Below are 70,759 nucleotides of genomic sequence, written 5' to 3'. Positions count from 1 at the left end.
GACACTTGAGTGTGTCCAGAGAAGGGCAACGAGGCTGGGGAGAGGCCTTGAGCACAGCCCTGTGAGGAGAGGCTGAGGGAGCTGGGGTTGTTTAGCCTGGAGAAGAGGAGGCTCAGGGGAGACCTCATTGCTGTCTACAACTACCTGAAGGGAGGTTGTAGCCAGGAGGGGGCTGGTCTCTTCTCCCAGGTAACCAGCACTAGAACAAGAGGACACAGTCTCAAGCTGTGCCAGGGGAAGTTTAGGCTGGAGGTGAGGAAGAAGTTCTTCCCAGAAAGAGTAATTAATTGCCCATTGGAATGTGCTGCCCAGGGAGGTGGTGGAGTCCCCATCCCTGGAGGTGTTCAGGAGGGGCTTGGATGTGGCATTGAAGCCATGGTTTAGATAGCCATGAGGTGTTGGGTGATTTGTTGGCCTTGATGATCTCTGAGGTCTTTTCCAACCTTATTAATTCTATGATTCTATGCTCCCTGAACAACTGTGTTTTCAAACCTTGTGCCAGCTTTCCAAATTGTTATCACTTTGGATTGTCTTAAAGGGGATATTTCCTTTGTTTCCTTTTAAATCTCCAGCTCTTTACTTTGTCTGCTCAGGCACAAAATCTGTTGTTCACGTAAATCTACCCAGTAGGGATTTATAATGGGTAACCCAGCTGACAGGAAGCTCAGTCAGACACCAGGAGGAAAGAAAGAAAGAAAGAAAAAAGATCAATTCCCCAGGGAGCAGAAAAACCTCTAGACGTGTGTGTGTGTGGAGTGTCTGAACAGGGAGTGGTAGCAGCTGTGCCTAGGCAGAAGAGTGCTGGTAGGAGTAAAGGATGCATACTAATCCCAGCCTGACTCAGTCAGAGCTGTCTCTGAGATGGGGTAAGCTCTGCTTTGAGTCACCAGAGTGATTCAGACTTTTGTGGAGAAAGAAAGTCAAATTCTTTCTGACTGGGAAGGGGTTGGCCTTTTGGTCATCGCTGTGTCAAGTTCACGGATGTGACATCCCAGTCATGACCTCAGTGGCTATCAATGTCTGCAAAAATGCTGCCCTCTCACACTCTCTAGCTTGCCATCTTACTTGAGTGATGGATGCTTCTTTCAAAGGATAGATAAGTTAACTCTGCTTGGCTTGTTTTAGCCTGGGCATAGGGAGAAGAAGGCCTCCCTTGGTCTCTGAGGCTGAGGGAGCTGGGGTTGCTTAGCCTGGAGAAGAGAAGGCTCAGGGGAGACCTTATTGCTCTCTACAACTACCTGAAGGGAGGTTGTAGACAGGTGGGGGTTGGTCTCTTCTCCCAGGCAACCAGCACCAGAACAAGAGGACACAGTCTCAAGCTGTGCCAGGGGAAGTTTAGGCTGGATGCTAGGGAGAAGTTCTTCACAGAAGGAGTAATTGGCCATTGGAATGTGCTGCCTGGGGTGGTGGTGGAGTCACCATCACTGGAGGTATTTGTGCCATGGTTTAGTTAATTAGATGGTGTTGGATGATGGGTTGGACTTGATGATCTCGAAGGTCTTTTCAAACCTGATTAATTCCCTTCCCTTCCCTTCCCTTCCCTTCCCTTCCCTTCCCTTCCCTTCCCTTCCCTTCCCTTCCCTTCCCTTCCCTTCCCTTCCCTTCCCTTCCCTTCCCTTCCCTTCCCTTCCCTTCCCTTCCCTTCCCTTCCCTTCCCTTCCCTTCCCTTCCCTTCCCTTCCCTTCCCTTCCCTTCCCTTCCCTTCCCTTCCCTTCCCTTCCCTTCCCTTCCCTTCCCTTCCCTTCCCTTCCCTTCCCTTCCCTTCCCTTCCCTTCCCTTCCCTTCTCCACTTGTTAACCAGGGCTTATGAGTTGTGCACTCCCAGAATCACCAGTGTAGTAAAAACATTCTTGATGACTGTTGTGGTTTAACCCCAGCCAGCAAGTGGGCACCATGCAGCCACTTGCTCATTCCTTCCTCCTCCCAGTGGAATGAGGAGGAGAATTGAAAACAAACAAACAAAAGTAAAACTTGTGGGTCAAGATATGAACAGTTTAATGATTAAAATAAAAGAAAATCAGCAATAACAACAATTATATAGTACAATAATAATTGCAATGAAAAGGAGAGTGACATAAATCCCAAGAAAAGACAAGTGATTCAGATGCAGTTGCTAGCTACCTGCTGACCAGTGCATGAGCAGTGATCTGTATCTGCTGGACATGACATTCCATGGTATGGAATATCCCTTTGGCTAGCTTGGGTGAGCTGTCCTGGCCATGCTCCCTCCCAGCTTTTGTGCACCTGCTTGCTGCAGAGCATGGGAAACTGAAAAGTCCTTAACTTAGGCAAGGTGCTGCTTAGCAACAACCAAAACATCAGTGTGTTATCAGTGCAATGCTAAATCCAAAACACAGCACTCTCCCAGCTACTAGGAACAAAATTAACTCTATCCCAGCTGAAACCAAGAGAAGGACATAAATTCATGCCATGATTAATAGATGTAATAAATGGAGTTATTGGTTCTTCCTTGAATGCTCTATTCTGCTGCTGTAATCTTGAGTTTTAGAAGAGGCCTCAGATTTCAAAGGCACAACATGTATGGGTCAGAAATGTGGCTTGGAGGCTTGAATGGGTCATGACCTCAGAGAGGCTGGTATTCACTGGTTGTCTAAGCATAAGATATTTGAGACACACAAGTTAAATATGGGGATTCAAATCAGTACTCTGGGGAGAAAATATCATGCACAGTCTGGGTTTAGATGCAGCAAGTTGAAGTTTGCATTTCCCTGCATCTCCCACTTTGAACAAGCCCTTTCAAACTGAAATCTTGTATGTAGAGTACAAGACTTCTTATAGTTAGGATTTCTGGGCTGAAAGACCTGTAGTTATGGATAAAAAATTACCAGAAGTTACCTACCAGTTAACCTACCTCTAATCTGAGCAAAGCAAATGCATCCCCATCTCATATATGCGCCAAGCTACTGACCTCACTTGTTTATCTTTGCCATCAAACCAGTGAGAAGTTCAGACTGGAGGGCATATACAGAATACAGAATTAACCAGGTTGGAAAAGACCTTCAAGATCATCAAGTCCAACCTATCACCCAACACCAACTAAACTATGGCACCAAGGGCCTAATCCAGTCTCTTTTTAAACACTTCCAGTGATGGTGACTCCACCACCTCCCTGGGCAGCCCATTCAAATGGCCAATCTCTTTCTGTGAAGGATTCCTTTCTAACATCACATATATCTCAGTTCCCAGTGTTTGGGAATAAAACATGATTTGTATTCATCTCTGGCCATGAAACTGGCAATGTTTGGTTTACTGGTGGTTGTACATGAGCAGTGGTCTGCTGGAAAAAGGTCCAGGAAAGAGATTGCAGCATCAGCAGTGTGGATGTTGCAGTGATTGCCACAAGAAGATTCTTCTGTAGTTGTGGCTGGTAATTTCAGGTTCATAATGTTTAAGTGATGGGTGGTTTGGGATGGGTTCATTCCTTCTTTTCCTTTCTTTTCCTAGCAGTACAGACGGTGACGTCTGTCCACATGCAAAACTTCTGCTGGTAATGTGTGCCCCAGCATCTGTCTTTGAATTCAATCCAAACTCCAGTGGCAGTAGGGTAGACAGGAGGTTCCCAGACAGTCATGCATTGTTTGAACTTGATGGTGGTTTGCCTTCCCCCAGCACAAAGGGAATAGCTGAACTGATGAATACCAACACAGCAAACTCCTAGGAATGCAGACAAAAGTGTGTCATGACCTCGTGGCCCCTGAAGAGGCTGAGGGAGCTGGGGTTGCTTAGCCTGGAGAAGAGGAAGCTCAGAGAAGACCTTCTTGCTCTCTCCAACTACCTGAAGGGAGGTTGTAGCCAGGTGGGGGTTGGTCTCTTCTCCCAGGCAACCAGCACCAGAACAAGAGGACACAGTCTCAAGCTGCACCAGGGGAAGTTTAGGCTGGAGGTGAAGAGAAAGTTCTTCCCAGAAAGAGTAATTTGCCATTGGAATGTGCTGCCCAGGGAGCTGGTGGAGTCCCCATCCCTGGAGGTGTTCAAGAGGGGATTGGACGTGGCACTTGAAGCCATGGTTTAGTTAGTCACGAGTTGTTGGGTGACAGGTTGGACTTGATGATCTTTGGGGTCTTTTCTAACCTTGTGGATTGTATGATCTGTTTCTCAGAGAGCATTCCCTCTGAAATAAGGTGTCTTGTGTGACTTTCCTCATTCCTCTTCCTTTTTGCCTGAGTCCATTGCCAGGACCAACTCTTTCCTTGTGTCTCCACAGGAAGCAGTCTCACGCTTCCCTGAGGATGAGCAGCTGGCCCGAATTCAAAATGTCATCCAGGAACTCCCACCATCCCATTATAGGTGAGAACAGTTCCACCCAAGTGCTGAGGAACAGCCTGCTGACTCTCAACATAAGGGAACATGAAACAATGCTGGAGTGAATTTCCAGAAGTCAGCCCCCAAAAGCTGTCTCACCATTGCCAAATCTGACAGCAGCTGATCTGTCATTTCAATGTCATTGAACAAACCTTTGCTAGAGACTGCACAAGCTCTCCCCATGACACAGTCTGGCATCCTCCTTCCCTGGGCACTACCTGTGTGGCAGCCTTGGCCAGTGTCCTGAATGAAGTGAGGGGAAGTTCATCTGCTGGAGATGCTTGAGCAAGAGCTAAACTCTCAGCCTTTGCAGCATCCCACTCCCACCCATCCATCTGCCATCTTCTTCACACTCATCATGCTGAGGATTGTTTGGTTCTCACCCCATCCTTGGCCGCCCTAGAACACAGTTGTTCAGGCGCTTGCTGCCATCCCATGCAAAGGATGGTGTGGTAAATCCTCTCCTATGGGGCCTGTTCTGCCACTGTAGACACTGCTCTCCATGAGGAAGGGACAAGTCCTGGGGGCAGGGTTGGGTCTGAGCCTTGCTGCCTGGGTGGGCAGGCATCCAACATTTAACACATTTTTCTCTCTTCATGCAAAACCACTGCAGGACACTGGAATACCTGATCAAGCACCTGACTCACCTGGCCTCCTTCAGCAGCATGACCAACATGCACACAAGAAACCTGGCCTTGGTCTGGGCTCCCAATCTCCTCAGGTACAGCAGCAGAAAGTTCCTTTCATATAGAGCACCAAGTTGAGATCCAAGGGGGTTGCCAGCACCCGAGCCTGCAGACCCATCCCCTGAGGCAAATGCGAAAGCAGAACAACTGAAGGAAACAGAAGAGCAGAGAGAAGTTTCTAAAAGGAGGAAAAAAAATCACTGAAGTTGAATAATCTGAGGTTTTACTTGACAGCATTCAAGGAAGTTTGTGGTTTTATGTGGTGCTTATAAGAAAAAAAGAAGCTGTTGTTTGTGAATCAAGCATGTGGATTTAAAAATGAGGAATTAGCTCATCACAGTGGAACAGAAATGACATTTCTAGCAGTGTCAGGGCTTCTGCAGTGGGGTGGTGAGAGACACCAAGGCTTGTGAGCTAGAGCAGCAGGACAATAATACTGCAGGCTTGAGCAAAAGTGAGATGAGCTCAGTGGTCTTAAGATGGCAAGCTGGTGTCAGATCCCATGCCCACCAGCTAATTTGTCACACTTGCTGTGCCTGGCACTCTGCTGGGAAGAGGCCAGATGGCATGCAGATGGAGGTTTGTATGGTATGTTGTGGAGCAAAGAAGAACAAGAAAAAACAATAGCATCTGGGGGGGGGGGGGGGGGAAAGAAATATTTGGTGTCTTGTTGAATTGCCCTTCCTCATCCATCCCATACCTAGATAGTGAGAGGAATGACCTAAGCATAGAGAGTCCAGGGCAGGATGAGGTCGAAGGCTGAGCTGATGTGGGGAGCCCCAGACTGGCATAGCACAGGCAGGAGGGACATTGGCTAGAGAAGTCCAGGCTTGAGAAGCATTCCTTAGAGAGTTATCTCACCTTTTAAAACCACAAAGTAGGGAGAGCCTACCTCTCCTATGAGGACAGACTGAAAGAGTTGGGGCTGTTCAGTCTGGACAAGAGAAGGCTCCAAGGTGACCTAATTTTGGCCTTCCAGTATCTGAAGGGGGCTACAAGAAGGCTGGGGAGGAACTTCTCAGGATCTCAGGTAGTGATAGGACTAGGGGGAATGGAATGAAGCTGGAGGTGGGGAGATTCAGGCTGGACGTGAGGAGGAAGTTCTTCCCCATGAGAGTGCTGAAGCCCTGGAATGGGTTGTCCAGGGAGGTGGTTGAGGCCCCATCCCTGGAGGTGTTTAAGAGCAGGCTGGATGAGGCTCTGTCCAGCCTGATCTAGTGTGAGGTGTCCCTGCCTATGGCAGGGGGGTTGGAACTGGGTGATCCTTGTGGTCCCTTCCAACCCTGACTGATTCTATGATACTATGATACTGAATATCACAAAGTGGACCTTTACTACTGAGGTATTTTCATTGTAGCCTCAGTCCTTGTAAAAACCACCTAAAATCTGTTTCCTTTCAGTTATTTTTTTCAAAGTACAAGTCTCAGGGAAGAGAAGAAAGCAGCAAGCAATGCAACTGCAGTCTCCTTACAGGGTTATCCTCTTGGCAATGCCCCAAGCTATTATCTAACACACCAGTCATTAACTTTACAAAGGATCCATTGCCTGGAGATAATTTCTTCAGCAACACTTTGGCATGTCAAGATAAGGAATGTTTCTTTGCTGAGAGCAAGAGTGAGAATGTAGAGCTGCTGGGGGTCAGAGAACAGACTACTGGGGTACATGGCAAAGCACTGAAAAATATTGGAGTAGGGAACACCTGAGCAGAGTTCTAAGGGATTTCACTGCGAGGTGATTGAAGCTTCAAGTAGGGCTCCGGAAGCAGCATTTGAAGGCTCCTGTGTTGTCTTTAAAGCTCAGCTTTGAAACAGCTAAAAGAGGAGGAAAGAAGAATGGAACTTGAGAGCCAAAGATTATCTGTTGCTGAAGAACGTTAAAACTAAACAGGGAAAGTAGCACAAGCAGGAAAGAAAATAACAGAGGTGGCAGAGAAAGTGGAGAAAATAATTTTTACAAGAACTAAAGGGCACAGAGAGGATGAGGGCCTGTGAGAGAGTGAGAGCAAGAGGTGGTGCAGCAAGAGTGGGGAAAACATACCTGTTCAAAGTCTTGCACAAAGAAAGCTGGTCTGTCCTTCCTGGAGGCTGTGTGTGTGTCAATGTTGATTACTAGCATACCTCTTTCCTCATGCAGGTCAAAGGAGATTGAGGCAGTTGGCTGCAATGGGGATGCAGCTTTCCTGGAGGTGCGAGTGCAGCAGTTGGTGATCGAGTTCATCCTGAACCATGTGGATCAGATCTTCACCAACAGCAGAAAAGACAGCTCTGCAGAGAACATTGGTAACAACCTCCCTGAACCACTCCATGTGTCACATGCCATGTACTCCATCTCTATCTGTACCCCTTCAACTAAGATTTCAAGCATGTTTCCAGCTCATGTTTTTCATGATCTCACCTGGCTTAACCCTTCCCACACAAAAAAAAGAGATCACTTGATTCCTTTTCAGTCCTGGTCTAAGCTTTCTTTCTAAGCCCATCAGCCACAGCTTCTTTCTAAGCCCATCAGCCATAGCTTCAATTCTTTTCCCAGGCTTCCTCAGTTATAATTCCTCATACTGATGATACCTGCCCTGCAGCCACCATACCCACCCATGTCAGAGGCCACACTCCCACAATAACACTTAAGCTTGTGTTCTAAAACCTGATGATGTATACCTAGGGACATTTTATAAAAGATACTTCTTTTCTGGGCTATCAACAGTTTCCTGAGGTGCTGACTTTGTTATTTAGTGACATGTTTGCTGTCAAAAAGCTTTTAAGACTGAGCAGTGAGAGACCTTAGAATAGAATAGAATTAACCAGGTTGGAAAAGACCTTCGAGATCATCGAGTCTAACCTAACACCCAACACCATCTAATCAACTAAACCATGGCACCAAGCACCCCATCCAGTCTCTTCCTACACACCTCCAGTGGAGGGATGAGCAGGCAGCATCCAACATGATGGCATTCAACAAGTCCAAGTGCCGGGTGCTGCACTTTGGTCACACCAACCCCATGCAGTGCTACAGGCTGGGGTCAGAGTGGCTGGAGAGCAGCCAGACAGAAAGGGACCTAGGGGTACTGATTGAAAGCCAACTGAACATGAGCCAGCAATGTGCCCAGGTGGCCAAGGAGGCAAATCGCATCCTGGCCTGCATCAGGAACAGTGTGGCCAGCAGGAGCAGGGAGGTCATTCTGCCCCTGTACTCAGCACTGGTTAGGTCACACCTTGAGTACTGTGTCCAGTTCTGGGCCACTCAGTTTAAGAAGGACATTGAGACTCTTGAATGTGTCCAGAGAAGGGCAACGAGGCTGGGGAGAGGCCTTGAGCACAGCCCTGTGAGGAGAGGCTGAGGGAGCTGGGGTTGCTTAGCCTGGAGAAGAGGAGACTCAGGGCAGACCTTGTAGCCAGGAGGGAGTTGATCTCTTCTCCCAGACAAGCAGCACCAGAATAAGAGGACACAGTCTCAAGCTGTGCCAGGGGAAGTTTAGGCTTGAGGTGAGGAGAAAGTTCTTCACTGAGAGAGTTGTTAGCCATTGGAATGTGCTGCCCAGGGAGGTGGTGGGGTCACTATCACTGGAGATGTTCCAGAGGGGATTGGACATGGCACTTGGTGCCATGGTTTAGTAGTCATGAGGTCTGTGGTGACAGGTTGGACTTGATGATCTTTGAGGTCTTTTCCAACTTTATTGATTCTATGATTCTATGAAAATCTGGGAAGGTGGGAAGGGACGGAGGGGGGAAGGGACAGAGGGAGGAAGGAAGGAGAAAGGGAAATGTGTGAATCTTGGTGGCTTTGGGGGATGCCTCTTTCACACTGGGGCCTGCACTCCAAAGGCAGCAAGTCTGTGCAGTGCAGCCTTTGACTGCTCAGCACAGCCCCTGCACTGAAATGCACTGAAATGGCTAAGGTTGCTGGGGAGATGAAAGCCTTATCTGCCAAAAAGCCTCTCTCCCTGCACGTGCCACTCCTTTCCCCCCTCTGCAGGAGATGTTTCACTCAAATGAAGACATGAAGCTCTTGCCTTCATCTCTCCTCACCCCAGGCTGGAATGTATTTTCTTTCTTTTCAGAGAGCACATTGGTTGCAAAGAGTCTGACCCTCCCCTCGGCCTCCCTGCCAATGAAGCTGGTGAGCCTGGAAGAAGCTCAGGCACGGAGCCTGTCTGCCTCCCACCCTGCTCGGAAGGAGAGGAGAGAGAACAGCTTGCCTGAAATTGTCCCTGTAACTGGGTCCCTCTTCCACACAGTTGTTGACCTCCCTGACAGCAAGTAAGTGCCCAGAGGAGTGTAAAAGTGGAAACAAAAAAGTGGGGTCTCCCCAGCATGATTGGAAATGAGACTTTTGTTAGTGTGATAACCCCACACCTGCAGCATGATTGTATAGCCACCACCAAGAGAAAATTCTGTGCCCTTCTCAAAAGAGGCACAGCTGCTTCTGGGGAGCATTGCAGTTGCGGGGTTCATAGCTCCACCACTTCTCATCCTTCCATTGGGACAGAACCTCACAGACTTCCTGCAGGAGGAATTAATTTCCCTTGCATCTTTGTGTCAGATTAGGATTTGGTTAAACATGGGTTGAGCGTGGAGCAGGTCTGGACATAGCTCTTCTAAGGGTTCCACCTGCTGGTGGCTGATCCATGGCCTGTTGTGCTTCATCATCATCCATGTTCCTCTGTACTCAGTCAAGCAGCAAGGTGAATGTTCACTCCTAGCATGGAAAGGTATTGACATAGTGCCACCTATGCCTGTGTGAGGAGAAAGAGTCCAATTTCGGCTGAGGTTGCTGCAGTTGTTGGCACTGCTGCCCAGCACAAGTATTTATCTATTGGTCTATCTATCTTTTAATATATGGCCACTCTGCTGTCTGGTTCTGAGAGATTATAGCAGGAGGATCATTAATCTACTGACCCATGAAGCACCAGAGCAAAGATATTTATTTGCACTTGATAAATTAGAGCAAAAAGGAGCCATCCAAAAGGAGTACTGGCAAGAGGACAAGACATGTGGGTGTATTTCTCACCTGAAAAGAACAATCCTATCCCCAACATATTAATCCTCTTTGTAGGACTGGTTTGTGCTCTTCTGAGTACCAATCAGAAGGAAAAGCAGAACTGCAGAGGTAGAAAGCCCATTATGGAATGCGAGACAGGGAGATAAGAGGGTTCTTGCTTTGGTAAAGGGGAGTTTGAAGCGTGAGTCAGAGTGGGTATGTGCAGGAACTGAAACACAACTTCATGCAGTAATATGCATAGAAGAAGACTGTCTTGAGGGTTAGTAGCTTCTTTTTGTTTAAAGTTAGGATTTCCACAGGGACAGGGAACTGGTGTCCCACTTGCTCTGGCAGTTCAGAGAAATTGCTTTAATTCCCTTTCCCCTTCTCCACTTTGATTAGCATACTATACTTGCACATGATCATACAGCACCTATGATTAAAGTAATGTTGGCCTGAGAAACATTAATAGCTGGTTTGTATAAGGGATCCTTTGATTTCTTTTTTTCCATAATTCACCAACAACTAAAAGGCCTGTGAACTTTAAAGGACAGCTTTGTGCACCAAGAAACAGTTCTCTCAGTTCTCTGGAACTTGTCTTGCATTCTGTCATTAAAAGCCTGTTAAAAAGGCAATTTTTCTTCACTCTATTGCGAGATAGTTCCAGCCATGGAAGCCTCTCCTTTCTGGAGACACAAGCATGGCTGATTGCTCACACCTTTGCTGTGGCATGATGCCAGAGCCAGCTCTCTGAAGGGTTGGCTTGGGTGTCTTTCCATCCAATCAGCAACACAGATCAATCACTTACAGAAAAGGAAGAGCTTGTTGTGCAGCTGTGCCTTGCATGCCTTACAACGGAAAGACGTGAGAAAAGAGGGACAGTGTTGGGTGGAGAAGGCTCAGAGGCTTGGGTGGGATATTGAGAAGCTACAAGTCTTTGGGGTTTGCTACCCTCCTCAGCCCTTTTTCCTTCCAGGAGAAAATTATCTACCAAGTCCAAGAAATGGAAGTCGATATTTAACTTGGGCCGCTCTGGCTCAGAATCAAAGTCTAAGCTGAGTCGAAACGGCAGCGTCTTCGTAAGGGCACAGAAGCTCTCTGGTAAGAACACACCCTTTGCTCAAAGGATTTCTCCCTGCAGCTTTCTCCTGCAATACTGACAGCGTGGGACAACCTGTATCTACACGAGAATAGAATAGAATAGAATAGAATTAACCAGGTTAGAAAAGACCTTCAAGATCATCGAGTCCAACCTATCACCCAACACCATCTAATCAACTAAACCATGGCACCAAGTGCCCCATCCACGATGATCTTGAAGGTCTCTTCCAACCTGGTTTTAAAAATTATTATTATTATTATTATTATTATTATTATTATTACTATTATTACTATTATTATCATTATCCTCCAGTCTCTTCCTAAACACCTCCAGTGATGGTGACTCCACCACCGCCGCGGGCAGCACATTCCAATGGCAAATTACTCTTTCTATGAAGAACTTCTTCCTAACATCCAGCCTAAACCTCCCCTGGCACAGCTTGAGACTGTGTCCTCTTGTTCTGTCACAGGTTGCCTGGGAGAAGAGGCCAACCCCCTCCTGGCTACAGCCTCCCTTCAGATAGTTGTAGACAGCAAGAAGGTCTCCCCTGAGCCTCCTCTTCTCCAGGCTAAGCAACCCCAGCTCCCTCAGCCTCTCCTCACAGGGCTGTGCTCCAAACCCCTCCCCAGCTTTGTTGCCCTTCTCTGGACATGTTCCAGCAAGTCAGCATCTCCACTAATACCATTAGGCTTCAGATAGTCTAATGGGCTTGTGTTTGTTGCCTGATTTCCTGCACATCTCATTTTCATATGATGTGAGAAGCACTGTTTCAGGAGGATATGCCAGACAGTTACAGTAAATATTCCATTTTGGTATGTGACAAACAGGCTCCCATTGCCCAGCTGTCAAGCTTGGTGACTAGCAAATGCTATGTAGGTTTGAGTTAGTCATAGTATCATAGTATCAGTCAGGGTTGGAAGGGACCACAAGGATCATCTAGTTCCAACCCCCCTGCCATGGGCAGGGACACCCCACACTAGATCAGCCTGGCCACAGCCTCATCCAGCCTGCTCTTAAACACCTCCAGGGATGGGGCCTCAACCACCTCCCTGGACAACCCATTCCAGGGCTTCACCACTCTCACAGTGAAGAACTTCCTCACGCTTCCAGCCCAGCCAGCCTCTGGCTCACAACGTAACTTACATGGCACTGGGTGAAGGGCTGTCCTTCCAGCAAAGAGTATTAAAGAACCAACTGTATTCAGTGTCTTTGTGAAAAACAAGGTGACAAGAGTCCCTATTGCTCGAAGCTCTCAACAGAGTGAGGAAAGTGATTTCTCTTGCAGATTTTGAGAGAGAAGTTGTCTTTTCTCTTGGCTGTAATCCCAAGTTCTAGCCTCTGCTGAGCAGCAGTGTCTTAAACATTCAGCTTCCTAGAAATTCACATTGGCAGTGCGAGTTCCCAGCATTCAGAAATGATGACTCAAGTTTGGAAGATCATGAAGTTGACTGAAAAGCAATCACAGTTTCTAACAGAAAGCATATCCTTTTTTTTACCTGCTTTCATCTAGAAGTATCTCAGGTTGACGCGGCCCAGATTTTTCTTAGTGCCTCCAAATCAAATCTCCATTTCTCCCAATCCTTCTTAAAAAGGTGATAAAGGGCAAATTATTTTAGATAATCTTAGAATCATAGAATCAATAAGGCTGGAAAAGACCTCAGAGATCATCCCAAGTTTTTCATTAGATGCATTATCATTAGTTTCTATCAATAAAATAAGTCTGGGCCCGGTCCCCAAACCAAGAATCAACTGAAATGGCTGCTCGTGGCTTGTAAGGGACAGTCCTTTCCATGAGACAGTAATGATCCCTGTCCCTTGGTTCATTCCTGGAGAAAAGGAAGCTCAGGGAATCATAGAGTCATAGAATCAATAAGGTTGGAAAAGACCTCAGAGATCATCAAGTCCAACCTGTCACCCAACACCTCATGACTAACTAAACCATGGCACCAAGTGCCACATCCAGTCCCCTCTTGAACACCTCCAGGGATGGGGACTCCACCACCTCCCTGGGCAGCACATTCCAATGGGCAATTACTCTTTCTGGGAAGTTCTCCTCACCTGCAGCCCAAACTTCCCCTGGCACATCTTGAGATTGTGTCCTCTTGTTCTGGTGCTGGTTGTCTGGGAGAAGAGACTAACCCCCACCTGGCTACAACCTCCCTTCAGGTAGCTGTAGAGAGCAATAAGGTCTCCCCTGAGCCTCCTCTTCTCCAGGCTAAACAATCTTGTGACTCCAGGAGCTGGCATTGGAAGGAGCATTACCAAACACTGCAAAACTTGAAACAGTTAACACTGGCAACATCACCTACCACCACATATAAGAGAAGCTGTATGTGGATCAGAACTGCTTGACCTAGCTCTTTTGGACCCCTTCCTCCCCCAGTGTTTTTGTGTTTACAGATGGCCTTACATATGATGCCCATGGCAGACCTCAAAATAGCTCTCCATCTTATTTTGATCATGGGATCACCTGCTCAAATTGGATAAGGAATTCTGTCCAGAAATAATGCTATCTCAAGGATGCCCAGGAATGCCTGGGGCACAGTGATCATGGAGAGCAAGCCTTGTTCCAAGCCCACCCAGTGCTGTGTGACAGGAAGCTGTACATTTTCACCAGCAGAAAGGCACAACTGTGTGCAGAGATTTAGGCACTGAGGCAGTGCTTTTGAGAAGCAGTACTTTAGTGCTGCTCTGTATTTCCATCTGCTTTTTGCTTACAGCCTAATGTGAGGAAACAGCTGAACCTGCTGTTGAGACTCAGTACATTCTTTTACACTCTGTGTCCATGCACCTGAGCCTGCAAGCCAAATAAAATGCAAGCTTCACAGCTTGAAGTCTGTTCCTCTGGGTAAGCAGAGACAGTGCTCAAAACATCATGCCATATGAGTGTAAAAGGTAGCCAGGACTCCATATAAATGCCACAAATAGCTGGAGCTACTCCTGTGCCCATGTGAAAGTCAGTACCAGAAGCCTTAATTATATGACAGCCAACAAGCTTGCTCACATTCTGCCTTACCTACTTTGTGCAACACTGTACACAGCAAACTACGCTCCCAGACATTTTCCAGAGCTCCACAGACCCTTTTTGGGACTGCCAGAGGCTAACTTGGCCTCCCAGCTAGCTACCTCCCCCCTCCATGTCCCCTTTTCAGGGCAGCTGGCAGCAGCTACGTGCTTCCAAAACCTCACAGGAGTAGGCTTGTAGAGTGGTGACAAGGAGTGACTTGCTTCTGGACAATCAAGTCCAGTGAGGATGACTGGGAAAATAGGCTGCTTACTGCCCTCATCAATTTCCTGCTGCCTTGCTGGAGGCAAGGTATGCTCAGGCCAGCAAAAGACCCTGGGAGTGCAGCACAAAAATAACTCACCATTTGCTATCAGGAAGGTGACAAGGTGTTTATGTCAATTCAGTTAAAAAGTCCCCACAGCCAACAGTATGCCTCCACTTGGGGAGGGTGGTGGCACATAATAGCTCTGGGGGTGCTTAACTGCTTCACAGTGGAGATGGTGTTGACTGGTCGGGTTAAGTATAGCTCTCCACATGTCCAGCAGGTGCAAAGCTGTTGTTAGCACTAGCAGATCCCCAGCTGTGTGGACAAGTGTTGTGGGTAATAAGGCACATGGTGTGGCTACAGAGGGGGGGAATGCTTGGGAACAGCAAATAACTCTGCTGCCTGCCTGGCGTGCTGCTCTAGCGGCAGCATTTGGTCTTTGTGGGCTGAAACCTGCAAAGCCTCAGAATCTGAAGCCTCCTTCTGAAACCCATTTTTCCACAGAGAAAGCAACTATTCGGCCTGCCAAGAGCATGGATTCGCTGTGTTCCCTGCCAGTGGAAGGTGAGACACCAGTAGCCTGATACAGTAAGGGGGCAGGGTTGCCTCTCTGCATTCTCAGCTTGCCCCCATGCTTGCGTGAAGGCGCTTGGGGGCTGTTTCTTTGCTTATCTCACCATGCTGTGTATCTTTGGACTCTTATGCTACAGCTGCTGACATGTGCCCCCATCTTTATGGGCATGTGTATTTTTTTTTACTCTTTTCTTTGTCTTCTATAGACTCACAGAATCATTTCAGTTGAAAAACAACTTTAACATTCATGAATTCATAGAATAGGGGAGTTGGAAGGGACCTTAAATATCATCTAGTCCCAACCCCCAGGCCATGGGCAGGGACACCCTCCACTAGACCAGGTTGCTCAAGGCATCATCCAACCTAGCCTTGAACACCTCCAGGGAGGGGTCATCCACAACCTCCTTGAGCAACCTGTTCCAGTGTCTCATCACCCTTACTGTAAAGAATGTCTTGCTGATATCTAGTCTAAATCTGCCCTCCTCCAGCTTCAATCCATTCCCTCTTTGTCCTATCACTACAAGCACTTGTAAAACATCCCTTCCTGGCTTTCTGGAAGGCCACTATAAGGTCCCAGCTGAACAGCCCCAGCTCTCTCAGCCTACCTCCATAAGGGAGGCACCCCAGCCTTCAAATAATTTTCATGGCCTCCTCTGGACCCACTCCAGCAGTCTGATGTCCCTCCTATGCTGGGGGCATCAGGTCTGGACACAGTACTCCAGGTGGGGTCCCAGGAGAGCAGAGTAGAGAGGGAGAATCACCTCCCTCATCCTGTTGGTTACACTACCCTTGATGCAGCCTAGGACAGGGTTTGCTTTCTGGCCTGCAAGCACACATTGCTGGCTCATGCTGATCATGGAGTCTATGGTGTATGCACCTGAGAGTTACCTCAGTGCCTCTCTGCATCTGTATTAGCAGAGGGATTGCTTTGGTTTCATTCCGGGCACAAAATTCCCATTCTTTAGTGACAGGCAAATAAAGCCTGGAGCTATGATCTTTGTGGGCAATGCCCTAGACTTGGCTGCACCTGATTGAAGGGCCTCTAATAAAAGTCTCAGGTGATTTCCACTGCACAGCATCCTATCCAGCCCTGCCTGCCCAGTTTGAAGCAGGCCCCGGGGCTAAAGCCTGGAAGACCTTCATTGTCTGCTGTCCCCATCTCTCTGGGGAAATGTAGGTGCTCATCAGGGCAGGACTCATCCCTGAAGGGACTGGAGAGGGCTCCTCACACAGGAAGGTTGTTTACTAATGCTTTACCTCCCGCTGAGTTGCTCCTATTTTCCCACCTCTAGGGGAGGATGAAAAGAGCAGATTCAAACGGGCAGTGACTACTGGAGGCTTTTTCGTTCCTGTGATGAAGATACGGACAGGAGGCACAGGCAGCTCGTATGACCTCAGCAAGGAGAACGAGTGGGAGCGGGAAGGATCTGCCATGGGGGCCAAAGGAAGCTCAGAGCTGAGTGGGGAGAAAGGTCTTCCCCGGCCACTGCAGGCAAAGTCGCCCCCTGAGCAGCTGAAGGTTTTCCGGGGAGCGGAGGACGCTGAAAATGAGCAGACTTCCCCCAAAGGGGGTCGCATGTTCTACACCTCTGAAACGGCTGCCAAGTCAGGCTTCCCGAGCAGCCTCTTTCCCTTGGAGGCTTCCCCTCGTCACCAGAGGAAAGCCCTGAACATCTCAGAGCCTTTTGCTGTCTCTGTTCCCCTGAGGGTATCTGCAGTCATCAGCACCAACAGCACGCCTTGCCGTGTGCCAGCCAAGGAGAAGCTTTCCCTTTCCAGCCTGGAGGAGCTGTCCTCTCTGGTGGCTGAGAGCACGAACCCCGCTGCCCTGGAAGCAGGGACTTACACCAAGACAGAGCAGGTGCCAGAGCAGAAAGAAAGACAGCCAGGGCCTGCCCTGCCAGCAGCACCATCCAGAGGTAAAAGTGCGTTAAGGGGTGGGATGTGGAACTTCTGTGAGGCTACCGAAGGTGCCCTGCAGCTCAGTGGTGTGGAGGTTGCTCCAGCCTGCTCTTGTGGCAGGAATGGGACTAAGCTATAGCAGGGTGGGTGTTGACAGCAGCAGGTCAGGCTGGTGTTTGTTGCACTAATGAGACTGGGGAGGTGGGTGGTCTCCCAGCAACCTCCTGCCGTGCCCAAAGGCAGCTCTTTAACTCTGTTAGTTGGCATTGGGTTGAAACAGCAGTGCTTGGTGTCAGAGCACGTTTTCAGACACAAGTTCTAACATTGCTCATTTGTCTTTCTGATCCAGGCTCTCACCCTGAGGAGCTGGTGTCAGCCAGGAAACCTGAATCCTTAGAAAGTCCACAGCCAGCAGCAGAAAATCAGGAGACATTAAATGGGCAAAGCAGCTGCACAAGCAAGACCAGCAGCCCCCAGCAAGCCTTGGAAGAGAGTCCTGCCTTGGAGAAAACAGCAGCCTCAGAGCCTCATACAGGAGAGCACCCTGCAAACGAGGCAGAGCAAGAACAGCTCAAGACAAAGGATATCTCCTCAGGAGGAGGATGTGGCCAGCAGGAGATTGAGCCAGCTAAGACAGAAGAAGGGTCACACTTAAGGGATGTGGTAAGGAAGAAGGCATGAGAGAAAAGAAAGGGGACAACGTGGTGGTGCTGAATGGGAGGTTGTTTAAAGCTTCGTTGTGTGTCCTTAGTCATGAAAACTCAGCCTGTGACCTAAGCTAAGCAGGGCCAAGAGCTGACTGTGTACTGATTTCACTGCTGTCCATATGACCTTCTGGTCACTTACCTTTACACAACTACCTACTGTCCTATCTTAGACTTCCTTGCATGTAACTGCATGACTGCAGTCAGTATGATCTGTCTACTCAGACTCTCCAGATGTGATACTGTACATAGAATAGAATAGAATAGAATAGAATAGAATAGAATAGAATAGAATTAACCAGGTTGAGATCACCAAGTCCAACCTGTCACCCAACACCATCTAATCAACTAAACCATGGCACCAAGCACCCCATCCAGACTCTTCCTAAACACCTCCAGTGATGGTGACTCCACCACCTCCCCAGGCAGCACATTCCAATGGCCAATTACTCTTTCTAGGAAGAATTTCTTCCTAACATCCAGCCTAAACCTTCCCTGGCACAGTTTGAGGCTGTGTCCTCTTGTTCTGGTCCTGGTTGCCTGGGAGAAGAGACCAACCCCCACCTGGCTACAACCTCCCTTCAGGTAGTTGTAGACAGCAAGAAGGGCTCCCCTGAGCCTCCTCCAGGCTACACAACCCCAGCTCCCTCAGCCTCTCCTCACAGGGCTGTGCTCCAAACCCCTCCCCAGCTTTGTTGCCCTTCTCTGGACACCTTCCAGCAACTCAACATCCTTCCTAAACTGAGGGGCCCAGAACTGGACACAGGACTCAAGGTGTGGCCTAACCAGTGCAGAGTACAGGGCACAATGACTTCCCTGCTCCTGCTGGCCACACTGTTCCTGATACAGGCCAGGATGCCATTGGCCTTCTTGGCCCCCTGGGCACACTGCTGGCTCATGTTCAGCCTACAATCAATCAGTACCCCCAGGTCCCTTTCTGCCTGGCTGCTCTCCAGCCACTCTGACCCCAGCCTGTAGCCTGTTCAGATGTCTGAGAATTTTGGCCCATGGTCTCTGAGTTCCTCTTGTACTTTTGCTGTCCCATTTGTCCTGCACAGTCTGAACATTTGAGGGGGTTTGTTTGATTTTTTTTCCCCCCTTCCATTCTCTAAAAAAAAAGATCATTATTTTTGCCTCCTCTGTATTTCTAGTGAAGCTATTCCTCCAAGTTTCTTACAGCAATACTCATCTCTGGACAGCTATTTAAAGCCTCTTGGCATAGCTCCCTGGTAGATTATTCATCCCAGTTCATGTGCAGTTTTGGGAATGTAGGTCCTCTGGTGAGGCCAAGCAAGCCTGAATGGGAAGAGAGGAGAAACAGGCAGAGACATTCCAGCTCCTCATTCACCTCACTCTTTCAGTACATCTGTCCAGATCTCATTTTGGCTGCAGCTCAGATCTTCTCCATAAACCTACTTGTTTAGAGATGTATTTCCTTCCTTGTACTTGCAGCAGTCACTGTGTGTGCACCCATGAGTGTGTGCATCCAGAAGCCTCTCTATCCTAAGAGGGCTGCTTGGGGACTGTGGTGGTTTGAGCCTTAACTGGGACTTAAGAGCTCAGATGGTGGCAAGGCTGAGAATCCCTCCCCTGCTCCCCCCTCCTCTTTCCTCATTCCCAATAGAAAGGGAAGGAGCAAATCCACCAAGAAATAATTTGGATTTGGCTTGGAAGTAGAGAGGTAAAGAATTTTCTTTAAACAGTATATAGATATAGATATAGGTATAGATATACAGATATAGATATATAACAATAACAGATAGGGTTCACAAGGGTAAGGAACAAGGATAGATGGGGAAAAAAAGAAATATGAAAGACAAAACCAGTCCTTTGGAGAGGTGTGGATGTAGCAGGGAGAAGGATCAGGCCTGACCACGTGGCAGAGAAGCAGGGAGCCAGCGGCAGTCCTTGTCCAGGCAAAGGCAGGGGCCAAGAGAGCTAATGGCTGCAGTGTCCTCCTTTTGATAGGCTTGCTGGACAAGGAGGGAGAGTGGAACAGACTAACTTAGTTTCCCAGGGGGCAACCACCCTCCAGGGAGGGTAAAGCTCTCACAAACCCTCCCACTCTTGCTTTCAGGATGGGTGTAACCCATCACAGGGACAATTAAAAGATTTTTTACTGGTATGTTGTGAGCTGCTTGTTCATAGTATTACTTCTATTTTTCAGCCTGAGGAGGACTCTGCAAATGCCCTTCTGGAACCATTGTGGCCAGAGATACAGCAGGAACTGAAAATCATCGAACCTGAAGAAGAGCTCTCGCTCTTGCCAACAGCTGTCCCCAGGATGGGCCTAATTTCTGAATCCCCTTCTTCAGTACAAACAGGGAGTTCATCCTCTGGCCCAGGGCAGAGTCCAACATTATTGGAGCAGAAATCTACAAGCAAAACACCACAGACTGCAACTCAGATGCCTTTATTTGGTGCCACCAACATGGAAAGACAGGACAGCCTCCCTAACTGTCAGTCTGATGTGGTTGCACAGCAGAGCTGTGCTTCAGCCCTGCCCAGACTGGGTCCTCTTCTGAGTGGCACAGCTGCATCAAAGAACCACCACCCAGTGGTGAACAGCAGGAGTGAATGTCTCACTCCTCCCCTGGACTGGAAGCTTCATAGTCAATCAGAATTTAATGTTTCCCCAAGTGATGAATTTCCTTGCTCCAAAGAAGCATGTTCAGATTCAGGGAGAGAAAGAGATAGGACTTGCCAGCTGCAGGAAAAAGATGGCCTTTCCAGAGTCCAGACTCAGAGGGAAAAGCCTGAGGTAATGACTGATGATGAAAGGGACACATTCTCCTCCAAGGCACTGAGTGGAGCTGGAATCCAGGAGCTGAAGGAGGGCAATGTTGTTATCAGAACCCATGACGCTGGTGACCAGGATGATGAGGATACATGGACAGATAATGTGCAGGGCTTAGAACTTGTGGAGCCCTGGGAGGATCACCAGTGGGTTACAAGTCCACTCCACTCCCCCACCTTTAAGGACATTCAGGAGAAGATGATACAGGGGTTTCAGCCACAGAGCCAGAGAGCAGAGACAGGCCTCTCTCTGAGACCACGCTTCAGTCGCAGCCTCTCCCTGGACAGCAAAGACACAGTGATGAGTCTGTGGACTATCCCTTTCTCTTTCATAGATGCCACTGACCAGCAGCAACCATGCAGTGACATTCTGCCAGTGACTTGTGAGCTGCCCAAAACACAACCCATTCCCCCCTCTAGTCTGTGCAAATCTAAGCAAGATGAGAATGACACATATCCTCCAGAAGAACCTTTGAAACCCGAGGAGCTGAGGTACCCCCTCAGCAGAGAGGAAGCACCAGCTAAGAAAGAAAGGCCCTCCAGAATCCCTCTTTCAGAGCCAGGGGAAAAGAAAGTGGCTGTGAGTGAAGAAAATCCTTGGAGCTCAAAGCCTGAGCTGTCTTTACAATACAAAAATAGTCCAAGAAGTTTGTCACAGTCAAAGAATACCAAGGAGGAGTTATCCTTATCTCAGGACACTGCCCTGGGAGGAGAGACTGCTACCAAAGCACCATGCTCTGCCACTGACTCACAGCTGAACAATAAGAGTGAAGAAACACCTCGCAAGCTGAAGACTAGGCCATCATCCCTCAACTTGGACTCACTCCTTCCAGCCCCAGATTTCTTCACATTTGATAGCCTGTCCAAGCCCTCTGCCCCTGGGAACCTCCTGTATGGACAGAAAGAAGTAAAATGCAGTGATTCTGTCCCATCCCTGCCGACTGCCTGCCCTGCTGCCCACAAAGGTGTTTCCTGGGGGTCCCATTTCAATGCCCACATGGATCTAGACTTGGACTATCTGGCAGTGGCCCACGCCACCACCGGCCGCCGTAACTCTGCCCCTGTCAGCGTGTCAGCAGTTAGGACCTCCTTTATGATCAAGATGTGCCAGGCTAGAGCAGTGCCTGTGATACCACCCAAGATTCAGTACACCCAGATCCCCCAGCCCCTGCAGGCTCAGAATGCCACTCCATCAGCTGAAAAGAAGGAAGCAGAAGCCAAGCAGGCTATCAGGCAGACACAGCGGGTGGCATGGAGTCACCTGGAGGCCCCCAAGAGCCCACTGACAGAGAAGAAAACCAAGGCAGAGAAAGAAAACAGTGACCCAGCTCAGAAGGACTCACCCTGTCCTTGGCACAGCAGCCTTGGCTCTCCACTGGAGCCTTCTCAGAGCAGTCATTACCCTGCTCTGGACGCCCCAGTTCTGCGCCGAAAACGCACCTCTGAGGGGGAGACAGCTGGAGACAACCCACAGTCCTCAAAGATGGAGAGGCCGTCGGGGTTCTCCAAGCCTTCCTATCGATCTAGGCCCGGGAGGCCCCAGAGTCTGATTCTCTTCAGTCCCCCTTTCCCCATTATAGACCACCCCTCCTCTTCAGCAGACTCTAGGGTGATGTTATCACCCATAAGAAGCCCCACTCAGCCCACCTCTTCAGGTTCCATTTGTGGCGATCTGTCCGAGACGTCGCGGGCAACGCCCGAGGGAGTGACGCTGCGGAACAAAATGACCATTCCCAAGAATGGGCAGAGGCTGGAGACTTCTACCAGCTGCTTTTACCAGCCTCAGAGGCGCTCTGTGATTCTGGATGGACGAAGTGGGAGGCAGATCGAATAGCAGCCTGCTCCTGTTACTCCTTTCCTGTGGTTGATGGCATTGGGAGCGTTCGAGACCAACTCTGTTGCCATTTTGCTACTGTTTGGTGCAAGATGGACCCAAATCCTTTCAGCTTTCTGCAAAGCATTTTGTTATGGAGGGTCACAGTCTCTTTGTCTTGCTTTTCCTTCCCTTTTCTCACCCCTGCTTACTCCCTCACTGTCTGCCTTTTTGTCTGTTTTTGTGTAAGCCAGTCCCAGGGAACTTGCATTTTTTCATGTTTACTGATAACAAGCCCTGTGAAAGTCTCCTCTTCCCTATGGAAAAAGAAAAGAACAAATAAATCTGGGTATAAATAGATAATAGGCCTGGGAGGAAACACTGTTTCAAAGCCTTGCAGCCCAGGGCACAATATCTGCTGATGGAGGTAAGTCCAGATGTTTGGGATCTCCTTCCTTTGCTTCCCAGCCACCAGTGAAGGACCACGACTATCCATCTCAATTGTCTGGTGTAGGCAGTGTAAATAAACAGTGCAGGAGGCTGGGGAAACCTGAAGAGGAAGATCACAGAATCATAGAATCATAGAATCCACAAGGTTAGAAAAGACCTCAAAGATCATCAAATCCAACCTATCACCCAACACCTCATGACTAAACCATGGCACCAAGTGCCATGTCCAATCCCCTCTTCAACACCTCCAGGGATGGTGACTCTACCACCTCCCTGGGCAGCACATTCCAATGGCCAATTACTCTTTCTGGGAAGAACTTTCTCCTCACCTCCAGCCTAAACTTCCTCTGCCACAGCTTGAGACTGTGTCCTCTTGTTCTGGTGCTGGTTGCCTGGGAGAAGAGACCAACCTCCACCTGGCTACAACCTCCCTTCAGGTAGTTGTAGACAGCAATAAGGTCTCCCCTGAGCCTCCTCTTCTCCAGGCTAAGCAACCCCAGCTCCCTCAGCCTCTCCTCACAGGGCTTGTGCCCTATGATAATTCTGCCATGAGCAAGTCACACAAGGTGTGAGACATTCAAGGATGGTCCAGCAACAAACATAAGACGTGAAGGCGCTGCCTTCAGCTCTTGTCCCTGCATCAAAGATATGCTCTTTCCAGCATGTGCAAGGGCTGGAACCAAAGTCACTGGGCAGGAAACACCTAGCTGTTCTTCTGATCTTCCAAGTCCTGCTCATGGGTTTTGGTGTGCTCAGCCACACCTTCCTTGGGCTGACAAGATCTGTGTGGCTGGGGAATGAGTGTGCAGTGGCTGTCCAGTGGTAGAGGCTTCTTAGGCCGATATCAGTGAAAGCAAAGAGGTGCTCATAACAAGGGCCAGTATCAACTGTTTTCACCATTGCTTGAAGCCAGATGACACCTCTGCAACGATCTTCAGCTGTGCTCCATGCTACCAACAACAGAGAAAAGCAAATGAATCTTCTGATCTGCATGTCCTTAGGCTATTGCTGGCTTGCACCCTGCCTGACGTATCTCTGACCCTTGGTCTTTCATTGCCACTGTGTGGCATAGCCCCAGGTGCTTCTTTTAAACTTCCTCCCCCTGTGATTTTACCCTTTTTCTCTGAGAGCATGTCTGGTTGTCATCTCCTTGGCCCTCACTGCTTTCCAATTGATTCAGAATATGGTAATGAGGGTGGGGCTGCAGAACAGATTACAAACAATATGTTTTGAGAGGGGGACTTGGAGGGTGGCAGAGCAGTGGAACAGGCTGCCCAGAGATGTTGTGGAGTCTCAGTCTCTGAAGGCATTAAAAACCCACCTGGACATGTTCTTGTGTCATTTGCTCTAGGCTATCTTGCTCTATGAGATGACCTTTAGAAGTCCCTTCCAATCCCTACCATTCTGAGATTCTCTCTGTGTGTGTGTGAGAGGCTGCTCATGTAAGCAACATCTGCCACAGAAATAGAACCAAAGCTTCTTTTTGAAAGCTTCTAACTCTACATCCAGCACTGGCTCATCAATTGCCTGTTATACGACCACAGGCAATTGCAAAGTCAGGCACAGCCCATGTTGTTGCCCAGTTGCTGTTAAGTGTCACTAGTGACTACAGAGGAGACAGGAACACAGGTGTTGCTGCTTGCACTGAGGCTGCCCCTTCAATGGTGCTTGCAGGGAGCATAACTGATGGAGATGTCTGAGCCTGTAGGCCTGCAGATGGGTATTATGGTCCATAATTCAAGCAGTAACTGAGCATCTGGTAGGAAGCGTGACAGCCACTGAGCATCAGTCAGAATTTCTCAGTGGCTGTATGTTTAATTGTTTTGTTGTGCTTTGTTTTGCTTTGCTTTGCTTTTTGTTTTTAAGGACTGTCATTTTCAGTTTGTTAGCAAACTCAACCCATGGTCTGTGCTGTATGTACCACCTAATTACTGTCATTGTGGCTGGAGAGCCCAGAGCCCATATGGTGCTTTCTCTGCACTCTTTGATTGCCAAAGTGGAAAGATGACGCTGTACTTTTGAGAAGTTCTGGAGCCACAAGATGCAAGGGAGGTATCTGCAGCAGAATTTCCTCCTACCATAGCCAAAGGGAGTGGGATAAAACTAGAAGGATTTTCCAGGTCACCAGTTTCAGTCTTTGATCCTCCCCACTATAATCCTTCCTCACTGAGAGGGAACAGAGCTGGCAACCAAGTCTGTGCTGTCAGCTTCGTTGAGGGAAGACCAGACAAGAGCCTGCAGTTCTCCTTGGGGTCCATGTTGTCTCATGGCTCTCAGCCTATGCTTACCTGGGCAAGCTGTGGCCAGCAGGTCCAGAATCACAGTATCACAGTATCACAAAGGTTGGAAGAGACCTCAAAGATCATCGAGTCCAACCTGTCACCACAGACCTCATGATTAGACCATGGCACCAAGTGCCACATCCAATCCCCTCTTGAACACCTCCAGAATCTGCAGCTTTGTGACAGTTGTGTCATCATCCTCCCATTAAACCTAGGGCACTTCCCATCCTCCATGCTCCTCATCATTAGCACAGACCTGTACTTACATGGCACCAAAATGCCTTTTTTTTGCTGCCTCATAGGAAAGCTTTTAACCACCACAGCTAGGTCAAGGGCAAATGGCTTGGGAAGGTGTGATATGGGGGGACTGTGGTAAGGCTTGAGAGAAAGAAAAAGTTGTGAAAATGATGCCCAGATATCATTTTTTTTTTTTGGCATTGACAAAATAGTTTAGTTTGGCCGGGGATTTATGGTTTGGACAGGGATTGATAGCCTCTCAGTTCCTAGAGGTTTTGTCTGCCAGGGCACCTGGAAAGGAGCCAGCAAACTCACGGGGAAATGTGTCAAAAGAAAAAGTAAATGTGATGAAACCTTGGCACCTTAAAACCCCCTTTTCTTTTTTTTACCCCTTTTTTTCCCCCCTTCCTTCTTACTCTCATATAAACTGATCCACAAACAAGAAATGAGGTCTGGCAATTTGTGTATGATACACGGTCTCAACTCTGAAAAGCGCTCCGGGAAGCAGTAGTGCTTTTGGCATAAGTGGTAGAACTCCTGCAATACAAAATGAGTAGAGAGCTTTACTTCATATTAAAAATCAGCTTTAACTAACATCTGTATTCAGACTATACTTTTAAGGGTGTTTCAGAAACAGGTCCCAGGTCCTGGAGTTTAATTATGCAGAGATGCTGTAACGGCATCTGTCTTCTGTAGCTCGATCTCAACCTCTACCTGCAATCTACTTTCCAGCCTTCAGCTGGTGTAGCAAACTTCTAAGAGCCTAGCCCAACAGGCTTAATGCAAACACATCACCACAGTTCAGTGGGCTTGTATCAAGAGCACTGAGATAAAGCCCCAGATGCAGCAGAGCTGAGAGCACTCACTTAGTTGCAGCGTGGCCGTTGCACAGGCGCAAGGATTCCCAGCTCAGACTTCTGCAGAGTTTGTAATGCTTCACGATGGATCCGTGTTGAAACTGATAGTTGCAGTCACCTTCAAGGACCAGAGGCTGATAGCTGGAAAGAGGCTGAGGACAGAAACCATCTCTCATTGAATGGTGCTGTGTGGTTGGATTTTCCTGAGACCAAACTTTATTAAGCCCTTCTGTGAGGTCTCATTCAGGGGCAGACCTGACGTCATCCTTGCTTCAGAGCCCTTAGGTTGTCCTCTGCCATCCTGCAGCAGCAGGCTGAACCTGAGACTGGAAGCTTTTCTGAAGTTCAGGGTTTTTGGAGTGGTACATTGTGAATAATAAACTCCTGCCCTCCAACACAACTCTGCAACACCAGAGATTTTAAGGCAAGACTTTTGGGGTATTTGGTTGGTTTGGGTTTGCCTTTTTCTGTGAAGTGCTGTGGAGAGTGATAGATCAGATTTACAGGTGATGAACCCAGGGCAGACTCTGTAGTTCTGTACACAGGAGGGCCAAGTCTGGTGTTAGGGAAAAGACCTTCCCAAACAGATTGTGACACCAGTTGCAGCTCTCTGCAGGGATCATTTCAGGGATCCTGCAGCACATTTCAATCTGTCTGAAACTGTGATGAGTGTGAAAAGCCATTCCCAAGTTTGCCGATGTCCCCGGTCCCAGTCGTGATGTGACATCACCAACACGTGTTGCAGGTGGACTTTTACCAATGGGAGACAAGTGATGGGATGTCACACTCCCAATGTATTCAGGGAGGTTGTGCAGCTTCTCTTGAGTGTAACTCAGAGGAAAATGGCTGGGCTGGCAGAAATGGGAAGCCTCTGATGGAAAGGAAGGACATGGATAATGCTAGCTTATGTGGAGCTGCCTTCTTAGCAGGAGAGTAAATAGGAGTGAGGATTGTATTTTGCCTTGTAAACCACATTCATGTGAGCTGTCCATCCTGTTACTGTCACTTCAGGAATACTGAAGAGCTTCTTTATTCACCTTTAAAGCTCAAGTGGAACTGCAGTCTGAATTAGAGAGCGTCCATAAAGCCCTGCAACCTTTTCCCTCATCCAAGACTCCAAGTGGTGCAATTGAAGTCTTTTTTTTTCCTTTCTTTCTGAGTTCTGAAATAACTGTAGTGGTGAATATTGTGTTAAAATTATATATATAAATATATATATATATATAAAAAAAGAACATTTTATATAAATGTATTAAAAAGGAAATGTAATTAAAATGAAGGAATGGCTGAAACAGAATCAAGCACATCTGTGTAACTTGGGCTGAGGCACGGAACAGTTTGCTGCTGCAACTTTTGTAGCACCAAGGGTGTAAGATCAGCTGGCTTTTTGCCCAGAGGAGAGAGGCTAATGAGTTCTGGCTAATCTCTGGTGGCCAGGAGGTCTGAATCTGCTTTCCTGAGCTGGATCATGTCCCTGGAGAGGAGGGATGAGATCAGGGAAGACCAGAGAGCAAGGACTGATTGGGCTTTAAAGCACAAGCTTCTCCTTAGTCCTTGAAAATGCAAACAAATCTACTGAGCATATATTACCTTTCAAGCATGCCCAAGGTTTGCAGCTGTTCCTTTTGCTCCTCTCCACCTCTAGAAAAAAAACAATAAATAAAGTAAATCTAGATGTTGGGGGGAGAAGGCTCTGCCTGATCCTGATTTGATTTACCTTTTGCTTGTTCCTAATCAATGTAAAAGCTTTGTGATGACTAATTCTGCTCCAAGAAGGAATAGAAAGCTTGCCACTGAATTCAACTGAAGATGGAGCAGGACTTTAATAGCCCTGGAAAGGAAGGATGGCAGGGGGCAAGTGCTTCCTGAGGGCTCCATGCAGCAGCCCAGATCTTTGAACTTCTTCTTGTAGGCACTGGTCCCCTCTGAAATACTATTGGCTGCCAGGTATAAGGGAAGGGCTGGAAGTCAAAACACTGTGAAAAGGACTATCCCCATCCCACTGGCCCCAGTTTGTGATTATTTGTCCTGCTAGCTCTGATGAATGTTATTTTTGTTAAGCTTTGTTTTCTGTGTGGACTTGCCTGCTTATGTGCCTTATTACTTCAAACAAACAAACAAAGAAACAAACAAAACACCCCAAAAAGGAAAAAAATCCAACAGAGAAAAAAACAAAACAAAACAAAACAAAGAACAAAAAAAAAGTGATGTTTGGCCAGGTCTCAGCCATGAGATTAAACTGGAGTTTTTACAAAACCACACCTGTGCCCTAGTGATGCTTTGGGATGTTTCTTTCTCCTGGCTTTGGTTTGCAAATGCAGTGCAAATGCCTCTGTCTTCCTCTGACGTGAAGGTTGAACCCTTCCTTTGTTGCTGTGTGAGTGGCCAGCATACCAAGCTATGTTTGTCTGGGTTTTGACTGTGGGGATAAGGGTTAGGGTCTGACCACACACTTTTCTTATTGGAGGTTACAATTTACCCTTAAAATTCAGTATCCCATAGTAATGCCAACAGCAAGTGAAATTATGGCATACATTGATCAAAAAGACTCAGAGCTCCATCTCATTACATTGAAGAGAAGAGAAGAGAAGAGAAGAGAAGAGAAGAGAAGAGAAGAGAAGAGAAGAGAAGAGAAGAGAAGAGAAGAGAATAGAGTAGAATAGAGTAGATTAGAGTAGAGTAGAATACATTAGAATAGAATAGAACAGAATAGAATAGGAGAATATATTAGATTGGAATGGAATGGAATGGAATGGAATGGAATGGAATGGAATAGAATAGAATAGAATAGAATAGAATAGAATAGAATAGAATAGAATAGAATTAACCAGGTTGGAAAACACCTTCAAGATCAAGTCCAACCTATCACCCAACACCATCTAATCAACTAACTCATGGCACCAAGCACCCCATCAAGTCTCCTCCTAAACACCTCCAGTGATGGTGACTCCACCACCTCCCTGGGCAGCACATTCCAATGGCCAATTTATCATTCTATGAAGAACTTCTTCCTAACATCCAGCCTAAACCTCCCCTGGCACAGCTTGTGAATCTGTCCTTTTGTTCTGGTGCTGGTTGCCTGAGAGAAGAGACCAACCTTCACCTGGCTACAGCCTCCCTTCAGGTAGTTGTAGAGAGCAATAAAAGGTCTCCCCTGAGCCTCTTCTTATGAAGCCTGTTCTTTGTTCTCCCGTGCAAAAAACAGATGAATCATTAGGTTAAATGAAACACATTTTTTCACTACTCAGCAGCTGAATTCAATGCTTGACTCTCTTCCCTACCTCCTTCATGACTTCAGTTTCCTTTAGGAAAATGCCTGGGTTGTGCTTCCTGCTTACCATGGCAACTGGCACACAAAGTGGGAGAGAAAACCATGTCTGCTGACCTCTGTCATTGTTGTTAGCCACAGTTGATTATTAGTGGTGCTCGAGAAAGGATATTTTGGTATTCTTTGTGCCACAGAATCTAGCAATGACTTGGCCATAAGACAAGAGAAGAATCTCAAACTGCCCTCCCCTTCCCCCAGCATTCTCATGGTTGTGAAAATTAAGCAAAAGGCACACTGAAAATCTAGTTATGATCTACAGAGCTACAGGCTGGGGTCGGTGTGGCTGGAGAGCTGCCAAACAGAAAGGGACCTGGGGGTGCTGATTGACAGCTGCCTGAACATGAGCCAGCAGTGTGCCCAGGGGGCCAAGAAGGCCAATGGCATCCTGGCAGGCATCAAGAATACTGTGGCCAGCAGGAGCAGGGAAGTCATTGTGCGCCTGTACTCAGCACCTTGAGTCCTGTGTCCAGCTCGGGGCCCCTCAGTTTAAGAAGGACACTGAGACACTTGAACGTGTCCAGAGAAGGGCAACAAGGCTGGGGAGAGGCCTTGAGCACAGCCCTGTGAGGAGAGGCTGAGGGAGCTGGGGTTGTTTAGCCTGGAGAAGAGCAGGCTCAGGGGAGACCTTCTTGCTCTCTACAACTACCTGAAGGGAGATTGTAGCCAGGAGGGGGTTGGTCTCTTCTCCCTGGCAACCAGCACCAGAACAAGAGGACACAGTCTCAAGCTGCAGCAGGGGAAGTTTAGGCTGGAGGTGAGGAGAAAGTTCTTCACTGAGAGAGTTGTTAGCCACTGGAATGTGCTGCCCATGGAGGTGGTGGAGTCACTGGATGGGGTGCTTGGTGCCATGGTTTAGTTGATTAGATGGTGTTAGATGATAGGCTGGATGCGATGATCTTGAAGGTCTCTTCCAACCTGGTTAATGCTATGCCATTCTATTCTATTCTATTCTATTCTATTCCATTCCATTCCATTCCATTCCATTCCATTCCATGGCAGCCTGGTCTAGTTGGGGATGTCCCTGATGACTGCAGCAAGGTTTGACTACATGACCTTTGGAGGTCCCTTCTGGCCTGTACCATTCTATGATTATAAATGAATGGGAGCTGCAAACCTCAGACCTAGCCAAGTCCTGATGCCCCCAAACGTTAGCTAGAGCATGAGGGCTAAACCAAGAATGTTTGGTTCACGCTATAATAAAAGAGGGCAGAAATTTTCTCACATCTCATTTGCAAACTGAAGTGAAAGATGAAATATCTTTTGCAGACCTTGAAAATTCATGGGAATAATGTGATGCACTTTGGGTTCAGATACCTCTTTAAACTGGACCTGTTTTCTTCCATAGTACATCTGCTCCAGGGAACAGATATCTCTTTATCATTTAAATCCCTTATCTGAAAAGACCAGGAAATATTTGAATTCAGTCAGAGGAAATGGCTTCAAAGAAAACTTAGTAGCTGCTTAGGAATGAACCACAAAGAACAGAAAGATGGGAAAAACCACAGCTGGAGAAAGGAGAATAACACACATGGTGACTATTAAACAGGGAAAGTTTCCAGAGAAGTAAAACTCAAAAAGCAAAATAACCCCCAAAAAACCCAAACCCTAAAGCAGCCATAACATAGAGCTGAACTAGCTTCTAAAATGTCAGGTAACTGCTACTGTGCCCAGGTGGCCAAGAAGGCCAATGGCATCCTGGCCAGTATCAGGAACAGTGTGGCCAGCAGGACAACAGAGGTTATTCTTCCCCTGTACTCAGCACTGGTTAGGCCACACCTTGAGTCCTGTGTCCAGTTCTGGGCCCCTCAGTTTAGGAAAGATGTTGAGTTGCTGGAAGGTGTCCAGAGAAGGGCAACAAAGCTGGGGAGGGGTTTGGAGCACAGCCCTGTGAGGAGAGGCTGAGGGAGCTGGGGTTGCTTAGCCTGCAGAAGAGAAGGCTAGGGGGGGATCTTCTTGCTCTCTACAACTACATGAAGAGAGGTTGTAGCCAGGTGGGGGGTGGTCTCATCTCTCAGGCAACCAGCACCAGAACAAGAGGACACAGTCTCAAGCTGTGCCAGAGGAGGTTTAGGCTGGATATTAGGAAGAAATTCTTCACAGAAAGAGAGATTGGCCTTTGGAATGTGCTGCCCAGGGAGGTGGTGGAGTCACCATCACTGGAGGTGTTTAGGAAGAGCCTGGATGGGGTGCTTGGTTCCATGGTTTAGTTGATTAGATGGTGTTGAGTGATAGGTTGGACCTGATGATTTCAGGGGTCTTTTCCAACCTGGTTAATTCTATTCCATTCTATGCTATGCTATGCTGTGCCATGCCATGCCATGCCATGCTATGCTATGCTTTCCTCCCTCTTTCCTAAGAATCAGGAAGAAGTTTAGATCAGAAAAAAATAGGTACTCACAAACTGCTTTATTCACTTTTTTGTTTTATTTTATTGATAGATAAATTGCTTTAAACATGAAGAGTCAGATAGTGAAGGCAGAAGAGAGATGTAAAGAAGGCTAGTTTGATTATCTTCAGGGATTATTTGAAGTGGCTTGGATTTACCTTCTCCAGCCTTTGTGCCAGACAGAGTACCCTGCTAGAGGTGAGTGTTGCCTTGTCAAAAATGCAGAGGGAAGGTTTTCAGTCCTGCGTTCACTCACAGTCAGTAACAGCTCTGAGTAGCGAGAGCAGCTCACTGCTCATCACTTAGCTCTCTCCAAGAGTTTATCTCAAGCAGTGAGTGTGCAAGAACTGCAGATGACCTTGTCTGTGCTGGAATTTCACCTCGTGTGCAAGCTGACACCGTCAGAAACACCCTCAGCTCGATTTTTTTTCTTCTTTTCCTGTTGAGGAGAACCCTCAGCAGTCATCCCTGCACAGAGGGATCTCCTAAAGACAGATGCCTGAGATTACAGGCAGAGTTCTTGCAGGAGGTTCCCAGCATACCACACGTTGCAGAGGCTTTCCCCAGTTGCCAGAGGCCAAGGCTGCCGAGGGATGGGAGAAGGAGTCTTCATTTATGAGCTGGTTTTAGGACATAATTGGTCCTAATAAACATTTGCTTGGCACAAGTTTGTGTTGTCAGGAATGTGAAAGACAAGGATGCAAGGGCAGTGAGCAGGATGGGGAATAAATGATCTGAGTCAGAGGGTACAGAATGCCTCTGCCTGGCTGCTGCTTTTTGCAGTGAGGCGAGTAGCCAGATGCAAGCACAGCACATAGTGGCCAGACATGGTATGTTGTACATGGACCAGCACGGTAAGGAGAAAACATAGAAACAATAAGGTTGGAAAAGACCTCAGAGATCAAGTCCAACCTATCACCCAGCACCTCCTGACTACTAAACCATGGCTTCAAGTGCCACATCCAATCCCCTCTTGAACACCTCCAGGGACGGTGGCTCCACCACCTCCCCAAGCAGCACATTCCAATGCCTAACAACTCTCTCTGGGAAGAACTTTCTCCTCACCTCCAGCCTAAACTTCCCCTGGTGTAGTTTGAGACTGTGTCCTCTTGTTCTGGTGCTGGTTGCCTGGGAGAAGAGACCAACCCCCACCTGGCTACAACCTCCATCCAGGTAGTTGTAGAGAGCAATAAGGTCTTCACTGTCCTGGAGAGCCTGTGCAAAAAAGACTAATGCAGAAGAAGAGAGGGGAATGGAGGAAGGGGCAGAAAGGTCTGTTGGAAAAACATATGGGCAAGGCATAAAATATACAAAGGCAACCCCACATTGCCCTACTGCCCGAAGGAACAGAGACCTTCAGTCCTGCCAGCCGCAAACATTCAGCACCGTGAAAGGTATCAGGTTACATCTGCCTGTGTATGGAGGGGGGCAGATGAGGATTTGGGCTTCTAGCTGGCTTGGAGGCCGTGCTGCTCTGTCAAGCATGAACAGAGAAGGTTCCTCAGTGAGTTTCTAATGTCTCAGAGCTGGGCATATTACAATAAATTAATAATCTAAAAATACAGTGGCCAACTCCGTGGCAGAAGTGAAACACACTTCTTTTATGCTAGGAGAGAACTGTGAATATTCACATCTAGAGACAAACACACAGAGCAAATCTGCAAACAAACCCCACAGCTTTCACCTGGAGAATTGTTTTTTCTTCATGCTATCCTAGTCCAGCAGTTTTCATGTATGTATGCATAGGAAGAGACTGGATGGGGTGCTTGGTGCCATGGTTTAGTTGATTAGATGGTGTTGGGTGATAGGTTGGACTCAATCTCTCAAAGGTCTTTTCCAACGTGGTCTATTCTATTCTATTCTATTCCATTCCATTCCATTCCATTCCATTCCACTCCACTCCATTCCACTCCATCCTATCCTCTCCTCTCCTATCCCATTCCACATCCATACCTTTAGGCAGCAATCTAAACAGCTGAGGATGACCACGATCTCTTCACATGTAAACCAGCTCACCACCATTCCTGTTACAGGCTCCATCCCTTCCTCACCCTCCTGTGGCATCCCAGGTAAGGAACTTGCAGAGATTGGAATCAGCCTTCAGAAGCTGAAAAACCAGAAAAAGCTGTGCAGGATTTTCCATTGGCCTGCTCAGCCTGGTTCTGCTCTCAGTCCAGCCTTTGTCTTCTGCCTCAGTTCAGGTGGATTAAGCTGCTTGCTTCTGGTTGCAGTGTGGCATATGTGGAACTTCTGCACAGATCCACCATTTCCTGGGTCTTTTGTTCATCACAGCTTTTATTTATGGATTGTTTTGTGTTCAAACCATGAATCATACAGTGCAATGTGAGGGCAAAGATTAAGAGGCAGAAACCAAATTTGAAGTAAACCAAACTTAATTGGCTTAAGCTGCCATTTATGCAATAGGTCGGTGGTATGATTTTCAACAGGTTGGAGCAGTTAATACTGCAATACTCTATTCAAAGTAGTCTCAGTTCCATTTCTCCTCAAAATCCTGCAGCATTTTCTCTACAAAGTACCATAATCATATCACATTTAGATGTGGCAGCAAGGAAGAGACCTTCAGATCAGGATCTGAAGCAAAAGGCCCAAGGAAGAAAGTAATGTTTTAAATCACCTGTTTCTGTAGTCCTAAAGTTTTCCCCAGGCTATATCACAGTATCACCAAGGTTGGAAGAGACCTCAAGGATCATCAAGTCCAACCTGTCACCACAGACCTCATGACTAGACCATGGCACCAAGTGCCATGTCCAATCTCCCCTTGAACACCTCCAGGGATGGTGACTCCACCACCTCCCTGGGCAGCACATTCCAATGACAAACGACTCGCTCAGTGAAGAACTTTCTCCTCACCTCGAGTCTAAACCTCCCCTGGGGCAGCTTGAGACTGTGTCCCCTTGTTCTGGTGCTGGTTGCCTGGGAGAAGAGACCAACACCCACCTGGCTACAACCACCTTTCAGGCAGTTGTAGAGGGCAATGAGGTCACCCCTGAGCCTCCTCTTCTCCAGGCTACACAATCTCCAGCCACATCCATAAAGAGAAAACCTTGCTAGTCACTGCAAAGTCCCATAGCCAGTTGTTTCACCCATTTGCTGAATTACCTGAGTGTCAGAAATAATTCTAGCAAGAGCCATTTACATAGGAGAGCAGTATGAAGGATTCTATGACTGAAGAGCTATAGCAAGGCTTTGGCCAAGAAAGGACAGCAGCTGTGTGCCTGCACTGTCCTCCCCCATTTCTCTCTTCTCTGCAGTTGCCCTTGGCAGAGATCTGCAGTTCATGGCAAGCAGCAGAGAACCCTGTCTTGGCCATTTCTGCCTAACTTGGGCAGACAGTGATTCTCTGTAGATTACTTTAGATGTAGCTATTATTGTAGCTTTCAGCAGCACACAGCTCCCCCTGCCCCAGAATCACCCCCATTTCAAAACCAAATCCAGACCATGGACATATATGGTCTGCAGGTTCTATCCATGCCTTGAGTCTCATGAAAACCCTGCTGAAGAATAATTTCCTTAAGGAATAGCTGACTCCAGAGTTTCCAAGAGAGTCACCCTCCCACTGAACCAGTGGAGTGGCTGTTCTATGGGGATTTTCCTTTCTGAAGGCACACTCATACAGAAAACCCCTTCAAAGTTGCAGGGATCTCTTTCATCCTCAAGGTGTTCACCCTTCCACCTGCCTCCTTCTGCCCCCTAGAACTCAACAAGGGACGATTCAGCTAGAGAGTTTCTGTAGCACTGTGCTTCCCCACAAAAGAAAAGGTCTTGAACAAGGCAAATATTTCACTTCTGTTTCTTTTTAATTAGTATTTTGGTGAATATACAAAAACAAAGACTCAAGGTAGCTGGCAAGTGTCAGGGCCTGAACCAGAACACCTTAGGAAGAGGCTTCACTTTAAAATGCTCTGTACAGGAGCGTATTTCACATGACACATGCAACTGAAGTGTTCACTAGGAAGGACACCAGCTCAGTCTGTGCCAAAGTAAACAGCCCCTATTGAACTGGGTGAGAACTGTAGCTGCTGATACAAGGACTGGATTTGATTCAATTAACTCTGTGCTTGCATTTTCCTTCAAGAGTTACTCACTGCCGCTGTTTGCCTTCTGTTCTACGTGATCCAGGGCTGTGGAAGGGGAATTACACAGGGGACATGGCCATGTACATGCATAAAACTGAAGCAAGAAGTGTGCTAATCTAGGGGCATGGGACAGCCACTTTCTCAAAGCCAACTACAGCACAGGTCCCCTTGTATTCTGCACATATTCCAGCCCACAAAGGTGTGAGATCTTCTGTGAAGTACGTAACAGCTTCTTGAAGGAGTCACTTGGTAGTAAATGAAGCTTTGTCTGGACTGGCACTTCTGAAGGTAGGAGCACATGCAGTGGTTTCATCAGTGACAGGAGGTAGGCTTGAATACAGGCAAGCACACTGCTGAGGAGTGAGATGACCTTTCATTTGGCCTGACTAGCAACAGACTTTTTATCTGTGACTTATCTTTACTGCTGACACACTTAAACTCTTAGAGAATCTGCCTTATTCCAAGGCAAGGAGTGACAGAGACTAGGAACAGAAGCAGAACGATAAAAGTGTATTAGAGGCATCTGCAGTCTTCTCTCTTCCAGCATCTGTCATTAGTGGTCACAGGAGGTTATACTTTTGCTCACATAGCCCTTGCCAGAGTCTTTAGCATTGAGATTTACATTTAACCTAGTTTTAGAGAGAGATTTTCCTGGAACAAGCATACATGGGCCTTTTCCTTTCTGATGTCCTCGCAGAACAAACCAGATCACTTTGGATCACAGAACTGTGGAGGTTGGAAGAGACCTTTGAGATCATCAAGGCCAACCACTTCTTGTTTTATGCTCAGAGGACTTCTTGCACAGCAAAAGGAGGATTGGGCCTCAGCCAGGAGGCATTCAGGCTGCAGAACAAGGGGCAAAGAAAGAACAAGAAGATTCTTTTCTGGAAGCACCATCTCTGTGTGCCAAGTTTTTAGAAGAGCAAAAATATGTATGGGAGAGGTAGTGGGAAAACTTCAAATCCTGCATGGCACAAGAAGGATGGAGCAAGAGATGGACAAATGCAGTTTCACACGGTGCTTCGGGACAGCGCTGAGGACACTGGGCCTTCAGTAATCAATTCTGCTCCAGTAGAACATGGTACCAAGGAGGACACAGAACTGAAACGACAAGACTGCTAAGTATCTCTGCTCTTCATTTCCTTCTCCCCATCTCTCCCCCAGCCACATTTAGTCCCACTGGTAGGATAGAGCAACAGGAGGCCTTGATAAGCAAAGTCCGTTCAGGCAGAGGAAGCTTAAGGCTCTCTATCTGCACAGAAGCTTCACAGCGAAGAGAGAAGATATGGGAGATATGTGCAGCCCTAACTATTTGACAGGAACTCTCTGCTCACTGAGGATTATCTGTCACAAGGCTGCTGAACCCTGAGTGCTTAAAACACTCATGCAAAGTCTTCAAACTAGACACTGAATTATCTGTCATGAATGTTGTGTGGGTGATCCGATACAGAATCACGGAAACATTCAGGTTGGAAAAGACCCTCAGGATCACCGAGTCCAAGCCAGAACCCTCCCTTCACAAAACCAGGTAGAATTAAAAAGAAAGTAAACCAAAAGAAGCGTCTGCAAGCTCTGTGTGTGTGTTCTGTTGTATCACTGAGATGGCAGCAAGCCACAGCAGGCAGGAAGGACGCCTAGCTCCTTACCTGTGGCAGCCAGAATGCGACGCAAATGTAGCCCTGTTAGGGGAACTGGCTACAGGCAGACTGGTGACGAATGAGTAACAATAACCTGCAGACCTTTCAAATGCGTCACTCCCTTCATCCACCCCCACCCAGCTGGGTGTGAAATAGCAAGACAAGAGAAGAAGCAGTGAAGGCAAATACTAAATGCTCACAGTCCAGCAGAGGATGGCGAAACCAAACCAGGCAACACCCCAGGCATGAGCGTTCATCCGCCCAGAAATAGCATCATAACAACCCTGTAAGACAAACGTGAATGAATCAACACCAGCTCTGAGCTTGTACTGCAAGGTGACAAGCTTATCCACCTCTAAGAGAGACTGAGGGGGGCATGCTCTTCTCCTGCTGCTGTTTGGGTAGCTCACAGTGTCTCAAGAAAAACAAGCCGGGGCTACACGGCTTACTGAAAACTTAACAGATAGCCTACCTGTTTCTAGCTCCAAACGCAAAGCAGGCTCATCTCAGACACTTCCAGGACAACATCCCATGCCATGCACTTGCCAACTATACATATATAACCAAACACAGCCAACACAGAGTTGACCTCCAGAATAAAAAAGCTACAGGTAGATTTGGAAGGTTGAACACCACCTACAAATGCTTGGTTGTGCACCAGTTGATGCTCATGACCCAGCAATTTGTTTAAATAGGCCAAGCTGGTCTACTTAGAAGTTCTACCTTGAGGAGATGAACTGCTGACTTGCTCACTCATACAGCATGCCCTTATGTTTGACTAAGTTTGATTTAGCTACTGTCCATCTATATGTTGGAAATGTAATTTCTTTCTGGTGGCACTGGGAGAGTTTTCTAAACAGTTCTCTCCTGACCATGAGAGTCCTTATTGCAGAATCACAGAATGGTAGGGGTTGGAAGGGACCTTTGAAGGCCATCTAGTTCAACACCCCTCACAGAGCAGGCTCACCTAGAGGAAATCACACAGAAACACATCCAGGGAGGTTTTGAAAGTCTCCAGAGAACGTGACTTCACAACATCTCTGGACAGCCTGCTCCACTGCTCTGCCACCCTCAAAGTCCCCCCCCCCCCCCCTTTCAGGATATTGCTCAGGATCTTATCTGTAGTCCCACAAATCATCCTCTTTACTGTACTCTTAATCAATGTGAAAGCACTGATGGCCAAGGAGATGACAACCAGCCATGCACTCAAAGAGTGTAAAATAACAAGGAGAGGCAGTTTAATGAATGAAGAATCGCAGGTTCACCTAGATCAGGCTGCACAGGAACACACTCAGATGGGTTCTGAAAGTCTCTAGAGAAGGAGACTCCACAACCTCCCTGGGCAGCCTGGTCCAGTGCTCCAGCACCCTCAAAGGAAAGAAGTTATTCCTTAAGTTCAAGTGAAATCTCCTGTGTTCTTGTTTGCACCCACTGTCCTTTCACTGGAAGCAAATAAAAAGAGCACATCCTCATGACCTCTACCCTTTAGATATTTATATGCATTTATAAGATCCCCTCTGTCTTCTCTTTTCCAGGCTAAATGGCCAGGATCCTACCCAGGCACTGTTTCTCCTCCAGCAATCTTTTGCACACCAATAGCTCACACCGGAGGAGGAAAGCTATTCATTACTTCCTTCCCTTCCAACAAGGTGCTGTTGACCAACAAATATTAATTAAAGCCAAGGGGATCTTACATTGCTCTTATAGTAGCCAGAGAATCCAAGGTTGCAGCCTTCCACGCTGAGAGGATCCCCTTGGGAATCCATGACACAGCAATTGCGTGGCCAAGGGAAGTCGGCGTCTTTGTGGGTGGCGCGGAAGGCAGATGTGTAGTTCTGCCAGTCAGAGGGGCCGTACACCCCACAGCACTTGTTCGGTGGGAGAAGAGAAGGGAAAGGTCTTTATGGGGTCAGGTCACAGCACCACCTCCCCAGCTACACCCTCCACATGGCTGGTTAGGCATTAACCACAGATTTATGGGAGAGATTTTTGAAGTGCTTGCCTTTGCCAGCTCGCCGTCTGATAAACAAGCAAAAAGGGGAGTGCAGCAGGACTTCAAGGATCAAGGCAGATACCATCCTCTACATTACTGAGCATCCCCAAGGAGGCATTGAAATTCCAGGGCTGCAGAGCATTTAGTAATTAGTGAGAGTTTTCAGTGTTATTACCTGAAGCATGAGATTATTCCATGTTTCTGTAACCCTTTCATCCACATTGCTACTGCCTGGCCCTGACTTCTCATACCTCTCCAGCATTTGCTTCAGGAAGAGATTTGGAGTGAGCTACAGGGAAAAAAAACAAACAACAAAGAGAGAAGAATGCAGAAAGTATGTAAATAAGTGGCCATGTGAAGCAAATAGAGGGTTATTTGGGGTAGGTCTGTTTGCTTATTTTAGTGTCCTTTTGGTGAACAGGAATGCCACTTCTCCCCCACTTTTACACCCAGGAGAATAAAGAGAGGGTTTGTGAGGAGCAGAAGCAACAAAACCATCTTTGAATGGTCTGTTCAAAGAAATCTTGAGTGCAGCTCTCAAGCAGGGCTCTGCCAGAGGCTGGATCACAGGTGACATGCAGTAGCTATAGGTTACATTGGATGTGTTACTTGGAACTAAGTCACCACAAGTCATTTCCTTCCATACCAATATAGAAACATAGAATCAATGAGGTTGGAAAAGACCTCAGAGATCATCAAGTCCAACCTGTCACCCAACACCTCAGGACTGACTAAACCATGGCTTCAAGTGCCACATCCAATTCCCTCTTGAACACCGCCAGGGATGGGGACTCCACCACCTCCCTGGGCAGCACATCCCAGTGGCCAATTACTCTTTCTGGGAAGAACTTTCTCCTCACCTCCAGCCTTCTTTCTTTCTAAGATCAAGCCTAAACTTCTCCCTGGTGCAGCTTGAGACTGTGTCCTCTTGTTCTGGAGCTGGTTGCCTGGGAGAAGAGACCAATCCCCACCTGGCTACAACCTCCCTTCAGGTAGTTGTAGAGATCAATAAGATCTCCCCTGAGCCTCCTCTTCTCCAGGCTAAACAACCCCACCTCCCTCAGCCTCTCCTCAGAGGGCTTGTGCTCAAAATCTCAACCCACAAAATCCTTCCCTCACTAGAAGCACTGTCTGGGGCAATGCTGAATATTGTCTTCTGCATGTGTTGATGATTCAGCTAGCCCCTACTGGTATTTCCTCAACAACAAGTTTGTAAGCACTTAAAAAATGTTAAAAATAACAAAACCCTGTCAAAAAGAACAAAGTTATTTCCTTGATGAAAATAATGCCATTGGAGACCTTTCATAGAATCATAGAATCAGTCAGGGTTGGAAGGGACAACAAGGATCATCCAGTTCCAACCCCCCTGCCATGGGCAGGGACACCTCACACTAGATCAGGCTGGACAGAGCCTCATCCAGCCTGGTCTTAAACACCTCCAGGGATGGGGCCTCAACCACCTCCCTGGACAACCCATTCCAGAGCTTCACCACTCTCACAGTGAAGAACTTCCTCCTCACGTCCAGCCTGAATCTCCCCACCTCCAGCTTCATTCCATTCCCCCTAGTCCTATCACTACCTGAGATCCTGAGAAGTCCCTCCCCAGCCTTCTTTTAGCCCCCTTCAGATACTGGAAGGCCACAATTAGGTCACCTCAGAGCCTTCTCTTCTCCAGACTGAACAGCCCCAACTCCTTCAGTCTGTCCTCATAGGAGAGGTGCTCCAGCCCTCTGCTCATCCTCATGGCCCTTCTCTGGATGCCTTCCAGCACCTCCAGATCCCTCTTGCAATAGGGGCTCCAGAACTGGAAGTAGTGCTCCAGGTAGGGTCTCACCAGAGCTGAGTAGAGGGGGAGAATCCCCTCCCTTGCCCTGCTGGCCACACTTCTCTTGATGCAGCCCAGGATCTGATTGGCTTTCTGGGCTGCAAGTGCACACTGAGAGCTCCTGTTGAGCTTCTCCTCCCCCAGCACCCCCAAGTCCCTCTCGTCAGCACTGCTTTCCAGCCAGTCTCCAACCACATGTGGCCTTATTCTAACTCTGCAGTAGTCCTTTTGAGTTTACAGTGGTACCACCACACAGGCCACTTACTATACTCCACAGGACCACTGTGCCCTGGAACTGCAGTGTTTCACAGCATGGTTGGAAGAACACTTGAGGAAAGAAATACTCACAAAGTCTCGGTGAGTTGCTGCTGTGATGCAGGAAGCCATTTCAAATGCATAAGTGATCAGCATCAGAATAATGTACTGTGGGAGATGGACAGTAGAGTTAGCTCTTGGAGAAACAGTGAAACACTTTTTTTCCCCCCCCCCAAGACTGAGCCTGAAACCCTGTTCAAGGCAGAGGAGGCCAAGCTATCCTACTCTCCTCAGTGCTTTCCACCTTGCCTTTCCCTGTGCTTGTTTCAGTTTGCAATCTCCTCTCTTGAAGGTGTATGACTGGAATTGTTCTCCACCTCACAGATAAGATTTCATCAGAACATCATGACATTAATACCTCTATGGAAAATACTTTGCCTGATATGTCTTAGAATAACATTTGCCCTTTCCCCCCCCCCGTTGTTGTTGCATCTCACTGGCAGCTTATGCTAGTGCTGCGTCTCCTCCTTCCGCTTCCACTTGCCAGCTGTAAGCTTTTCAGCAAGAAGCTGTTCACTCCAAGCAGGAAAGTGTACACTTTTGGGAAACAGAAGGTGGGATTTAGGGTGTCATTCAGATCCTCCTGCTTTTGCATCTTCAGATTTCCTCAGCACTTCTACCTTGTAAGCAAATTTCCCTCAGGAAAACAGATCCTTGTGATGCCCTCTCATAATGTGTTTCACTGTTTCTCTTCCCTTCTCACCACCATCCCTTTAACCTTTCCCGTACTTTCTTCAGAGACCTTGTGTCTCTATTTCTTGTTCCACATTTCCTAATGTTCTTCTCAGATTTAGGATATTTGTTTCCTTACCCCAGCTTCTGCCCTTGCAGCCTCTCCTATCTTCTATACCACTGCCCTGGTCTTCAGCCAAGACACCAAAATTCAGAGCTAAGGCAATTCTCTTCCCTCAGCTGTTTGCTGACAAATTGCCTGGTGCAAGAGTTCAAATCTCCACCTGTCTCTTGTTTGAAACAGACACACTGCCATCCCCCATTAATCCAAGAGAAAGATGATTCCAGTTTTTGGCTCTACCCTTCCTTAACACAAGCACCAATTAAGCTTTGCCACTGCCAACCTAAAGGAATAAGTAAGATTTGGTCACATCTTAACATTGTTCTTGGTTTATCCAAAGCTGTCTGTCCCCACCCCTGTAATTTCTGCCTGCCTGCTGATGTCTAATGCTCTCAATTGCTCCCATGTTTGCTATCCTAACAGCTACTAATGCCTTGTACAGAGTCATCACTTATTGCTTCTAAACTGAACAGTATATGACAGCTGAAAGGCAGTAAGGGGTGGGGATAAACAAGAATCCTCATCCCAGCTACATCTGATTGCATAAGTGCTTCTGCATTGCTTCAGGGCAAGGTCAGGGTCAGGCTAGTCAACTTAAACCTCCTTTGTGGCTATGACCATTAATTCCCTGAGTCTGATTCAGGAACATCTCATGCATGTGTCTTCACAGGAGTCACCTTTTGGGACACCACAGGCATGATCAAGAGCATTTGGCTTCTTATCACAAATAAAAGCTGGTTTTTGTCAGGGGATGATTATCAAGGTAAACAGTGAAAATAAAGCAGCACATTTTAAGCTTGGCAGCAATAGGTAGGCAAACTTACCACCAGCAGCAAGGTCCTGTTGGCCTTAATGACTCCAATGATACCAAGGATAGCCAGAGCCAAGAGCGCAAAGCCAACGAAGATGCCAATCCAGGCTGCAGCATAGATATCTGTGTTTTCTGTGGCTTCCAGGAGAGGGTAGAGACCATGGGGATTGGACACAAAGAAGATGCACTCTGCTGTCAGGGCAATGCCACACATCTGAGAAGTGCAAGTTTGGGAAATCCATTAGGTCAAGCTTCCTCAAAGAAATGACAGAAACAGAGAAAGACAGAGACCTCTTTCCTTTTGTTCAACTTTAGAATAGAATAGAACAGAGTAGAATAGAACAGAACAGACTAGACTAGACTGGAACTAACCAGGTTGGAAAAGACCTTTGAGATCATCAAGTCCAACCTATCATCCAACACTATCTAACTTCCTGCCAAACAGGAGATATTAAAACTCCTCTGCCCAACTCTACAATCTCTTGTACCTGTGTCTTCAAAGAAGAATTGAAGGTAAAGCTCATCCAGCCTAGACTTGAAAGAACTAGCAGAACCTTTCCCATCACTATATGGAGGGAGGTGGCTGAAAAAATGTTGGTCAGCAGCAAGGGCACTTCCCCTAGAGTTCACACTGCTCTTAAGGATCAGGCCCTGCTGTTGCTTGCTGTCCCCTCCCCACCCAACTGATCAGCTAGCACAGCTCTTCTATTTACATATGGACTTCACATGTGGAGAGGGATTTTGTGACTAGAAACTGTTGTTTTAAGAAACATCATCCTGGAAGGAAGCCTCCACTCATACTTGTCCCACTTCACTTACCCCAATGATCACATTTCCAAAGACTAATAGGCCCTGCAAGATGTGTATGCCATCATCACTTTTTGCCATCTCTAATTCTTCATGCAACCTGGGGAAAAACAGAGAGTCTTCAGTTAGAGCAGTAACATAAGCCTCAGTCAGCAGGAATTATCCCTGAGGAGAAGAACAGCCAGGACCTCTGTGTCTGTCTGTACATCTTGTACCCTTTGCTGCATAGTAATTTCAGAGGAGAAAGCTGCCCAGGAGTAAACCTAGCAACTTGAACTCTCCCTGATACTTGAGCTGCAGAAGATTTGGACCACTTTGGGGGAAGTTAATGTCTCCAGCTCCCTTTTGGATAGGATTTTCATCACCACAACAGCACCCGTGTAAACCTTAGCTCATGATGTTGTATTCCCAGCTGGCTAGAAACACCAGCTACACCCAGATGGCCAGGGGACAAGTTCAGCACCCTCACTTCATTCCTTTGCCAAAGCAGCCAGCTTTACCATAGGGTGTCCTATCTCCCCTACTGGCTATTTCATTTTGGCCAGCACTACCATACTGGTAACCATGATGCTTCAGCTGCATCCTCTGCACATATCTACAGCATGTGGCCTAGCAGCACCTTGCTAAGAGTAGTGCCACCCCCCAACCCATTCTGGGAACTGAAGCTGGGCCCCCAGTTCCTGGTCAGGTCTGAGGGAGGGAGGGAAGGAGCAGCTCAGGCTGCAGCTGGCTCATGGGAGTCAGGCCAAGTAGCATTCCCACCAAATTCCTGAGAGTGTTATATCCTGCAGGCTGGGGCTAGACACCCTGCATTAAATTCATGCCCTTCCAGAGAGAGCAGCATAAAGACACTAGTCAGAAGTGTAAGACCTCTTAGAGAAACAATCCCAGTACCAATGCAAATCTGCTTTCAAAGGGATGAAGCATGTCTGTGCATTGGGAGGGAAAAATCCCCCACTCCAAGACAGCTGCCTTTACTGGGTGGTTGAGAAAATACAAGCCAATAAAGAAAGGCTTAAGTATGCCCATCTTGAGCAGACAACAGGAAAAGCAGCTTGAACACCCCTCTTCTGCCAGAGTGCCTGCACTAGTGCCTTCTCTTGACTCTGGGATTCTTCAAAGAAGCTGTTGGAAAATGAGAGTGGGAACAGATGTCAGTGAAGCGGAGATTCTTGAGGAAGTGATCATTGTGGGACCTCTTTAACATTACCTCCTCAGCAGCTGCACTTTCAGGATAGTCAGGACTTCCAACAGTGGCAAAGGGAAGCCCAGAAATTCCTGCCACCCTTTCTGCAGTCATTTGAGAGTCAGACATGGAAAGATCTTTACTGCTTTCACTGTTACACCAGCAGCACAGGACAGTGTGAGTGACAGTGGCCATTACTGTCACAGAATCACAGAATCACCAAGGTTGGAAGAGACCTCAAAGATCATCGAATCCAACCTGTCACCACAGACCTCATGACTAAACCATGGCACCAAGTGCCACAGCCAGTGCCCTCTTGAACACCTCCAGGGACGGTGACTGTCAGTGTAGGAAGTAATTTTTTGTCTCATCCAGGTGGCTGAAAGCCAGCCCAACATACCTGAAGCCCTGTCCTCAAAAATGATCAGCTCATGAGGTCAATGTGAAGCTCTATCTCAACAAACTTGATCAAACAATGTGCCCAGGGGCCACATAAAACTGCCTTGCAGATCAGATCTGTGTCTGAGCGATGTTTGACCACATATGGTCTGCAATACGGCACTGCAAAGCCTGGCAAACTTGAGGCAGACACGGGTCCTCTAGTCATCTGAAAGCTGTAGAGAGCACTGCCTAGATTGTGGATCTTGGTGCTGCAAACTCCAGAGATTTTAGAAAAGCCTTTAATGGCTGGCTAAGAGGTATCAGAAGTCAGGGAGCAGTTCAGGAAGCAAGGATAGCTCCTGTGCTCAAATGCGGGCACGTGAACTCCGGCTACTACGTGGAAAAGCAGGCTGCCACGTAGGTAGCAAGGCTGAGTGTTCCATGTGGCTAACAAGACAGATCACACCAAGGGTCATTGACAGCCCCATCCCTTTCCTCAACTTCACATGAATCTCTTTTCCCCTCCCTTCCTCTTCTGCAGACCTCCCTGAAATGTAACACCACCACGCCCAACTTGTGTACGGGTTGTCTATCTAGCTTGCGCTTGTCTCCTCACAAGCTGGCTCTTCTCTCCCCTGGCAGGTAGCATCTGTCTCTCTCTTCCCTCTCCTTGAGTAGGTATTATTGCAGGCCTGTCAGCCCAAGAAAGCAAGCCTCTTCTGGGGCAAGCCCATCTCCTAGGCTACCATAGATGAGAGGAATGCTGGACACAGTCACCACCACACAGATATCAGCTGAAGACTAATAAGCTTCTAGGCAGCCTAAGGCCAGTATCTTACCTAAGACCAGAGTAGGAATGGCAGGTGGAGAGACCAGGAATGGGAAAAGACAAGGAAAAGCCCTTACTGTAAGCCTAAAGATGAACAGTGCAATGACGTTGCCATATTAGTACAAATCCTCCCTCTGCCTCCGAAAGAGCAGCACCGATGGAGTCAGTGTCTCAGTGCTTGCTTCATTCACCCCTTGTTTGGCCCCTTCTCTGGTGTAGAGGTTCTAATATTAGCATCACAAATGAGACACTGGGGAGGTGCTCCAAGGCTGTGAAAACATTTCAGCAGCTGGAGGGATGACCCTCCAACACATCCCAGAGAAGAAGCTGTAGGAGATCTGAGGCTTTCCACCTTTTGCCTGTTCCCCACACCTGAAGGGTAGCTGAGTTAAACAGGAGCAGCTTGCACAGCACTTGCAGCTTGCACTTGGCACAGGTACATGACTAGGGAGTCAAACCTTGGCTGACTTGCCTGAGGCAAGTTGCATGCAGATATGACTCACAATCACCCTTGGGTGTGACACTGGTAGGCAGTTCTCCCAACCCAGGAGAGACAGGTACCTCCTGCCTGTGGACACAAATCTGTTTGGAGGTAGGAAAGCCTTCTTTGCAGACTGGTCAAGGTTAGTTTTAGAAGCCAGATACTGTTTCCTGGGGCTTCTGGAAAATCCATGAGGAAACCAGCTTCAGTTGCAACTATTACCCAAAATCTCCACAACAGAAGGTGGGATTTGGGGATTTCAGCCTTGAACTTGCATGGGCCTGGTGTTCCTCAGCACATCCTGTCCACACTGAAATTTAGCCATAACCTGGCTAGGTCCAAGGTGTGCAATTATCACTACCACAGACTTAACTCCATGCTCCAAGCAGCTCTGGAAAGGTATCTGTTGCTCCCATGGTACCACAAAATCATACATCCCTCGTGAAGCACATGCACTTCATCTTCCTTATGCTCTGGTCACAACACAGGCTGTAACTTCTCCCTTCACACCCCTAAAACAATCTCAACATTCATGGGGGCCAGCTGAGCCTGTCAGAATCCAAGAGGTATGGTAGTCCTGCCTCCCCCTCTTCCTCCACAACTTGCAGACAGATCTGTTATTTCCATGCCCTTGGAATTTTCTTGACCCTTCTCCCTTCCTCTACTTTCAGCAGCTCTGTGACATCTGCAGCACAACTGTAGAAGCAAAAAAGAAGGCTCCTTGCTGCAGAGGCTAGCTTCTGCTTTTGTATTATTGGTGACAACCTCATGCAGGCTTTCAAAGCAAGCCCTACTCACAGCAGCTCTTGGATTCAAACAGGATTCTTTCTCTGTGCATTCCTCACTCATTGGGCTGGCTGATCTTTTGAAGCCTCCACATCCCCTTCTTATAGATTAGGGCAGGCTTCCAGTTGCCTTACAGATGAATGCCTCCTGATCACCCTAGTCCTACTCCATCTCTGGCACAAAAAGCCAATAGGTAAGAACTGTTTTGGCATTGCCCCATGCAGAAGCAGGTCAAATTTTGATTGCCATGTGTTTTGTGACAGTTATTGTGGTGGAGTCACAGAATCACCAAGGTTGGAAGAGACCTCAAAGATCATCAAGTCCAACCTGTCACCACAGACCTCATGACTAAACCATGGCACCAAGTGCCACGTCCAATCCTCTCTTGAACACCTCCAGGGATGGTGACTCCACCACCTCCCTGGGCAGCACATTCCAATGGCTAACAGCTCTCTCAGTGACCAAAACTTCATTTGCATCTGCACCCTGCTCGTGGAGGTCTCAGTGTGGTGGCTTAGAGAGGCCTCACCTCACCCCTTGCTACCCTCCTTTGTGTCAGTGTCCCTGTGCAGGGCGTTGCATTCTCATCTCCTGGTGTAAGAATGCAGAGAAAAGGGAGGCATTTGTTTTATTACTCATGGGTTCCACCCACCCATGGCTCAAAGCTCTGCGCCACTCAAGCGCAACTAAACAAACTCAACCGTTCAACAGCAGGAACCTGCTCCTTCTTGGTAGGTCCTCTCTGGTACGACAGCCCGGGCACCACACCTCTTGCTCCTCATGCTCAGCCAGCTCTGGATGCAGAGCATGTCTCTGCAGGCAGGAGTGAGATGCCTGGGCTGGGGTGCTCCTAAGGGGGGAAGTCAGTGGTGTGGAACAGCTGCTAGAGATGCCATGCCAGCACTGGTGCCAGTGCTGGTGCTGCGGGAAGCCTCTGTGAGCCACAGATGTGCCCACACCTTGACCTTCTGTGCCTCTGATGCACAAAGGCTTGAGGGTCCTCAATGCTTAGCCTGGAGAAGAGGAGGCTCAGGGGAGACCTTCTTGCTCTCTACAACTACCTGAAGGGAAGTTGTAGCCAGGTGGGGGTTGGTCTCTTCTCCCAGGCAACCAGCACCAGAATGAGAGGACACAGTCTCAAGCTGAGCCAGGGGAAGTTTAGGCTGGATATTAGGAAGAAGTTCTTCACAGAAGGAGTGATTGGCCATTGGAATGTGCTGTCCAGGGAGGTGGTAGAGTCACCATCACTGGAGGTGTTTAAGAAGAGATTGGATGGGGTGCTTGGTGCCATGGTTTAGTTGATTAGATAGTGTTGGGTGATAGGTTGGGCTCAATGATCTCAAAGGTCTTTTCCTTTACCATTCCAACCTGGTGTATTCTATTCTATTCTACTCTACTCTATTCTACTCTACTCTGGGCCCTTCTTAAGGAGACAGCAATAGACCTATCTTTGTCATTCCCCCCACCCCTTCTTTTTCAGTTGGTTTTAGCAGAAAATTTAGTCCCTAAAGGGCTTATAAAGAAGGTTGTTTCCAGGTGCATGGGACGCAGAGTTACATAGCTTCAAAGAGGGTGCAATTAAAGATGTTATTGAGGAATAACTTGGACTCTGCTGTTAGAAGCCAAATGCTTTACAAGTGTTAATTCATCATTTTTTAGTTATTTTAAAGCAAACCCCTCCAGCACACACACAAAACCACACTCTCCTCCTGCCAGGCTTTTCCCATTGCCCCACCAGCCCTGAAATGCAGCTGCCTGTGGCAGAGAACAGCTTGTGCTGTTGGAAGAGCCAGCCAGTTATTTTGTACTACCAAGGGAGAAAAATAAAGCAAAAACAAAGCTCAGCATCAGGCAGGGGTCAGAGACTAATTAAGTTTCCTTTGGAGAGAGGCTGCCACAAAATGAAGCCTGTGTGAAGAGTGGAGTGGCTGGTAAATCATCATCAAGCATAATTACCTTGGAAATAGAGCTGGGAGGTAGGCTTTTCCTCTCCCTCATTAGCTAAGCACAGCCAAAACAAGAGGCTTTTGGGTGGGATTTTTTTTGGTTGGGTTTTTTTTGGGGGGAGGAGCTTTGTTTGTTTGGAGTTTTTTTTCTTTCCTTTCCTATTTTCACAAGTGAGAGGGAATTACAGGCTTCATCTCTCTGCAACAATTCCTCTTTCCTTTTCTTTTCCCCTTTTAAATCCCTCAGATATATTTAATTTCCCCATTCCCTCCTCCTCAGTCTCGAGGAGCCAAACACACGAACCAAATTAAAACAGCCACCGAGAAGACGCAGCCCGGGGTAAGAAAAACCAAACGCTGAATAATCTTCCAGCAGTTAACCTTACCCAGGTACCAGACTCCCACGTACTTAACACAGCCCAGGGGCTAAAATAAAAGCCACGAAACACAAAAGCCTCCTTTGCTCTTAACGCTGATCACTCACACGCCTCGTTAAGATGACGACCAAAGCAAGGCACTCACCCCTCAGCTTCTCCTGATGCTTCCCCAGCAGAAATCCCGAGCCACCTGCAGAGCTGAGCAAAGCCCCTGTCTCCCACCTTCGCCGGGCTTTAAAGAGCACAGGTTGCATGAGGAAAGTGCTGTGTGATTGGTAGGGTGCCCATCACATGAGTAAAACTTCTTTTGTTTGGTTTTTTTTTTTTTTTTTCCCTTCTAGCCAAACCTGTTCCCTGCTCCTCTGGGGACCGGAGGGTGTCTCTGTGATTCTTAGATCATATCGGAATGCAGTTGCGCCAAAAACACAAAGCTTCAAAGAATTTCCATTCTCAGGCTCTCGAAAGGGGTGGATGAATGACTCACTCACATGAGATACCTGACCTTCGAAGAGGATGGGCGAGCTGGAAGGATGCAAATACAAATATCAGGACTGCTGCACACAGAATCACCAAGGTTGGAAGAGACCTCAAAGATCGTCAAGTCCAACCTGGCACCACAGACCTCATGTGATTCTCTGATAAATAAGATGGAATGTGTTTACAAATCCAGAGAGACCAAGGTAATGCAGTAGTCTCCCCACTTAGAATCTTAGAATCATAGAATCAATAAGGTTAGAAAAGACCTCAGAGATCATCAAGTCCAACCTGTCACCCAACACCTCATGACTACTAAACCATGGCTTCAAGTGCCATGTCCAATTCCCTCTTGAACACCTCCAGGGATGGTGACTCCACCGCCTCCCTGGGCAGCACATCCCAGCTCTTTGAGCATGGCTGTGAGGAGAATGCACTGGGTAGACAAAGAGTGTAAATGAATTGGAATGGTTTCATTTAATTACATTGCATGGGGGGAAAACAGTGGCTTGGGTTGGTTCATTTTAGTTGTCTTGGGATATTTTGCTTTTCCCCCTTTTTTTCTTTTGGTTGGGTTTGGTTTGGTTGGGTTGGATTGGTTTGGGTTGGGTTTGATTGGTTTGGGCTGGGTTGGTTTGGTTTGGGCTGGGTTGGGATGGGATGGTTTGGGTTGGGGTTTTTTTGGAAACAGAAGTGTAGGCATTGCTTAGTCTGCAAGACACTGTGGATAACATGAGAAGTAGTAGAAAGGTGGGGGTTGGTTGGTCTCTTCTCCCAGGCAACCAGCACCAGAACAAGAGGACACAGTCTCAAGCTGCGCCAGGGGAGGTTTAGACTCAAGGTGAGGAGAAAGTTCTTCCCAGCAAGAGTTATTGGCCATTGGAATATGCTGCCCAGGGAGGTGGTGGAGTCACCATCCCTGGAGGTGTTCAAGAGGGGATTGGATGTGGCACTTGAAGCCATGGTTTAGTTAGTCATGAGGTGTTGGGTGACAGGTTGGACTTGACGATCTCTGAGGTCTTTTCTAACCTTATTGATTCTATGATTCTAAGATTCTAAGTGGGGAGACTACTGCATTCCCTTGGTCTCTCTGGATTTTTAAACACATTCCATCTTATTTATCACAGAATCACATTATCACCATGGTTGGAAAAGACCTCTAAGAACATCAAGTCCAACAATTATCTAACTCTACCAGGGCCACTACAACACCATATCCCTGAGCACTGTATCTAGGCAGCTTTTAAATACAAGAAGGCTGGGAAGGGACTTCTCAGGATCTCAGGTAGTGATAGGACTAGGGGGAATGGAATGAAGCTGGAGGTGGGGAGAGTCAGGCTGGAGGTGAGGAGGAAGTTCTTCCCCATGAGAGTGGTGAAGCCCTGGAATGGCTTGTCCAGGGAGGTGGTTGAGGCCCCATCCCTGGAGGTGTTTAAGAGCAGGCTGGATGAGGCTGTGGCCAGCCTGATCTAGTGTGGGGTGTCCCTGCCCATGGCAGGGGGGTTGGAACTAGATGATCCTTGTGGTCCCTTCCAACCCTGACTGATTCTATGATACTATGATACATCCAGGATCTGGATAACAGGTCTTATGAGGAGTGGATGAGGGAACTGGGGTTGTTTAGTCGGAAGAAAAGGAGGCTGAGGGGAGACCTTCTCCCTCTTTACAACTGCCTGAAAGGAAGTTGTACTGAGGTGGGTGTTGGTCTTGTCTCACAAGTTGCAGCTGGTAGGACAAGAGGAGATGGCATCAAGTTACACCAGGGGAGGTTTAGGTTAGACATTAGGAAAATCTTCTATACCAAAAGGGTTGTTGAAGACTGGAACCCAGGCAAATGGTGGAATTACAGTCCTGGAGGTTTCCAAACCCCATGTAAACATGGCACTTCGGGACATGGTAGTGTTGGGGTGACAGTGAGACTTCATGATCTTAGAGGTCTTTTTAGAGAGAGATTTGGTGTTGGGAATGAGAGAGTTGGGATGGCAGGTTTGCTTGTTTGCACATTTTTAGGTGTGTACTTGTTAAGGGCAGACTGGGAATTTGCATGCAGAGCAGAGGGACAGACATAGACCTTGCCTAAGCAAGGGAATGCAATGGGGCTGGCAAACCATGTGGTAGGAAGACCAAGTGCTACCATGGCTGGTTCCATTAGGGTGCCTCCATCTGCTTTAGCCATGTCTTGTAGGCCTGTATCTGCACTGGCATAATTCATGTGGGAATGTGCCAATGCTTCTGTGTCACGAGGCCCTGTGAGCTCTTGCACTGGTGACTACTACAGACTCACAAGTGCAGACACCTCCTCACAGAGCTGTATCTCCACACATACATGCACATGTGCAAACCCATGCATGCATGTGCTTATGTGCATCCAGAAACAGATCCATGTATTTGCACACCTCTCTCATGTGTGGGCCAAAGGCAAATCCATAGGATCAGAGAATCATAGAATCGACAAGGTTGGAAAAGACCTCAGAGATCATCAAGTCCAACCTGTCACCCAGCACCTCATGACCATGGCACCAAGTGCCACATCCAATCCCCTTTTGAACACCTCCAGGGATGGTGACTCTACCACCTCCCTGGGCAGCACATTTCAATGGCCAATTACTCTCTCTGTGAAGAACTCTCTCCTCACCTCCAGCCTAAACTTGCTTGAGACTGTGTCTTCTTGTTCTGGTGCTGCTTGCCTGAGAGAAGAGACCAATCCCCACCTGGCTACAACCTCCTTTCAGGTAGTTGTAGAGAGCAAGAAGGTCTCCCCTGAGCCTCCTCTTCTCCAGGCTAAGCAACCCCAGCTCCCTCAGCCTCTCCTCACAGGGCTGTGCTCAAGGCCTCTCCCCAGCCTCGTTGCCCTTCTCTGGACACGTTCAAGTGTCTCGATGTCCTTCTTAAATTGAGGGGTCCAGAACTGTACACAGGACTCAAGATGTAGCCTAACCAGTGCTGAGTACAGGGCACAATGACTTCCCTGCTCCTGCTGGCCACACTATTCCTCATGCAGGCCAGGATGCCATTGGCCTTCTTGGCCCCCTGGGCACACTGCTGGCTCACGTTCAGCCAACTGTCAACCAGTACCCCCAGGTCCCTTTCTGCCTGGCTGCTCTCCAACCACTCTGACCCCAGCCTGTAGCACTGCATTGCTGCCTTGGGAGTCAAGAGACAATGCAGTTTGGGGTTTCATGTGGAGGAACAGTCAGGTGCTGAGGCCACATCTTGACCTATTCTTAGATGGAGGTGGAAAACAAAATTTCTCAGGAAATGTGCCACTCATAGCAACATGCTCTCTGGGTGATAGGACAACATGAAAGCATGCCTGTTCTGGACTGTGCCATGCTTGTTCAAATCTGGCATGGGAGGGATGCGGGAGGATGCTCAAGGTGAGAGTAAAGATGCTGTGGGTGGCCCTGCTCCTACTCTCTAAGGATACTTCTTCAGCTTCCTGCACCCCTTGAATTTCTTCTCTTTGTAGCATAGAAATAATGATTTAACAATGAAGAGAATGTGAAAGGGAGGAATTAGGGAGGGAAAGAGAACACTGGGAGAAAAAGGAGGTTATGATCAAAGCAGCAGAGTCCCAGGAGCTGCTTCTGTGACTGGCTTACAACTGTCATTAAGGAACCATTCCCATCCATGAGCAGGAGGCTCCTAAATACATTTGCAACATTGCAGGGGGAGATCAGATCTCACAGTTGAGGGAAATCCCACCCTCCCAGCAGTGTGGCTGCAGCATTGGCTGAGCCTGTGCACTTGTGCCCAGGTTCAGTCTGACACACAGTTTGTTTGTCAAATAAGGGAGGGGAGCATTTTTCAGTGATCATCCTTGCAGCACACAGCAGCACTGCCAAGAGTGGATCCAAGCATCCCTGCCACGGTGTGCTGCAAAAGTGTTGCCCATGAGCAAAGGGGCTGCCACCTTTCCTGGCAGAGTCCCCACCTCACCAGCCAGGTCAACGACCTGCCCTTGAGGGCACCACTACCACTGGCCCCATCTCCAGTTCCTGTCACCCAGCTTTGCTCTCACATTCCCAGGAGTTTTGTGAACAGCTGCTTCACAGTCTAAGGTTTGACCTTCAGCCAGGTTTGGGTTTCAGGCTCATGGCTGCTGCCAAAGCCCTCCATGGGCCATGGCAAGGAGGCCAGGAGTCAGCTCCTTCCTGAAGGAGTAGGGAATTCCTCACAGCTGCCTCCTCTCCCATCTTGGCGTATCCACACATGGAGGAGTATGCAGGGCACGGGGGACAGATGTCCACTGCACCCCTTGGCTTTGCAGCTGGCTTGGCCTCACTCCAGCTTTGCCTCCTGCCTCCTCAGCTGGGTCATGGCTTTTCCTACAGCTGCCTCCCCTAGTCCTGTGACATTTCCCCCCGCTTTCCCCCCCACCCCCTCTTCCCCTCCTGCTTCTCTACCTCTCAACTTCAAGAGAGAGGAATAGCTGCGGGGTGTGGAGAATAAATAAGCGACCACCACCTAGAGAGATGAGGGGAGAGCAGCTCTGTCCCTGAAATTGTTTACCAAACAGTGCTGAGTGTGGGGAGACAAATGGCATACCGTGAGCAACAACCATGGGCTAATTATAGTGGGTTAGGATAAACCACAGGCTAGCTGGGCTTGCCACTCCAGCTACGCCTGCAAACATATAGACTGAAAAGCAGAACTGTATGTATATATTTAGCATGAGGTGGAATGCAGCAAGTCACTTCTTTCTAAAACCTCAGAGAGCTGGGTGAAGAGGGTTACAGAAACCCCAGATACAGGCACCTTTGTGACACTGGTAATCCTGGTATTTTGCATTTGGCGATGCATAATCCACCCATGAATATGCCATTGCACTCTTCATTCCTAAGAAGAGTGCTGTAAAAGGCACCCTCAAGGACTGGGGGTTGCTTAGTATTTTGGGGCAAGGACAGTCATCACACCTTAATTTTCCTGATTTTGTAGGGTTTGTTGATGAGCTGAGAAGCATGGCTGTATTTTGGGGTTGTTAGGGCTTGCACTCTGGGGTGCTTGCATAAAGCCCAAGCTGATGGAGCCATGTGACTGCATGGAAATCTGTACTTTCAGCCTTTCAGAAGAGACTCTTTCATAGACTCAGAGAGTCGTTTAGGTTGGAAAAGACTTTTAAGATCAGAGTCCAACCATTAACAGCAGAACCTGGTTTCTTCTCCTGACATGACAGGAGGCAGAAAGGACGAACAACGTGGAGGAAGCTGCTCTGTCTCATAAAGGACTGGATACAAGCAGGGAACTGCTTCCACAGGGACAGTGCTCCCAGGGAAATTTGTACATGTGGGTAAAGGCAGCAACAAATTAAATCTTGGTACCCCACTGCTAAGTCTTAGGCCAGCTGCTGTGGCTCTCTTTCTTGGTAGTCTCAACCCAGAAGTTTAGAGATCTAGTGGCTGTTAATCTCTATGGGCTACTACTACTTGGTAACAAAGATGACCATCAGGGTGCCCTTTTGTTCACGTTGAGACAGATTTGAGTTCTAAATATCCCCTCTAAGCATGTCTCTTTTACTCTGCTGACTAGGAAGGAAACTCGCAGGAGAGACTCATCACAAGCCTGAGGCTAATTTCTGCAAAGGAAAGCACAGACCAAAGTCTTCTAGATGTTGATCTAATTAGGTCTTTTAGCAATTTACAGGTCACATTTCAGTCAGTACATGCAGAGACCAGAAGACAAAACAAGTATGGGGTAGCATGGAGAAGCCTTGAGGTCAATTACTGCCCTGGCTCCCCTCCCTCCAGCAGGAATTTCTCGTGGCAGGGAAGGGAAGCCAAGCCCTTCAAGAGTGATGTTCCCCAGCCAACACCCTTGATGGCATCAAAGGGTCAGTAAATGGGACGTGGCTCCTTCTTGAATCTCATCTTAAGATCAGGGCAGGCCAGCTCACTCTGAACAGGTCTGCTAGAAAATGTCTCTTGCTTGTGTGTTTGAGTCTTTCCTCCCTCTATGAGTGTTGATATTTCTTTTAGGATGTGGCCCCAGCTCTCAAATGGCATTGGCCCTGTGATAGTCCTTTGGTGCTGGTAGTTCATTTGAGTTTCCTATGTTAACAGACTGAGAACAAGCTGTTCTGTTTGGACCCAGTGACTACTTTGCCCTTGCTGATGCTTAAAATCCCATCCTCCAAAATCTCATGCCTCAGTCATGAGCCATGACATAGCAGAAAGAAGAGCTCTCGTTTGAGGACCATTACTGCTTGTCTGCAAGTAGTCAAAGAAACCTGTTCACATGAATTGTTTCAGTTCATTGTTGAGAAGTGTTTGGAGATACCTCCTTCCTCCCAAACCAGTCCTGCTAGCCTCCTCTGCATTAGCTGCTTCTGATCTGGAAGGCTGTAAGGGGTTGGCAGTGGAGCACTGCCATCTACATACAGTTGCTTGTCTCGATCAGGTTTCCAACACACTGTAAACCAAATGCTGCAAGCATATGTTTGATTTACCGCAGAGTCTCCACCATTCACCTTGCCAGGGGGCTGGAGCACCCAAGAGCAAGAAGGAGGATGGTCAGGTTAAAGCTGCAGCATGAGTCTTGTCAGCAGGAGGAAACTGGAACAGCAGAAGGGTGTTGGCTGGTGGGGTACTTAGGAGCACTGAGATGGAAATATATATAGCATGCATGCCTTGGGTGAGTTTGCAGTGCTCCTCGAGTGACAGCCTCTGCCTTGGCACGGGTGTGCCTGATGTCTCACACCGACTCATTGCTTTGACAGAACTATAGGCATTGTCTAATATTATTCCTCTTAAACTCTCTTTCAAGGTTTAACTAACTTGAAACTTCCTTGAGAAGTCTGTGAGGCTCAGATCCTGACATGCACCTGGGGTTTGACCCAGTCAATCCTGTACCCAGCTCTACCGGGAGTTTGGGTGATGGATGGAGCTGTGGTTTGTGCTGTCCTGCCCTTGCATAGAATCACAGAATGTGTTAGGTTGGAAGGGACCTTTAAAAATCATCTAGTCCAACATCCCTGCAAAGAGCTGGGACATCTTCAGGTTGCTCAGAGCCTCAGAGTCCAAACTGTCCCTGAATGTTGACAGCGATGGGGCTTCCACCACCTCTCTGGGCAGGTTCTTCAAATGTTTCACGACCCTTATTTCTCCTCCGCTTTTAGCTGAGCATATAGAGCTAGTCTCAGCCTCTTAAGAGCCTTAAGCCAAAGCTCAGCCGGTCTGTGCTGCCCTCTTATGGACACAGGTAGGAGCGGTTAAGTTTCAACCTCCAAGGTGCTTTTTAACCTCGCACTCGGGCGCTGCTTTTCAACATAGGAGGTTTGAAAAGCCAGAAAGGTTTATGAACAATTTCCAAGAGCTCTACAAAAGGTAACTATAAAAAAAGTAATTTTATCTGTACTTGTGCTGGAGCCTGCTCAGCATCATATCTTTCTAAGTATCTTTAGTCTTCATTTAGAAATTTTAAGACACATAAATGGGGCCTGTGGTGACAGGTTGGACTTGATGGTCTTTGAGGTCTCTTCCAACCTTGGTGATTCTGTGATAACAGGACAAAAAGTAGGAGCTGTTGCTCCCAACAACAGGCTGAGCTTCTTCAGTATGCACTACTATCTACCACATGAAACATACATTAGAACCATGGAATCATAGCATGGGCAAGGAGTCTCTATGGTTGTTCTTTTATGCTGACAAGGATTCAAACAGGGCCAGAATCTGGGTTCTTCAAGGAGCAGCAACTGCCTTCGGTGCTGTGGGGTTTCAGCAAGCTGGCAACACTGTCCTGAATCTCCTTGCAAAGATGCAGGATATGCTGTTAGACCCAAGGGATACTTAAACAATACTGGGTAGAGCAGGCATTGTTCCACTCTTCAAAGGGACTGCTGTGCTGTTCATGGTGTTTATGCAACTTTGACTCACAGTTAAAAATCTTTGGGTCTCTGACTGCTTGTCTCAGCTGAATATCTCTTTCTCCCTAATAACTACTCATTTGTCCAGACACCAAAATCTCCTCAAGGTGGGAACTGTTTCTCTTCAAGGGCTGACATGACATGCATTTTCCCCATTACCAAACAATTGTGCATTCCACATGCCTTTATTCACCTGTTTCCTGTTTTATGCTAGAAGATAAGCTGAGGGACAGGAAGGAGGAAGGACAGAGGTCATTTCTGGTTCCTAAAAATTCTCTCATCCTAATATGAATCATGCCTTGTAATGGGCAAGAATAATTCTTAAGCTTTGGACTAGGTGATTCCATAAACTGGGTGTTTGTTACCTCCTCTTAGCTTCATTGCCTGCCTCTTTATCTTGTGAACCTTACTAGACAGCTGTGCACCTTCTGGGCCCCTCAGTTTAGGAAAGATGTTGAGTTGCTGGAAAGTGTCCAGAGAAGGGCAACAAAGCTGGGGAGGGGTTTGGAGCACAGCCCTGTGAGGAGAGGCTGAGGGAGCTGGGGTTGCTTAGCCTGGAAAAGAGGAGGCTCAGGGGAGACCTTATTGCTCTCTACAACTACCTGAAGGGAGGTTGTAGCCAGGTGGGGGTTGGTCTCTTCTCTTCCAGGCAACCAGCACCAGAACAAGAGGACACAGTCTCAAGCTGTGCCAGGGGAGGTTTAGGCTGGATGTTAGGAAGAAGTTTTTCATGGAAAGAGAGATTGGCCATTGGAATGTGCTGCCCAGGGAGGTGGTGGAGTCACCATCACTGGAGGTGTTTAGGAAGAGACTGGATGGGGTGCTTGGTGCCATGGTTTAGTTGACTAGATAGTGTTGGGTGATAGGTTGGACTTGATGATCTCGAAGGTCTCTTCCAACCTGGTTAGTTCTGTTCTGTTCTGTTCTGTTCTATTCTATTCTATTCTATTCTATTCTATAATGTGGCTCTGTGTAGCCCTGTGTTCCTCCATGTCTTGTTACTTTATTGAGTGACAATAAACAAGAGGCTAACTTTGGTGTCAAAGTAAGTAACAACACAAAAAAGCAAGGGAGTCTGTCTTGTAGTGTGTCTCTTCCCTGGTAACCTGCTAACTGCAGTTAATGAAATGACACCAGCAGTTTCTCTTGTTTTCTGCACAGAAAGACAGAAAGCTTACCCTGGGGTCCTGGATGAATATGCCATGGAGATAGCCTTCCTGCTGCCTGAAGGCAACAAGGTCTACGACAAAGGAGGGTGGACACTTTCCACCTAGGAGAAGGGTTGCATGGGGAATTGCAATGATAGCCTTGAGGGAGAAAGAGTGAGCCACTCCACTCATTCACAGCTGGCACTTCTAGTGCAGACCACCTACTCCAGTGTCTGTGGCCAGTTTCCAGTTTTAAATTATGTATACAGAAATCTCTTAGGATTGCTTTGCCTACCTTCAGCTGTTCTTCAGTGATATTCCAGACAACTACCTTTCCCTATGAAAAGATGGAAAGGGACTGTTCATCTAACCCATGACACTTCAACAACTCAAAGTTCCCCTTCTCATTTGTATTGAGCCATAGCCATGAACTTCTGGTCATGCTGCTACAAGAGTGTTGTCCAAGAAGGCAGTCCCCAAAAGGGACTGCAGCCATGGATATTCACAGTATCAGTCAGGGTTGGAAGGGACCACAAGGATCATCTAGTTCCAACCCCCCTGCCATGGGCAGGGACACTCCACACTAGACCTGGCACACACTGGCCTCATCCAGCCTGCTCTTAAACACCTCCAGGGATGGGGCCTCAACCACCTCCCTGGACAACCCATTCCAGGGCTTCACCACTCTCATGGGGAAGAACTTCCTCCTCACCTCCAGCCTGAATCTCCCCACCTCCAGCTTCATTCCATTCCCCCGAGTCCTATCACTACCTGAGATCCTGAGAAGTCCCTCCCCAGCCTTCTTTTAGCCCCCTTCAGATACTGGAAGGCCACAATTAGGTCACCATGGCTATTGTCTTCTCTTAATTCTGCATTTCATCAGCCTGGAAGAATGGGGGAGAGAACCTTTCCCCTGAACACAACCCGAGGCATGTCGGATGGGGTTTGATGAATTTGCCCAAGCATAACCCCTTTCTAAGTGCTCCCACATTCTCCACTCTTCAGCTTGAGCTCTCTCTTGATCTAAGCTCCCTGTTGGGCTTTGCCCAGACTTTAATTTCTTCCATTTCTGATGGGCCAGCCCTGAACAATTAATGCTGCTTCCTTTGAGTTTCACATGATTGTGAAACCTCGCAATCGGTGGCATTAAACTCGCCTCAAGTTGGTGTTACGTAGGAATGATTCATATCCAGTGAGTCACAGCGAAATGTCTCATGCTGTAAGTAGCTGGCCATTGAAGAGCTGTTCTGCTTGTGCTCTCCACCTCATGAAGAATTGGAGCAGAGTCTGTGTGAACTTTTCACAGGATCTTTAATCAGCAGATACAATCTTTTTTGTTTTTACTGAAGGCAACTCCAGTATTGCTTGGGGCCTCTGAGTCATTTCCATACAAAGACAGCAAAAAGGAATCTTGAAATTTTGATTCAAGACACCTGTTTCAAGGTGAATATAATTTCATGCTGGTTGGCCTCTCCATATCCTGCTTCTGGAGGACTACAAGGTACAACTACAAGGTAAACAACAGAAACGGTCTGTGGCTGCTATTTGGCAGAGGAACTGCACGTCACGTCTCTATGCCAGCCCATGGAGCAACAAAAAGTCCTGTCCACAAAAATGCTGCATTTTCTCAGCACCCAGCTCAAGCTACAAAAGAAACACCCTTGGAAACTCCAAACTACCTCCAACCTCCCCATCTTCCAACTCCATGACCTACCCCTGTTTATTTGAATCACACAGCGGTACACAGGTGTGGGTACCAAACCTGAACACCCCCTGACAAAGAATGCACTGCAGAGCACAGACATCTCCCTCATGGAGAGAAGAAAGAACAAACAACAGATGTTAGTCACGTTGCTTAGCACACTACTGGAGGGCATTCAAATGCACTGTGCCTAGCCTGCTATAAGGACTTATATGGCATAGTTTCGGTTGCACACAGTGAACTGCTAATTCATTCACAGCACCCAAGGCAAGAAGCTTAATGACAGTTTAATGCCACGTTGATCAATGTCCACTTAGGAAGAAGAAACATGAATGCAATAGTTTGGGAAAGAAATCATGGAAAATGGACAGTCACTCTGGAATCAAGATTAAAATCAGGGTCTCCAATTCCAATCTAAGTTTCCTGCTTCCCTTCACCACAACTAAAAAGCCTTCACAAGCACAAACAGCAGTGGTGCATCAGTGCCTTAATGGGAAGTTGAACTTTTCTAGAGCTAAGGTGTATTTTTCTGAACACCTCTGAAGCAAATCAAAAGGACAGTTCTGTTGCACTAAGGTAGACACAATAATTTGCACATCTTCTGGAGGACAGTATTTTCAACATTAGGAAGAAGTTCTGGGCCCCTCAATTTAAGGAGGACATTGAGACACTTGAACGTGTCCAGAGAAGGGCAGCAAGGCTGGGGAGAGGTCTGGAGCACAGCCCTGTGAGGAGAGGCTGAGGGAGCTGGGGTTGCTTAGCCTGGAGAAGAGGAGGCTCAGGGGAGACCTTATTGCTCTCTACAACTACCTGAAGGGAGGTTGTAGCCAGGTGGGGGTTGGTCTCTTCTCCCAGGCAAGCAGCACCAGAACAAGAGGACACAGTCTCAAGCTGCACCAGGGGAAGTTTAGGCTGGAGGTGAGGAGAAAGTTCTTCACAGAGAGAGCTGTTAGCCATTGGAATTTGTGGTGGAGTCACCATCCCTGGAGGTGTTCAAGAAGGGATTGGCCATGGCACTTGAAGCCATGGTTTAGTAGTCATGAGGTGTTGGGTGACAGGTTGGACTTGATGATCTCTGAGGTCTCTTCCAACCTTATTGATTCTATGATTCTATATGATTTTCTGTGAGGGTGGTGGAATACTGGAACAGGTTGCCCAGGTGGGTGGTGGAGGCCTCAGCCCTGATTGCATTCAAGGTCAGGCTTGATGGGGCCCTGAGCAACCTGATCTAGTTGGGGATATCCCTGCTTACTGCAGAAGAGTTGGACTAGGTGACTTCCAGAAGTCCTTTCCGAGCCAGTGCATTCTGTGATTCTATGATTTGAGAACATATTACAACTCAGAAGTTTTTCACAAGCAGAAGACAACACAATCTATTACACAAGCAGTAGGAATTGAGGAAAACCACAGCTAAAGGTGTACCCAAAAGTAGCCTAATCCTGTGCTACATCAAAATTCAAAGACATGTCAACATCTCTGTCTCTTGGGAAAACATGCTGACAGGTGACCATAGAGATGAAAAGCCTTCAGCTGGCATCTTCACTTCCCATTCACTGCCTGCTTCACAGAGGTGCATGATGACTTCCCTTATATCCACAGGGTGTGTACATACAGACTTACAGTAATGTACCTTACTCAGGTAATTCTTGATTAAAAAATTATCAGGCTGAAAACTAATTACTCTCTCTGTTTATTAGGCATCCAGTTCTTCCAGTCATGGAAGGGAAGTAGAGCTTTCAAAAGCGTCTCAGTGGAACACCTAAGGTCTACATCAAACCTCTTACAAAACCCACAAAGATTTCATCTGAATTTTGATTCATCATTAAGCTCACAATACCTTGACAACCTTCCTGCCCTATGAGTGGCAGGGCTGCTTAACTGCTTTTAACCTAGAAACATGAGTTAACTGATGGTTTGGGGGAGTCTCAGAGAGATAGGCAGCTCTTAGAATCATAGAATCAACAAGGTTGGAAAAGACCTGAGAGATCATCAAGTCCAACCTATCACCCAGCACCTCATGACTAACTAAACCATGACTTCAAGTGCCACATCCAATCCCCTCTTGAACACCTCCAGGGACGGTGACTCCACCACCTCCCTGGGCAGCACATTCCAATGGCCAATCTCTCTTTCTGGGAAGAACTTTCTCCTCACCTCCAGCCTAAACTTCCCTTGGTGCAGCTTGAGACTGTGTCCTCTTGTTCTGGTGCTGGTTGCCCAGGAGAAGAGCTTAACCCCCTCCTGGCTACAACCTCACTTCAGGTAGTTGCAGACAGCAATAAGGTCTCCCCTGAGCCTCTTCTTCTCCAGGCTAAACAACCCCAGCTCCTTCAGCCTCTCCTCTAGGACTGTGCTCAAGGCCTCTCCCCAGCCTCGTTGCCCTTCTCTGGACACGTTCAAGTGTCTCGATGTGCTTCTTAAACCGAGGGGCTCAGAATTGGACACAGGACTCAAGATGTAGCCTAACCAGTGCTGAGTACAGGGCACAATGACTTACCTGCTCCTGCTGGCCACACTATTTCTAATGCATGCCAGGATGCCATTGGCCTTCTTGGCCACTTGGGCACACTGCTAGCTCATGTTCAGCCAGCTGTCTACCAGTACTCCCAGGCCCCTTTCTGCCTGGCTGCTCTCCAGCCACTCTGTCCCCAGCCTGTAGCACTGAGTCTTCTCAGACACAGATTTTGTATGCCAAGTCACTTGCCTCTGTTATTCTCAAACTTTTTGGGCTCAAGCTCTGCTGTAGAGTACCACACAACCCACTCATCAGACTCTCAGCTGAAAATAGATAGATGGAAGATAGGTTTCTGTGGTGGCCCCTTCATAGCCATAGAGGCAGTCCTTTGGGAATACATTACTATCCATCAGGAAATTAGAGTGCTTGCCTAAGAAAGTCTGGTGTGACAAAAGAATTTCTGGCACCTCCTGCACAGACACATGAAATGAGGCCAAAATAACAGTATGCACTGATGCACATTTCCAATAATCTTCAGGCAAGAGAAAAGAAAAAGACAGACAAACTTTCTTTGCAGGGTGAAACAGACCCTTGGATAGTATGAAAATTAGGCTTGTCAGCACAATGAGAATCAAGAGCAGTCCAAATGACATGTTTGCAAAGTGCACCTTGACTCTTGAATTCCCTGGGCTAATAGGGCTTGGGTTTTGATTGTTTAGCTTTATATACCTCTCACCTCCTGGAGTGACAATGTCTTCTGCAGCCAGAGAGGACACATGCAACCATTGCTTTCCTGTTGTTCATCAAAATATATGCTGTACTTGCAATGATAGAAGAAGGGCAGCTCCAAAAAGCTACATAATCAGAACCCAGCAGGGATGGTTGTGGCTGAGACAGCTGCAGCCACTGTGTGAAAAAGGCAGAAGCCAGCCAGCTGCATGCCCGGGTAGCCAGGAAGGCCAGAGCCATCCTGGCCTGCATCAGGAGTAGTGTGGCTACCAGGAAGAGAGAGTTGGTTGTCCCACTGTACTCAGCACTGGTGAGACCACACCTTGAGTATTGTGTTCAGTTTTGGGCACTGCAGTGTAAGAGAGACATCAAAGTGCACGAGTGAGTCCAGAATGGGGTAATGAAGCTGGTGAAGGCTCTGGAGGATAGGTGTTAAAAGAACAGAATCGAATCAAATCGAATCCAATCGGATAGGATAGGATAGGATAGGATAGGATAGGATGGAATGGAATGGAATAGAATAGAATTAATCAGGGTGGAAAAGACCTTTGAGATCATCAAGTCCAGCCTATCACCCAACACCATCTAATCAACTAAACCATGGCACCAAGCACCCCATCCTGTCTCTTCCTAAACACCTCCAGGGATGGTGACTCCACCACCTCCCTGGGCAGCACATTCCAATGGCCAATCTCTCTTTCTGTGAAGAACTTCTTCCTAACATGCAGGCTAAGAGGATGAGCTGAGGGAACTGGGGTTGTTCAGTGTGAAAAAAGGAGACTGAGGGGAGACCTTGCTCTCTACAACTACCTGAAAGGAGGTTGTAGAGAGGTGGGTGTTGGTTTCTTCTCACAAGTCACAGCTCCTAGGACAAGAATAAATAGCCTCAAATTGCACAAGCAGAGGTTTAGATGGGGTATTAGGAAAAACTTCTATCCTGAAAGGGTTATCAAAGACTGGAACAGGCTGCCTAGGGAAGTAGTTGAAACACCACCTCTGGGTGTATTTAAAAGCCATCTAAATATGATGCTCAAGGGTAAAGTGTAGCAGTAGCTCTCATAGGGTTAGCTAATGATGGAACTCTATGATCTTAAATTAGCCATAGTGATTCTGTGTGATTCTGTGATTCTTACATCATAGGAGCGCTGGGGCAACAGGAAAGCCACAGATTCAGCCTCTCAAAGTATTAGATGGGCATTGGTGCTGTTGCATAGCTGAAGACAGTAAGCCACCAATGCAGCATGAAGGAAAGAGAGGACTGTGGGTCATCCAGGGCTGCTTTTCAATTCCATTTGCTTTTGTGCTTGTATTGTCTGAGATGTGAGGTATCTCTGCACAGAAAATCAGAGTTGAGGGGTGGTCTGAATGTGGGATTTACACATTTGCACTCATAGATTGCACAGGAGCTCAGCAGACCTGCCTCTTCAAGATGTGCCATGTGTGCATGCAGGGCCATGCACTCTTTAAGATTTGAGTTTGTGCATCCAGGCCAATAGCTGGGAGCAGGATATAAAGGGGAAGCACAAGCATATAGTACAGAAAAATCAGGAAAGAGAGATACAATCAGATCTGTTCCAAGTTACTGCCAACAGCTACAACTGCATGGTGCTATGAAGGCCCTGTGCAAGACCAAAACAAGGGCAGGTGTGGTCAAAAGGAGTGTGCAGGACATCTTCCAGAAACTATTCTGCCTCTTCTTTCTCCAGTATTCCTTCCATTTTTGTCTGCCTGGCATTTATCATAGACTCCACCTGGGTGAAAGGGAAAGGGTCATTTAGGAGCCTGTTTCCTTATCACTGGTGCCCAGTGGTTATCAGCTTGCCATTTCTCTGCACATTCTGCATTAAGTATGGCATGAACATAGCAGCAAATGACAAAAGTAGTGCTCCCCCCTCACTGACTTACATAACAGTCCTCCAGGGCACAGCCCTCCCATCCCCACACCTGACTCTTCCATATACCCAGCCTCCCATAGCTCTCCTCCCTCTCCTTTTATAGCACACATGGTCCCTTGCACCTTGGGCACTCTGCTCTTGCCCTGTGCTCCTCCTCCTTTTATTGATCAGACACATAGTGAGAGAAATAGTCATCTGTTGACTGTGTTTCCAGTGAGTTCAGCAAAGCTAACTTTCTGCTGTGGTCCTAACAGACAGTCCCCACTGAGCCCCACAAAGGCACCATACCTGCAGCAACATGAACTGCAAGGGGTCATCAGGCTTCTCATACACCAGTTTTTCTGTGATCTCCTAAGAGAGACAGAAGGAAAGAAATATTGATCCTTAGGCAGACAGGTGGCTGCACTTTCTGCTCACACACTAGCTACATTTTAAACAGTAAGCATCTCTCTTTCAATCCCCCAGAATGATCAAGGGACCTTTTCTACTGCTTCAGTTTACACTTCAGAAAGCACAGGACAAGGAAGGATCTGGGGAAGGGATAATTTGGTCCAAGCTAACCTTGGGCCCATCTTCTCAAGGAAGAAAGGAAAGAGATATTTCACCTGAAATATCTGCAGAATATTATGTTTCTCCATGTATGTAATGGAGACTTCAAAGGGGTCTTCATACACCTTTGGTTGCTCCAGCATTTCATGTGTAGTCTCTGTTGGCTTGGCTACAGCTGCTGATGATCCAGCCTCAGGTGTTTCACTGCCAGCCTGTGCAGAGATGGACATGTACATCTTGAATAGAATAGAGTAGAGTAGAATAGAGTAGAATAGAATAGAATAGAAGTAGAATAGACTAAACCAGGTTGGAAGAGATCTTCAAGATCATCGTGTCCAACCTATCATCCAACACCACCTAATCAACTAAACCATGGCACCAAGCATCCTATCAAGTCTCATCCTGAACACCTCCAGTGATGGTGACTCCACCACCTCCCCACAGGTGATCCAATCTTATGTGATTTTTTCCCCTGGATAGGGAAGTTCAGCAACAGGTGACTGATACTTAACCCCAAGTAAGTCATGTGGTGATGGTGGGGATGTGTGGTTCTTAGATGGTTCAGCAGCTGGTGGTATGCTAGATTGCTTCAATTCAGATTCTGAATGATCATTAGGCTCTTGCTATATTTAACAGACAAAGAACAAAGAATATTTTAAACATGTGGTCCCATAGACCAGATACATCACATTACTGCATCCTTTTGAAAATTTTTTGCAGCCCCTCTTAGAGCTTTAATTTCTGTGATGGATCTTACCCACAACTTTTGCCTCTGAGCCCAAAAACTCAAATTTAAGCTCAGACCCAAGCCTTAAGACCTGGTCTTGAGCTCTGCATCAGGTGCAGCTGTGCCTGATCATCACTTACTAAGGTGTTTTCCTAGGGGAATGCTAAGTGTATATTGCAGGTAGTTTTGACTCTGGATGGAAGCCCCTTGAATGAATCCCAGACCCAAATCATTACCTTGCCTTGTCTGGGACTGTTGGGGAGCCCTTTTAGCAGTACCCTGCCCAAGCACCATGGCCCTGCACCCTGCGGTTAAGGACACTGTCTTGGCTGTGCTGTGGCTGCCCTCAGCTCCTGGCTTGTCTTAGTTCTGGTCTTGCTCCCTGACAGCAAGCAACTGAAATTTGGGTAGGCTTCACCCATCAACCCCTTGAGCTGCTGTGGACTGTGCCATGCCTCCCACTCCTGATTTTGTGACCGAGTTCAGGCAGAGTCCTGCCCTATTTCTCCCCCTCATCCCCAAATCTCTTGGGGCAGAGGAGGAAGCAGACATTGCAGCTGCTGGGAGGTTTTGGGGCTCCCAGTTGCAGCTGTGCTCCCTGAAGCAGGGTGCTGGAGGGAAGCCGGGGCAGGGCAGGACATGCACCTATCCCTGTCACTGGCGAGGGGGCTGTTCGCCTGTGGGCAGGGGGTACAGGGCAGGACGCCGCTTCACTTGGGCTCTAGGTGAGGCAGGAAGCCGGGACGGGGCGCGCGGTCCATAAAGCACCCCCGGGGCTGCGTGTGCGCGGCGGAAGAGAGGCAGGGGCCCGAATCCGGCATGGATCCAGGTCTAGGGCTGGCGGGGACTCAGGGTCCGGGGCCGGTGTCATCGCTCCTCCCTCACCAGCCCCCGAGTCGCCATGGCAGGGCAGGGCTGCACTTTGTCTCCAACCGACGCCGGCCCTTTCTGCTCCTCGTTGCTCGCCGTAGGCAGGAGAGGAACCGGAAGACGCCTGGGGCGTTGCCGGGCAACGGCCGCGCCGGGCAGCGCCATCTCGGGCCGGGGCGGGAGCGCCCCCAGGGGTGTGGGGAGCTTCGGGGGGTCGTGACCGCGGTTCCTCCTCCTCCTGTTCCCGATCCTGGCGGCCGCCCATCTCCTTACCTGCGTTATCGGAAAGCTGCCCGTCAGAAAAAGACCTGGGGGCGAGAGTTGACAGCTGTCTGAGCAGGAGTCGGTGTGTGCCCAGGTACCATGGACAGCGTGGCCAGCAGAGCCAGGGAGGGGACTGTGCCCCGGTGCTCGGCATTGGCGATGCTGCCCCTTGAGTGCTGGGATCAGTTTTGGGTCCCTCACTACAAGAAAGACACTGAGGTGCTGGAGAGGGTCTAGGGAAGGGAAACAAAGCTCTTGAAAGGTCTGGAGAGCAGACCTTTCTGTGAGGAGCAGCTGGTAAAGCTGGAGTTGTTTAGCCTGGAGTAAAGGAGGCGGAGGGGAGACCTTCTTGTTCTCTCCCAGCTACCTGAAAAGATGCTATAGCAAGGGGTGTGGGTGTGTGTGTGTGGGGGTGTGTGTGTGATCTTGTTAGTAACAACTGACAGGACAATCCCTGGAGGTGTTCAAGAGGGGATTGGATGTGGCACTTGGAGCCATGGTTTAGTAGTCATGAGGTGTTGGGTGACAGGTTGGACTTGATGATTTTTGAGGTCTCTTCCAACCTTATTGATTCTATGATTCTATGACAAGAGGTAGGATTCAAGTTGCAGCAGGGAAGGTTTAGGTTGGATATGACAGGGCTGAGGTGGAAGGTGTCTTTACAGATGAAATGCTGCTACATGAATCACAGAATCACCCAGGTTGGAAGACACCTCAAAGATCTTCAAGTCCAACTTGTCACCACAGACCTCATGACTTAACCATGGCACCAAGTGCCACATCCAGTCCCCTCTTGAACACCTCCAGGGACGGTGACTCCACCACCTCCCTGGGCAGCACATTCCAATGGCTAATGACTCTCAGTGAAGAATTTTCTCCTCACTTCCAGCCTAAACTACCCCTGGTGCAGCTTGAGACTCTTGTCCTGGTGCTGGTTGCTTAGCCTGGAGAAGAGGAGGCTCAGGGGAGACCTTCTTGCTGTCTACAACTATCTGAAGGGAAGTTGTATCCAGGTGGGGGTTGGTCTCTTCTCCCAGGCAAGAAGCACCAGAACAAGAAGACACAGTCTCAAGCTGTGCCAGGGGAGGTTTAGGAAGGGGAGGTTAGGAAGAAGTTCTTCCCAGAAAGAGAGACTGGCCATTGGAATGTGCTGCCCAGGGAGGTGGTGGAGTCAGCATCCCTGGAGGTGTTTAGGAAGAGACTGGATAGGGTGCTTGGTGCCATGGTTTAGCTGATGAGATGGTGTTGGGTGATAGGTTGGACTTGATGATGTCAAAGGTCTTTTTCAATCTGGTTAATTCTATTCTATTCTATTCTATTCTATTCTATTCTATTCTATTCTATTCTATTCTATTCCATTCTATTCCATTCTATTCCATTCCATTCTATTCTATTCTATTCTATTCTATTCTATTCTATTCTATTCTATTCTATTCCATTCCATTCCATTCCATTCCATTCCATTCCATCCCATCCCATCCCATCCCATCCCATCCCATCCTATCCTTTCCTATCCTATCCTATCCTATCCTATCCTATCCTATCCTATCCTATCCTATCCTATCCTATCCTATCCTACCATGACAGTGAGGAGGCCTGGAGAAGACAGGCAGAGACAAGTTGTACATGGAGGGTTAGATGGCAAAGGACATATCTGATAGCTTGTAAAGAGAAACAGAGGAGCAAGAGGTTGGGTAGTAGAGCACTGAAAAATATTTAAATGCTCGTTGATGTGAGAGGTGCTTTCTCCTCAGTTTTACACAGATCTTGCTGCATGATGAACTTCATCAGAAAAAGAAAATAAACAGATTGCCAGTTTCCCCCAAAGAGGAGATGAAAGGGATAAAGCTAAAAGCTGTGCTAGGTTACCACAGTAACCTGCTTCTGAAATACTCTGGTCCGTGCTCCGCTGTGACAGGAGCTGGGGTTGAAACATGCGTGGCTGCAGCTGCCCTGGGGATTGGTGGAGGGTGAGAGGGAGGGAAATACAGGACTTCAAAACCTGTGCTAAACTAACAGATGTCACTTCCATTCTGAGCAGCTCAGGTTCTATGTTTTTCAGGTTACACTGCTGACCTTTTAAGTGGAGCAGCTTCCCCAGTGCACCAGTACTGGGTTCAGGACTATGCTATCTGT

The 70,759-nt window shown here is 47.8% G+C and overlaps 2 protein-coding genes across 2 annotated transcripts in view; one reads left to right on the top strand and one right to left on the bottom strand.

Moving 5' to 3' along the window:
• The window catches only part of ARHGAP31 (Rho GTPase activating protein 31), an 81,625-nt gene extending 59,411 nt beyond the window's left edge, over positions 1 to 22,214 (top strand). Inside the window, exons 4-12 of the mRNA XM_054163230.1 lie at positions 4,226 to 4,308; positions 4,937 to 5,044; positions 7,143 to 7,288; positions 9,064 to 9,262; positions 10,960 to 11,084; positions 14,862 to 14,921; positions 16,223 to 16,855; positions 17,182 to 17,495; positions 19,704 to 22,214. Coding sequence (XP_054019205.1) covers positions 4,226 to 4,308; positions 4,937 to 5,044; positions 7,143 to 7,288; positions 9,064 to 9,262; positions 10,960 to 11,084; positions 14,862 to 14,921; positions 16,223 to 16,855; positions 17,182 to 17,495; positions 19,704 to 22,166 — 4,131 coding nt within the window. The 3' untranslated portion in view covers positions 22,167 to 22,214. The remainder of the gene's footprint in view (positions 1 to 4,225; positions 4,309 to 4,936; positions 5,045 to 7,142; positions 7,289 to 9,063; positions 9,263 to 10,959; positions 11,085 to 14,861; positions 14,922 to 16,222; positions 16,856 to 17,181; positions 17,496 to 19,703) is intronic.
• A 15,302-nt stretch (positions 22,215 to 37,516) lies between these two features.
• UPK1B (uroplakin 1B) lies at positions 37,517 to 50,167 on the bottom strand. The gene is made up of 7 exons (XM_054163531.1): positions 50,095 to 50,167; positions 43,976 to 44,063; positions 43,170 to 43,370; positions 41,586 to 41,660; positions 39,589 to 39,701; positions 39,114 to 39,294; positions 37,517 to 37,703 (listed from the first exon to the last, which is right to left on the bottom strand). The coding sequence occupies exons 2-7, from the start codon at positions 44,042 to 44,044 to the stop codon at positions 37,608 to 37,610; spliced, it is 735 nt and encodes a 244-aa protein (XP_054019506.1). The 5' UTR covers positions 44,045 to 44,063; positions 50,095 to 50,167; the 3' UTR covers positions 37,517 to 37,607.
• Between the last annotated feature and the right edge of the window lie 20,592 nt (positions 50,168 to 70,759).

This window comes from Dryobates pubescens, chromosome 8 (genome assembly GCF_014839835.1).
Source record: "Dryobates pubescens isolate bDryPub1 chromosome 8, bDryPub1.pri, whole genome shotgun sequence".
In the NCBI taxonomy this organism is placed as follows: domain Eukaryota; kingdom Metazoa; phylum Chordata; class Aves; order Piciformes; family Picidae; genus Dryobates; species Dryobates pubescens.
This window is presented reverse-complemented; position numbering and strand designations above follow the sequence as displayed.

Coding starts and splice junctions, on each gene's coding strand:
- UPK1B (XM_054163531.1), bottom strand. CDS start 44,044: ATGGCAAAAAGTGATGATGGCATACACATCTTGCAGGGCCTATTAGTC. Junction 41,661..43,169: donor ACAGGACCTTGCTGCTGGTG/GTAAGTTTGCCT, acceptor CATCTCCCACAG/TACATTATTCTGATGCTGAT. Junction 39,702..41,585: donor CAGCAACTCACCGAGACTTT/GTGAGTATTTCT, acceptor TTTTCCCTGTAG/CTCACTCCAAATCTCTTCCT.